This window comes from Pristiophorus japonicus, chromosome 4 (genome assembly GCF_044704955.1).
Source record: "Pristiophorus japonicus isolate sPriJap1 chromosome 4, sPriJap1.hap1, whole genome shotgun sequence".
NCBI classification, from domain to species: Eukaryota; Metazoa; Chordata; class Chondrichthyes; family Pristiophoridae; genus Pristiophorus; species Pristiophorus japonicus.
Genome location: NC_091980.1, coordinates 140,417,847 through 140,489,935, shown reverse-complemented (window position 1 = coordinate 140,489,935; position 72,089 = coordinate 140,417,847). Strand labels below are relative to the sequence as shown.

At 49.0% G+C, this 72,089-nt stretch overlaps 1 protein-coding gene across 1 annotated transcript; it reads left to right on the top strand.

Moving 5' to 3' along the window:
* Positions 1-35,719: 35,719 nt before the first annotated feature.
* On the top strand, positions 35,720-68,617 carry LOC139262692 (E3 ubiquitin-protein ligase TRIM39-like). Its single transcript, XM_070877844.1, has 6 exons — positions 35,720-35,780; positions 47,451-47,536; positions 54,670-54,900; positions 55,306-55,328; positions 57,131-57,264; positions 65,888-68,617. The coding sequence occupies exons 1-6, from the start codon at positions 35,720-35,722 to the stop codon at positions 66,388-66,390; spliced, it is 1,038 nt and encodes a 345-aa protein (XP_070733945.1). The 3' UTR covers positions 66,391-68,617.
* The last annotated feature ends 3,472 nt before the right edge of the window (positions 68,618-72,089 follow it).

The window sequence follows — 72,089 nt, the reverse complement described above, 5'->3', positions numbered from 1 at the left end:
ACAAAGAAATCTCACAACATGTATTCCAACACATTCTCGAACTTACACAGCTCAGCAAGACATCGTAAGTCGGCGATGAATCCCGACACATCCTGGCCCTCATCGCGATCATGCGTATAGAATGATAGCGTGAGATGATGCTCCCCTCTTTTGGCTTAAGATGGTCATGCACCAAAACACACAAATCCTCATACTCTTCATCTGTTGGATGTAAAGGCGAGAGAAGGTTCTTCATGAGGCTGTAAATTTTCTGACCACAAATGGTGAGGAAAAGCACCCTGCGATGAAGTGCGTCAGCCTCCCCTTCCATTTTGTTGGCCATAAAATACTTATCTAGGCGGTCGATAAAATCTGCCCAATCCTCGCCCTCCGTGAATTTCTCCAGAATTCCAATAGTGCCCATTGTACATGAGAAGGTTCTTAATTTACCTCGTCGTGTAGGGGTGGTGGGTCTGTCAGCTTGCATTCCTGACCACAGCGGTTGCGAGTCACTCCCACTCCCTGGTTCTCGACCTTGGATTTATTAATCAGGGTGTGAAAAAGTGCAGCAGACAACTGTTTTGTACAAAGAAGGTTTGGGTTTTATTCAAGAAAGCAGATAACACAAATACACTCCAATAAAAACTGTAAAATCTTACAAAAAGGTTCGAAACAATGGAGAATACTTTATTACAGGTAATAAACACAACAGAAATACCTCCCACCTCCCACTTACTTTCTAACTAGGTTAAACTCTAGGGCTCCAGGGTTTCATGCTCACCAGATCCTCCCTTTGAAAGCTAGGGCTGTTTCGCAGTTTCGGGGTTCTTTGGTTATAGCCGGTTTGCCTTGCCGTACCCCGGATGTGGTAGAAGACCTCTGCTGTGTATTGAAGCCAGTTGGGATGAGTCTGCTGATGCGGTTAGACGTGTTTTGGATTTATCTCTGGTGATTTCCCAATTTCCTTTGTTAGCAATAGGGTTTTAAGTTCTTTAGATAATTTTTACCCACTGGATAGTCTCGGCACATATTGTCGGGTGGAAAACTTGTGTGGATCCCGGTTTTCTTGGTGGATGATTTTCCTGGTTAGTTTCGTCGGTCGCGGTGGTCCGGTTGATGGCTGTTACCAAGTCAGTTGGTATTGATGTTCCACTGATTGGTTTTTGAAGTTCTTTTCTCCGATGTCGCGATGTTTCTTCCTGCATTTTCTCGCAGTGTGCTCTCGATCTTGATCTTGTTGTTCCGAAGTGATGGTCAGAAAAAGTTTTTCTCAGAAATAGTTCCCTGGTACGATAGGCCCGCAGTTATACTCTGAGAGTCTGTTTAATCTTCGCGCCAAATCTAACGTTTCTTTTGTTTAAGTTTTGCTGCCCATTGATTTTGAGTGGTTTTCTTTGTATAAGTTTTGGTGGGCTAGCTAACTGAAACTTGATTAAATGTTTTAATCTGGTGTTGATAGACCTTGGGATTGTGATACTCCTTATTTATGAGCTGATGAACTCTTGTCCATTGTGATAGCACTGCTTTGGCTTCGGGAAGTCTGGGCTGAGCCAGATATTTCTATGCATATTGAAAAAGGTGTTGGAATATGTATGTGATATTTGGGTCCTGTGGGTTGGGTGGATAATGTTTCTTCTGTGGTCGATTGTTTAGATGCTAATGTTTTCTGGGAGCCTGACTATGGTTAAACAGCTCCCCCAGACAAACTGATTAGCTACTGACAAACTGAATACCCAAATTCCAAGGGTAAATGTTGATCCCACCCCTCTGTTTCTGTAGTTTTTCCCCACAGGCCCAAACATGCCTTTTAAAATCCCAAACGTGGTTAAAACTCGTAGATTTCTTCCATATGCATTTTCGGATCCCAAACTTTCTATTTAATAGGCCCAAATCGAATTTCCTTTTCAGTGAGTCCAAACACTGGCGGGGGGGTGGTTTCCATGAATTTTGGTATCTTACAATCCCCATTTGACACTCTCCGTCACAGAGTATCATCCTAAGTGAACGAAATTCTTGGAACCCGAGAGCTAAAACCTTTCCCTGACATTTACCTAGCTAAACCCAAACGTATATTCCCCTTTGTAATATATTGCTATTTACAGGTAAATTCAGTCATTCCAATTACATTACAGCATAAAGAGGGTCCAACGCCCCTCCATGACTCCAGTTTCACAAAAATACACAGTAAAACACACATAGTACAAACTTTTTACAACACTTGACCTCTGCGCTTTTACAGCAGGTGGAATCTAAACCAGACCGCACCATGTGACTGTTATTTTACTGCAGTGTTCTACCATATTTTGTGTTTCTATCTGTGATACAATCCTGAAGTTCAGCTAGGGCTCGTCCAGCACCCTCTGGTGCCGGGATCGATGACCTCGGCCCCTCACCCTGCAGGTAGTACACCATAAATAAAGAATAATCACCAGATGGCAGATAACTAAAATATGGGAAGCTATTCTGATCCAGGGAGGGACCTCTATATTTATGACAATGATCCAGAACTTAAAGAAGGGTAACTTTGAAGGTATGAGGCGTGAATTGGCTCGGATATATTGGCGAATGATATTTAAGGGTTTGACAGTGGATGGGCGATGGCAGACATTTACAGACCGCATGGATGAACTACAACAATTGTACATCCCTGTCTGGCGTAAAAATAAAAAAGGGAAGGTGGCTCAACCGTGGCTATCAAGGGAAATCAGGGATCGTATTAAAGCCAAGGAAGTGGCATACAAATTGGCCAAAAATAGCAGCGAACCCGGGAACTGGGAGAAATTTAGATCTCAGCAGAGAAGGACAAAGAGTTTGATTAGGGCAGGGAAAATAGAGTACGAGAGGAAGCTTGCAGGGAACATTAAGACGGACTGCAAAAGCTTCTGTAGATATGTAAAGAGAAAAAGGTTAGTAAAGACAAATGTAGGTCCCCTGCAGTCAGAATCAGGGGAAGTCCTAACAGGGAACAAAGAAATGGCAGACCAATTGAACAAGTACTTTTGTTCGGTATTCACTAAGGAGGACACAAACAACCTTCCAGATATAAAAGGGGTCAGAGGGTCTAGTAAGAAGGAGGAACTGAGGGAAATCCATATTAGTTGGGAAATTGCGTTGGGGAAATTGATGGGATTGAAGGCCGATAAATCCCCAGGGCTTGATGGACTACATCCCAGAGTACTTAAGGAGGTGGCCTTGGAAATAGCGGATGTATTGACAGTCATTTTCCAATATTCCATAGACTCTGGATCAGTTCCTATGGAGTGGAGGGTAGCCAATGTAACCCCACTGTTTAAAAAAGGAGGGAGAGAGAAAACAGGGAATTATAGACCGGTCAGCCTGACATCGGTAGTGGGTAAAGTGATGGAATCAATTATTAAGGATGTCATAGCAGCGCATTTGGAAAGAGGTGACATGATGGGTCCAAGTCAGCATGGATTTGTGAAAGGGAAATCATGCTTGACAAATCTTCTGGAATTTTTTGAAGATGTTTCAAGTAGAGTGGACAAGGGAGAACCAGTTGATGTGGTGTATTTGGACTTTCAGAAGGCTTTCCACAAGGTCCCACACAAGAGATTAATGTGCAAAGTTAAAGCACATAGGATTGGGGGTAGTGTGCTGACGTGGATTGAGAACTGGTTGGCAGACAGGAAGCAAAGAGTAGGAGTTAATGGGTACTTTTCAGAATGGCAGGCAGTGACAGTGGGGTACTGCAAGGTTCTGTGCTGGTGAGAATGCATACTGAACATGGATATTAAATGTATACAGACATTAAAGTCGAGAAGTTGAGAACGTGGGAATTATATATGGACAGTATAAGCTAACAAAGAATTCATGGTGGAATAGCCATGACATCTCAGACTCGAGACTGCAAAATGTTACAACACTAACACAGTTTGAAACAAAACCCACAGCTTGCAAAAAAACCTCAAGGTCTTATTAGCTCATAATGGGCCTTTGTGTAAAATCAGACCATACTAAGGTCGGCTTATGAGTGGACAAAGGAAAAGAGGGATCAAAGGGGATAGGCTGAACTAGGATGTCACTCTAATTGTATCTTGTTATCTTTTACCGAAAATGTATAACCGTCGTCCCTTTACAATGTAACGTCACTTTGTCCGTAGGAAGTGAGTGCAATCTATCAGAGTGCATTCCTTCTGTTTGATAAAGTCCTCGATCGAGACTTGCTTTGAAATAAAAGCTTACTTTGTTTAAGGCAGAAACGGTATTCGACTCAGTAATTTCGCTGAACCAGATTGAGGGAAAAGAATCAACTTTTATCACTGGGGCCCCAGCTGTTTACATTGTACATTAATGATTTAGATGAGGGGATTAAATGTAGTATCTTCAAATTTGCGGATGACACTAAGTTGGGTGGCAGTGTGAGCTGCGAGGAGGATGCTATGAGGCTGCAGAGTGACTTGGATAAGTTAGGTGAGTGGGCAAATGCATGGCAGATGAAGTATAATGTGGATAAATGTGAGGTTATCCACTTTGGTGGTAAAAACAGAGAGACAGACTATTATCTGAATGGTGACAGATTAGGAAAAGGGGAGGTGCAACGAGATCTGGGTGTCATGGTACATCAGTCATTGAAGGTTGGCATGCAGGTACAGCAGGCGGTTAAGAAAGCAAATGGCATGTTGGCCTTCATAGCGAGGGGATTTGAGTACAGGGTCAGGGAGGTGTTGCTACAGTTGTACAGGGCCTTGGTGAGGCCACACCTGGAGTATTGTATACAGTTTTGGTCTCCTAACTTGAGGAACGACATTCTTGCTATTGAGGGAGTGCAGCAAAGATTCACCAGACTGATTCCCGGCATGGCGGGACTGATATATCAAGAAAGACTGGATCAATTGGGCTTGTATTCACTGGAGTTCAGAAGAATGAGAGGGGATCTCAGAGAAACGTTTAAAATTCTGACGGGTTTGGACAGGTTAGATGCAGGAAGAATGTTCCCAGTGTTGGGGAAGTCCAGAACCAGGGGTCACAGTCTAAGGATAAGGAGTAAGCCATTTAGGACCGAGTTGAGGAGAAACTTCTTCACCCAGAGAGTGGTGAACCTGTGGAATTCTCTACCACAGAAAGTTGTTGAGGCCAATTCACTAAATATATTCAAAAAGGAGTTAGATGTAGTCCTTACTACTCGGGGGATCAAAGGGTATGGCAAGAAAGCAGGAATGGGGTACTGAAGTTGCATGTTCAGCCATGAACTCATTGAATGGCGGTGCAGGCTCGAAGGGCTGTATGGCCTACTCCTGCACCTATTTTCTATGTTTCTATGTCTATGTTTCTATCCCACCAGGATGGAACGGTGATATCCGAAATCTTCACCCCTATCTCAACTGTTTTTTGTTCGACAGTATAGAAATGTTTCTGTGATACTTTCAGTCGGGCGGGAAGATGTTTGGGTAGAGGGGGGATTTCATATCCGAAATGTGCGACATAATCTTGTAAATTTGTGAAATTGTTATTTACAGTGAGGTGAACAGTGGAGGGTTCAAGAATGGGGACAATCCGTTCCTCGGCCACTTGAACTTCCGACTCGGGTTTAAAACAAAAACTGCTTTCACTCACCGGACACCAAATGTGTTGTCAATGCTGGTAGTGGGGCGCACTTGTGGTGACACAATATGTCCCACCCGCTATATATGCTGCCTGTGGAGGAACATGATCTTGTGCCATTACCTCCATGGTACAGTTGATAGGCTGTGCGCCATGCTTTAAACCCGCACTGTGGTTTAGAATAGGTGTTCAAGTGCTGGGGACACAGTATTATGTGTGCACCCCGGCTCCAGCACCCGGAGAGGTCAGTACCCGTCATAGCGTGCTCCCACTTTATGACATAGGGTGGGACCGCTGTGAAACGAACATGTGCACCTCTTTGAATGATCCCAATATTCTCCACCCTGTACACCGGCGCGGGTCGGGCTGTCCCACCCATAACTGGCATCCTTACAACTATCTCCATGATGGTATGGTTGGACCACCCACAATCTACTGGGACAGGGTAGGCTTCAGAAGCTAGACGGAGCTGACATGGGCTTAACAAATTACTAAATGGGAGGAGTGCTGCGAGGTGCTTGTTGCTAGTCCAGGAGGGGACTAAACCTTGCTTTAAATCCTGCTTTCTGCAGCCCTCACCCAGCAACCATGCCCCGTACAGCACACACACCTCATTCCTCGCAGCCTGATCCAAGGCTTTCCTGTTCTGCCGTATAAGTACATTTAGTGTTTTGTGTGTCTTTCCAGCTCAGCAATAATCTCCTTTAAATGGACGTCATAGCCTGGTCCTCGTGTAGCTCTGAGCCTACCACTATGTTCTCTTCCCTTAGGATCTTCCGTAGTTGGTTTTTTAGACCATTTATTTGCATTTGCAGTTCCATATCGTCCATGCTATTTATCACAGAGGTTCCTGTATTATATGCAGTGAAAATATCGTTCCAGGTTCCCCTCCTTTGTCTCCCTGTGCCCATAGTGTTCCCAGCGTATAGTGTGTATAAATCTGCTTTGTCTACATTGCCTAAATCTAATTCGTAAAATTTCCTAAACATTTCTCTGAGTAGGGCCTGCTATAGCTGTTCTGTCTCCTTCAGGCACCATGCAGGCAAGTGTACTTCTGTAAGGTTTAAGATGACTGAAGCTACTGCATAGTGTACCCCCTGGTATAATACCTTTTCGGTCAGTACTAACACTAACCCATTCCCTGGTCCCTTGGTGGTGGCAGACACCTCTCTATCACTGTCCGTACTGTCGGGATCGTGGACAGGGGCTTTCTGGTGCGTGCTATGAGTTCTGTGGCGTTGACTGGGATCAGTTGATGTGGGATCACACATGATTCCTAGCTCTGATCCCAGCCCATCCCCTCCCCCTCATCCTGCCATTTCCTGGCAAACACAATGGATATGCCTGCGGAATAGACCCTTTCTGACCCCCATATGCATACATAGATCCTCTCTTCAGACTCCCACCACTTGTCCCAACATACACTCACTCCTCCCTGTGTCCCCATGATAAGTACCATTACTGAGTCGTTCCCAGTCAGCTACCTGGTCCCCCGTGTCCCGGCTCAGCTTCCTGAGCCACCACCACCTATCCAGGGGAATCTGCCCCTTACATGTCAAACACACTCATTTCCCCTCAGTGACACTGACCCGTGCTGCAATGACCTGTATCTTGGCATGGGATGGAGGCCTCCATGTAGCTAAACACGGCCTGGCTGGAGTACCGGGTAGAATTGGACCCCAGCCACCCTGGCCAACTCCACTCGTGGAAGTAGGTGGCGATGTCCTCCAGCAGTAATGGCGGGTGCTCTTCCTCCTGAGCACCCAAAGGTACAAGATTCCTCGATGTCACCTCTGTGACCTGTACTCGCCCCCATTAGGGTGAGCAGGAGCAAGGCCCCTCTTATCATTCGGGTCCTTCCCTGTACGGACACAAAATTGCTAGCGACCTGCCAGTGAATCTGCTTGAAGTGTTCAAACAGATTCCTGACAAAGCTGTCCCGGGTCACCTCTCTGATCTGGCCTTCCATGAGCACCGGAGCTAGCACATGGGTGGGGGTATGCATGACCCTGCCAGTCATAAGCTCGTATGGGGAGTACTTTTAGACTGGCTGGCCCGGACCCCCATTCGGACCGACGGAAAGACCTCCACCCATTTCTTGGTTGAATCTCCTGTATCCTTTCACAGCCTTTCCTTACTGGTTCTATTTAGTCGCTCCACCATACCCGATGACATGCCATTTCCCCTCCACACCGAGCACCTTAAGAGTTGCCTGCATGACCTGCCCGGTAAAATGACTCACCATGTCGGACTCTATGTACAGTGGTAGTCCCCATCGTGAGAATACTTCCATTATCAGGATCCGAGCAGTACTCAATGTGGTGGCTGTTCGGCATGGGAAGGCCTCCACCTACTTGGAGAAAACATCCACCAATACCAGGCAGTATTTGTAGCCTCCCTGGGCGGTGGGTAGAGGCCCAATGTAGTCGACCTGAATCGACTGCCATGGTCCCTCTACACTCCTGATGTTTCCCATGGACACCTTCCTCTTCTGGGGGTCAGAGATGTTAGCAGCACACACCAGGCATTCCGCGCAGAACTCGCGGACGTCCTCCCTGAGCCCCGGCCACCACCCTGCCTGTTCCTGTGGTCTCAGGTCCGGGGTGTCCCTCGTGCCAGTTGGAGGAATTCCCTTTGGTACTACCCACTGCTCCCCTCGGAACAGCATGCTTTCTTTTATGGCTATATCTACTGCGCCATGTGGACCCTCTACTCTCTCCCCTTTAGCCAGCGTGCTCTGGACAGTTTTCAGGACAGGGTCCTGGGTCTGAACCATTTTCAGGTCCGAGGCAAATGCTACCCCTGCCCTCCCTGTTGTCCCAATCCTGCACCTAACCGCTGCAATTGGGCCTGAGTCATAGGGATCCCAAAACTCGCCCGTGCGGGCACCCTCTTTAGTCAGCATGTTGGCCTGCTGGTTTCCCTCTGCATGGGGTTCGGTTTTGGTGAGCCTTTACTTTGTGAATGGTCACCCTCCCTTCATCCCCTGTCGCCGCCATGATTTTCTCCAACAAGGGTTTTGTTGCCAAGGGTTTCCCGTCAGCGGCCCGTGGGCAGTATCCGCGATGGGACCAAATGGCCAGGTACTCCGTACACGAATTGCAAGTGAACATACTGTCCGAGCAAATCATGTAGGGGGTAGGGAACTTCTCTGGGTGTGTAACCACATACATCACCGCGGACAGTTCAGCGTGTTGGGTGCTCATGGTACTCGCGAGTTTAATTGCCAGGGCAATGCCTGCCTTTGGATCATAAACCCCGAAACCAGTGAGTCGCTCACCAGCAGACACTGTGTTTGAACTGTCCACATAGATTTCGCGGCCCATGGGCTGTATCCCGGCCCGAAAGCCTCTGTCAACTTCCCATACCCCTTCAACGGAATACCGGTGGGCTGTCCCTGGATAAATCATGTTAGCTGCGAGACTGGGCTTACAGACGCCTTTTACTCTTAGGTCCATTTGGGAGAGAAGGGGGGTCCAGTGAGCAATGCGCACACTGATCACTGACCCATCCTTGATTCTCCCATCTAAGAGCATCTGGGTGGGTGTATGGTGGGTGAGGAGAGTTATAGCGGACCCCTGTGAAGATGAACGATCTCTTCACAGCCCAGTGAGTGGCAAGGAGGTGCCTCTCACAGTTGGAATATGCCTTCTCCACATCGGTGAGAATACTGGAGGAGTAAACCACTGGTCTCAGCTGGCCGTGCCGCTCCTGAAGCAGCACTGAGCTCAGGCTGTCCCCGCTGGCTGCCACCTCCAGGAAAAACTCCTTCCCCCCATCAATAGCCCCTTGGGCCAGCGCAGTCTGCAGATTTCCTTTTAGCTGGCTGAACACCACTTCGCAGCCCACATCCCACTCCCAATCCCCTCCTTTGTGTAGGAGTCGCAGTAGAGGGGCTGCTGTGGCTGCGTAATCTTCGATGAAGTCTCTGCAGTACCCGGTGAGCGCCAGGAACGACCTTACCCCTGTAACTGTACTGGGGGCCGCTAACTCTTGTACTGCCTCCCTCCTAGCCTTGTCAATTGCACTTTTGCCTGCGCCTACGGTCAGACCCAGGAATTTGACTTCCTTCAGGCCGATCTGCGCCTTCTTGGGGTTAACTTTAAACCCTTCCTCCTTCAGCAGCTCCAGCAGTTCAGCCAGCAGTGGGCCATGCTCCTCCCCCTCATCGGTGAACAGGAGCAGGTCATCCACATACTGTACCAGCTGCTGGGGTCTGCTGAAGCCCTTTAAACAGTTGGCCATGCATTGGTGAAAGATGCTCGGTCTGTTATGGAAACCCTGAGGGAGATAGTTCCAAGTGTATTGCTGGCCTTTAAAGGTAAAAGCAAAACTTGTACTGGTGCCCCTGCCTTAAAGGGATGGACCAGAACCTGTTGGAAATATCCAGCACTGTGAAGGTGGTCACGGAGGCTGGGATACTTCCAATGAGGTCGGCGACGGCAGCGACCGTGGGTGCATAGACGGGAATGTTACGGTTGAGTACTCGTTGTCCACCATGGCTCTCCAAGAGTTGTCCGGTTTCTTAACTGGCCAAAGCAGGGAGTTTACGTGGGTGGCTATCGGTCTCAACACCCTCTGTTTAACTAGGGAACCCAGGGCTGTCTCCATATCTGCCTCCGCCTCCCTGGGGAAGTTGTATTGCTTTTGTGGACGGGATATGGGATCCCCTTCCACACTAACCTCGACCCCGTTTAACCTCCCACAATCGTGTTTGTGGGTGGAGAATGCTGCGAGATTAGCCTGCACATACGCCTGGTATTCCAAAGGAGTGTTACTGACCAATTGGTCGAGGTCATAACCCTCCTTTGGTTTTACGGTACACAAGTTCCCTTCCCTTGCTTGTCCGGGATAACTACCACCTCTTCCTCCTTTCCAGTGCACACCGCTCCCCAAAGACAGTGGTTCCAGAGATCCACTAGGATCTTGTGGCCTATAATGAAGTCAGCCCCCAAAGTCCCCTTCCCTTCCTGATCCCACTTAATCAGGACGCACGTCTGCTTGGTGTGGAGTGCTCCCAGATGAATGGTGAGCGGGATGGAGAATGAACCAGCCTGCTCGTTCCCTGTGAACCCTACGAGGATAGAAGTGAGGTGGCTGGGCTACCTGCATAAACAATGGTGCTCGAAGCTCCAGTATCCAGCAGATAGGTCCCTTTTACCTTTTCCACCTCCATCTTGATGCATGGCTCCTCCATGCATCATACTCCTAGGGACACAGGTATACTGGCGGTGCCGGTTCTAGTCATTGCTCGGTGTTGTATGGGGCGGATGGGGTTTCCCTCCCCTTGGCCGTAGCTACCTTCCCTGGACCGCCCAATATTGACCGGAGCGCGGCCAAGAACTCCTCGAAGGAAGAGGGAGAGTTCTGCACTCCGGGTCCAGGTCCGGCTTTTTGTGCAGCTGCTGGGGGTTCCTTAGCCAAGTTATCCTTCCAAGGGTTCCTACAATCCTTTCTCCAATGCCCACTTTTCCTGCACCCAAAGCAGTTATGTTTGGTGTCGGAAGAGATACCCCCTTCCTGGTGCCACTCCCCCTTTGCTTGTTGGGGCCTTAACTCATGTACCCTCCTCTTGGGTGGGTTCTCCTCCGTCCCTCGGCCGCTCCTAAAAACCAGGGTTAGTTGCCTAATCACTGACTCCTCGGTGGTGTTGGGATCCCTAGGATCAAATTACAGCTTGGCTTTGGCCTTTACCCATGGCAAGCTGTTTGTCACCAGGCTCCGGAACCAGTGGGCCCTCTCATCCCGGGTCAAGTGATTCCGGTTGAGGGTCCCACTGCAGGCACTCTCGTAGACGGGCCACAGCCTGTCTGAGAAAGCTTGTGGGGTTTCCCCTGCATGTTGCATTGTCTTCGCCACTCGGGAGAAGGGACTACCATCATTTAGGCCCATAACTTCCAAGACTTCTTCCTTGATAGTAACATATGTACTCTTTTACTTTCCGCAGAGAGAGAGACTGATATACTCCACTGTCTCGGGAGAATAGGAGCATTTTTGCCATTGCGGAGTCGTGCACCCATTGATGCCTGCCGCTTGGTCTATTTTCATAAAGTGAACCGAAGTGTCCCATTTATGGGTGAGCTTGTCCAGGTGGGCTATAGGTTTGTCCATGTTTATCATATTTTACCTACAGACATGGAAGGAGTTGAAGGTGGGAATGATTCAATTATTTCTGACTCATCAGATAGTTTTGATATACCAATAGCAAATCCTAAATCCAATGTACTGGAAAAAAATCCAGGAGAGAATCAGAATGAAAGTCTGAGTCCAATTCAGGGAAACAAAGAGCCTGAAGTTAGAGTGAGTGCAAATGAAAATCAAGGAAATTCCGTGGAGAAAAATGTTCCTCAGGATGAGCCTCAAATGAATGTGTAGTCAACACCATGTTTGGAAGGTTCTGTTCGAGAGCGAAGGTATCCTCTTCGAAACAGAAAACAAGTCGTAAAATTTAATTTGTAAATATATATAAAAATGAAGTTAATGATGATGTTGTTATGATGGGTTTTTCATTAAGGAGGGAGAAGTGTGATGTCTGTCAGTGCTGTAAGCTTGTAATGCTTGTAGCTCCATACTGTGAATGTGGACGTATTGTGTACTGCAGCTGCAGAGTTATCATAAACAGACAGGCAGCTTCCGGGAGCTTCCGGACCTAGCAGCCTCCATATTAGGAGCTGTGTGTGTGTGCTCTATAAAAATATCACAAGGGAAATCATTCTTGACAAATCTTCTGGAATTTTTTGAGGATGTAACTAGTAGAGTAAACAAGGGAGAACCAGTGGATGTGGTGTATTTGGACTTTCAAAAGGTTTTTGACAAGATCCCACACAAGATATCGGTGTGCAAAATCAAAGCACATGGTATTGGGGGTAATATACTGACGTGGATAGAGAACTGGTTGGCAGACAGGAAGCAGAGAGGCTGGATAAACGGGTCCTTTTCAGAATGGCAGGCAGTGACTAGTGGAGTGCCGCAGGGCTCAGTGCTGGGACCCCAGCTCTTTACAATATACATCAATGATTTGGATGAAGGAATTGAGTGTAATATCTCCAAGTTTGCAGATGACACTAAACTGGGTAGCGGTGTGAGCTGTGAGGGGGATGCTAGGAGGCTGCAGGGTGACTTGGATAGGTTAGCTGAGTGGGCAAATGCATGGCAGATGCAGTATAATGTGGATAAATGTGAGGTTATCTACTTTGGGGGCAAAAACACGAAGGCAGAATATTATCTGAATAGCGGCAGATTAGGAAAAGGGGAGTTGCAACGAGATCTGGGTTTCATGGTTCATCAGTCATTGAAAGTTGGCATGCAGGTACAGCAGGCGGTGAAGAAGGCAAATGGTATGTTGGGCTTCATAGCTAGGGAATTTGAGTATAGGAACAGGGAGGTCTTTCTGCAGTTGTACAGGGCCTTGGTGAGGCCTTACCTGAAATATTGTGTTCAGTTTTGGTCTCCTAATCTGAGGAAGGACATTCTTGCTATTGAGGAAGTGCAGCGAAGGTTCACCAGACTAATTCCCGGGATGGCAAGACTGACATATGAGGAGCGACTGGGTCAACTGGGCCTTTATACACTGGAATTTAGAAGGATGAGAGGGGATCTCATAGAAACATATAAGATTCTGACGGGACAGGACAGGTTAGATGCGGGTAGAATGTTCCCGATGTTGGGGAAGCCCAGAACCAGGGGACACAGTCTTAGGATAAGGTGTCGGCCATTTAGGATTGAAATGAGGAGAACCTTCTTCACTCAGAGAGTTGTTAACCTCTGGAATTCCCTGCCGCAGAGAGTTGTTGATGCAGTTCATTGGATATATTCAAGAGGGAGTTAGATATGGCCCTTACGGCTAAGGGGATCAAGGGGTATGGAGAGAAGGCAGGAAAGGGATACATCGGGGTGTGCACAGCCCGATGACCTCCGACAGTGGCACCCTCTGGTGTCTGGTGACCCCAAGCATCAATACATAACAACATCCCCTTTTCAAGATCTTAATATCAGTCTCTTTATAAATTATGATGGTCTGGGACTTTCCGTTCACAAGTTGATCATCTCAGTTCAACTTTAGTTCTGGCCGAGTGTTCTGAGTCAGTTGAGACTGAAGGCTGAGTGACCAATCTGATGGGAGTGGTAATGACCACATCAGAGACTGAAGGTCCAGGTTCAGTAATGACAGCAGTGTCCTCTGATGAATGAACATTGGTTGGTTGGTCTCTGACTGCATCTTCCTCAGATGGTTCCAGTTCATCCGTGGGCTGCAGTTTTACCTCATCAACATGTTTCCTGCATGTTTGCCCATTCTTGAGCATGACAATAAACACTTTGTTACCCTCCTTGGCTGTAACAGTACCAGCGATCCACTTTGGACCTTGACCATAATTCAGTATATAAACCGGATCGTTGACAGAGATGTCACATGACACAGCAGCACAATCATGATACCATTGCTGACTTTGACGTCTGTTTTCAACATGATCATTCAAATCAGGATGAACAAGAGAAAGCTTGGTCTTGAGATTTCTCTTCATCAGTAGTTCAGCAGGGGAAATCCAAGTAAGCTTGTCCTGTAACTGAGCAATATATAGGACAAATGAATCTGCAGTGAACCCTGAGTTATACGTCTCATACTTTGCTTGATCGTTTGAGCAGCACTCTCTGTTTGACCATTAGAAGCAGGTTTGAAGGGAGCTGACCTCACATGTCTAATACCATTGAGTTTCTTAGTGTAAGTACACAACTTGGCATTGACTGGACTCAGCTTAGGCTTCACAGACTAAGTGTCTTACAGCTTGTCGAATGTCCTTTGGCTCATTATCAACTGACTCGCACCAGTGTCCAGCTCCATTGATACAGGCACGCCATTCAGCTTCTCATTAACAATTATCGGCTGGCTCTTTGCCAAGAACGAACTTTTGAACAGCCATTACAGGAGTATTGTTTAAACCAACACTGATGAGACCGATGATTGCCCCACAATGCCAACAGGATGAAATCAGATTCGGACCAGTTGGCAGACTCTGAGCAGCTACAGGTTTCACATAATCAGTCGAGTAGACCCTGCCATAAACAGTTCTGCCAGAAGACGACACAATCTTGTTTACAATACCTGCCATGGAGCTCCGACTCTTCGATGATATCTGCCTCAAATTATCATCAGTCGTCACGTATGCCTGAGCAATCGCGATGGCCTTTCTCAAGTCCAGCTTCTCTTCGGCCAATAACTTCCGGAGAATCATATCATGGTTGATGCCTATCACAAAGAAATCTCACAACATGTATTCCAACACATTCTCGAACTTACACAGCTCAGCAAGACATCGTAGGTCGGCGATGAATCCCGACACATCCTGGCCCTCATCGCGATCATGCGTATAGAATGATAGCGTGAGATGATGCTCCCCTCTTTTGGCTTAAGATGGTCACGCACCAAAACACACAAATCCTCATACTCTTCGTCTGTTGGATGTAAAGGCGAGAGAAGGTTCTTCATGAGGCTGTAAATTTTCTGACCACAAATGGTGAGGAAAAGCACCCTGCGATGAAGTGCGTCAGCCTCCCCTTCCATTTTGTTGGCCATAAAATACTTATCTAGGCGGTCAATAAAATCTGCCCAATTCTCGCCCTCTGTGAATTTCTCCAGAATTCCAATAGTGCCCATTGTACATGAGAAGGTTCTTAATTTACCTCGTCGTGTAGGGATGCTGGGTCTGTCAGCTTGCCTTCCTGACCACAGCGGTTGCGAGTCACTCCCACTCCCTGGTTCTCGACCTTGGATTTATTAATCAGGGTGTGAAAAAGTGCAGCAGACAACTGTTTTGTACAAAGAAGGTTTGGGTTTTATTCAAGAAAGCAGATAACACAAATACACTCCAATAAAAACTGTAAAATCTTACAAAAAGGTTCTAAACAATGGAGAATTCTTTATTACAGGTAATAAACACAGCAGAAATACCTCCCACCTCCCACTTACTCTACAACTAGGTTAAACTCTAGGGCTCTAGGGATTCATGCTCACCAGATCCTCCCTTTGACAGCTTCGTGGTTTCGGGGTTCTTTTGTCATAGCCGGTTTGCCTTGCTGCGTATTGAAGCCAGTTGGGATGAGTCTGCTGATGCGGTTAGACGTGTTTGGATTTATCTCTGGTGATTTCCCAATTTCCTTTGTTAGCAATAGGGTTTTAAGTTCTTTAGATAATTTTTACCCACTGGATAGTCTAGGCACATATTGTCGGGTGGAAAACTTGTGTGGATCCCGGTTTTCTTGGTGGATGATTTTCCTGGTTAGTTTCGTCGGTCGCGGTGGTCCGGTTGATGGCTGTTACCAAGTCAGTTGGTATTGATGTTCCACTGATTGGTTTTTGAAGTTCTTTTCTCCGATGTCGCGATGTTTCTTCCTGCGTTTTCTCGCAGTGTGCTCTCGATCTTGATCTTGTTGTTCCGAAGTGATGGTCAGAAAAAGTTTTTCTCAGAAATAGTTCCCTGGTACGATAAGTCCCCAGTTATACTCGGAGAGCCTGTTTAATCTTCGCACCAAATCTAACGTTTCTTTTGTTTAAGTTTTGCTGCCCATTGATTTTGAGTGGTTTTCTTTGTATAAGTTTTGGTGGGCTAGCTAACTGAAACTTGATTAAATGTTTTAATCTGGTGTTGATAGACCTTGGGATTGCGTTACTCCTTATTTATGAGCTGGTGAACTCTTGTCCATTGTGATAGCACTGCTTTGGCTTTGGGAAGTCTGGGCTGAGCCAGATATTTCTATGCATATTGAAAAAGGTGTTGGAATATGTATGTGATATTTGGGTCCTGTGGGTTGGGTTGATAATGTTTCTTCTGTGGTCGATTGTTTAAATGCTAATGATTTCTGGGAGCCTGACTATGGTTAAACAGCTCCCCCAGACAAACTGATTAGCGACTGACAAACTGAATACCCAAATTCCAAGGGTAAAGGTTGATCCCACCCCTCTGTTTCTGTAGATTTTCCCCACAGGCCCAAACATGCCTTTTAAAATCCCAAACGTGGTTAAAACTCGTAGATTTCTTCCATATGCATTTTCGGATCCCAAACTTTCTATTTAATAGGCCCAAACCGAATTTCTTTTTCAGTGAGTCCAAACACTGGCGGGGGGTGGTTTCCATGAATTTTGGTATCTTACAGTCCCCCATTTGACACTCTCCGTCACAGAGTATCATCCTAAGTGAACGAAATTCTTGGAACCTGAGAGCTAAAACCTTCCCCTGACATTTACCTAGCTAAACCTAAACGTATATTCCCCTTTGTAATATATTGCTATTTACAGCATAAAGAGGGTCCAACGCCCCTCCATGACTCCAGTTTCACAAAAATACACAGTAAAACACACATAGTACAAACTTTTTACAACACTTGACCTCTGCGCTTTTACAGCAGGTGGAATCTAAACCAGACCTCACGATGTGACTGTTATTTTACTGCAGTGTTCTACCATATTTTGTGTTTCTATCCCTGATACAATCCTGAAGTTCAGCTAGGGCTCGTCCAGCACCCTCTGGTGCCGGGATCGATGACCTCGACCCCTCACCCTGCAGGTAGTACACCATAAATAAAGAATAATCACCAGATGGCAGATAACTAAAATATGGGAAGCTATTCTGATCCAGGGAGGGACCTCTATATTTATGACAATGGTCCAGAACTTAAAGAAGGGTAACTTTGAAGGTATGTGGCGTGAATTGGCTAGGATAGATTGGCGAATGATACTTAAGGGGTTGACAGTGGATGGGCGATGGCAGACATTTACAGACCGCATGGATGAACTACAACAATTGTACATCCCTGTCTGGCGTAAAAATAAAAAAGGGAAGGTGGCTCAACCGTGGCTATCAAGGGAAATCAGGGATCGTATTAAAGCCAAGGAAGTGGCATACAAATTGGCCAAAAATAGCAATGAACCCAGGAACTGGGAGAAATTTAGAACTCAGCAGAGGAGGACAAAGGGTTTGATTAGGGCAGGGAAAATAGAGTACGAGAGGAAGCTTGCAGGGAACATTAAGACGGACTGCAAAAGCTTCTGTAGATATGTAAAGAGAAAAAGGTTAGTAAAGACAAATGTAGGTCCCCTGCAGTCAGAATCAGGGGAAGTCATAACAGGGAACAAAGAAATGGCAGACCAATTGAACAAGTACTTTTGTTCGGTATTCACTAAGGAGGACACAAACAACCTTCCAGATATAAAAGGGGTCAGAGGGTCTAGTAAGAAGGAAGAACTGAGGGAAATCCATATTAATTGGGAAATTGTGTTGGGGAAATTAATGGGATTGAAGGCCGATAAATACCCAGGGCTTGATGGACTGCATCCCAGAGTACTTAAAGAGATGGCCTTGGAAATAGCGGATGTATTGACAGTCATTTTCCAATATTCCATAGACTCTGGATCAGTTCCTATGGAGTGGAGGGTAGCCAATGTAACCCCACTGTTTAAAAAAGGAGGGAGAGAGAAAACAGGGAATTATAGACTAGTCAGCCTGACATCGGTAGTGGGTAAAGTGATGGAATCAATTATTAAGGATGTCATAGCAGCGCATTTGGAAAGAGGTGACATGATGGGTCCAAGTCAGCATGGATTTGTGGAAGGGAAATCATGCTTGACAAATCTTCTGGAATTTTTTGAAGATGTTTCCAGTAGAGTGGACAAGGGAGAACCAGTTGATGTGGTGTATTTGGACTTTCAGAAGGCTTTCCACAAGGTCCCACACAAGAGATTAATGTGCAAAGTTAAAGCACATGGGATTGGGGGTAGTGTGCTGACGTGGATTGTGAACTGGTTGTCAGACAGGAAGCAAAGAGTAGGAGTTAATGGGTACTTTTCAGAATGGCAGGCAGTGACTAGTGGGGTACTGCAAGGTTCTGTGCTGGTGAGAATGCATACTGAACATGGATATTAAATGTATACAGACATTAAAGTCGAGAAGTTGAGAACGTGGGAATTATATATGGACAGTATAAGCTAACAAAGAATTCATGGTGGAATAGCCATGACATCTCAGACTCGAGACTGCAAAATGTTACAACACTAACACAGTTTGAAACAAAACCCACAGCTTGCAAAAAAACCTCAAGGTCTTATTAGCTCATAATGGGCCTTTGTGTAAAATCAGACCATACTAAGGTCGGCTTATGAGTGGACAAAGGAAAAGAGGGATCAAAGGGGATAGGCTGAACTAGGATGTCACTCTAATTGTATCTTGTTATCTTTTACCGAAAATGTATAACCGTCGTCCTTTACAATGTAACGTCACTTTGTCCGTAGGAAGTGAGTGCAATCTATCAGAGTGCATTCCTTCTGTTTGATAAAGTCCTCGATCGAGACTTGCTTTGAAATAAAAGCTTACTTTGTTTAAGGCAGAAACGGTATTCGACTCAGTAATTTCGCTGAACCAGATTGAGGGAAAAGAATCAACTTTTATCACTGGGGCCCCAGCTGTTTACATTGTACATTAATGATTTAGATGAGGGGATTAAATGTAGTATCTTCAAATTTGCGGATGACACTAAGTTGGGTGGCAGTGTGAGCTGCGAGGAGGATGCTATGAGGCTGCAGAGCGACTTGGATAGGTTAGGTGAGTGGGCAAATACATGGCAGATGAAGTATAATGTGGATAAATGTGAGGTTATCCACTTTGGTGGTAAAAACAGAGAGACAGACTATTATCTGAATGGTGACAGATTAGGAAAAGGGGAGGTGCAACGAGGCCTGGGTGTCATGGTACATCAGTCATTGAAGGTTGGCATGCAGGTACAGCAGGCGGTTAAGAAAGCAAATGGCATGTTGGCCTTCAATGCGAGGGGATTTGAGTACAGGGGCAGGGAGGTGTTGCTACAGTTGTACAGGGCCTTGGTGAGGCCACACCTGGAGTATTGTATACAGTTTTGGTCTCCTAACTTGAGGAACGACATTCTTGCTATTGAGGGAGTGCAGCGAAGATTCACCAGACTGATTCCCGGCATGGCGGGACTGATATATCAAGAAAGACTGGATCAATTGGGCTTGTATTCACTGGAGTTCAGAAGAATGAGAGGGGATCTCAGAGAAACGTTTAAAATTCTGACGGGTTTGGACAGGTTAGATGCAGGAAGAATGTTCCCAGTGTTGGGGAAGTCCAGAACCAGGGGTCACAGTCTAAGGATAAGGAGTAAGCCATTTAGGACCGAGTTGAGGAGAAACTTCTTCACCCAGAGAGTGGTGAACCTGTGGAATTCTCTACCACAGAAAGTTGTTGAGGCCAATTCACTAAATATATTCAAAAAGGAGTTAGATGTAGTCCTTACTACTCGGGGGATCAAAGGGTATGGCAAGAAAGCAGGAATGGGGTACTGAAGTTGCATGTTCAGCCATGAACTCATTGAATGGCGGTGCAGGCTCGAAGGGCTGAATGGCCTACTCCTGCACCTATTTTCTATGTTTCTATGTCTATGTTTCTATCCCACCAGGATGGAACGGTGATATCCGAAATCTTCACCCCTATCTCAACTGTTTTTTGTTCTAGAGTATAGAAATGTTTCTGTGATACTTTCAGTCGATGGTAAGATGTTTGGGTAGAGGGGGGATTTCATATCCGAAATGTGCGACATAATCTTGTAAATTTGTGAAATTGTTATTTACAGTGAGGTGAACAGTGGAGGGTTCAAGAATGGGGACAATCCGTTCCACGGCCACTTGAACTTCCGACTCGGGTTTAAATCAAAAACTGCTTTCACTCACCGGACACCAAATGTGTTGTCAATGCTGGTAGTGGGGCGCACTTGTGGTGACACAATATGTCCCACCCGCTATATATGCTGCCTGTGGAGGAACATGATCTTGTGCCATTACCTCCATGGTACAGTTGATAGGCTGTGCGCCATGCTTTAAACCCGCACTGTGGTTTAGAATAGGTGTTCAAGTGCTGGAGACACAGTATTATGTGTGCACCCCGGCTCCAGCACCCGGAGAGGTCAGTACCCGTCATAGCGTGCTCCCACTTTATGACATAGGGTGGGACCACTGTGAAACGAACATGTGCACCTCTTTGAATGATCCCAATATTCTCCACCCTGTACACCGGCGCGGGTCGGGCTGTCCCACCCATAACTGGCATCCTTACAACTATCTCCATGATGGTATGGTTGGACCACCCACAATCTACTGGGACAGGGTAGGCTTCAGAAGCTAGACGGAGCTGACATGGGCTTAACAAATTACTAAATGGGAGGAGGGCTGCGAGGTGCTTGTTGCTAGTCCAGGAGGGGACTAAACCTTGCTTTAAATCCTGCTTTCTGCAGCCCTCACCCAGCAACCATGCGCTGTACAGCACATACACCTCATTCCTCGCAGCCTGATCCAAGGCTTTCCTGTTCTGCCGTATAAGTAAATTTAGTGTTTTGTGTGTCTTTCCAGCTCAGCAATAATCTCCTTTAAATGGACGTCATAGCCTGGTCCTCGTGTAGCTCTGAGCCTATCACTATGTTCTCTTCCCTTAGGATCTTCCGTAGTTGGTTTTTTAGACCATTTATTTGCATTTGCAGTTCCATATCGTCCATGCTATTTATCACAGAGGATCCTGTATTATATGCAGTGAAAATATCGTTCCAGGTTCCCCTCCTTTGTCTCCCTGTGCCCATAGTGTTCCCAGCGTATAGTGTGTATAAATCTGCTTTGTCTACATTGCCTAAATCTAATTCGTAAAATTTCCTAAACATTTCTCTGAGTAGGGCCTGCTATAGCTGTTCTGTCTCCTTCAGGCACCATGCAGGCAAGTGTACTTCTGTAAGGTTTAAGATGACTGAAGCTACTGCATAGTGTACCCCCTGGTATAATACCTTTTCGGTCAGTACTAACACTAACCCATTCCCTGGTCCCTTGGTGGTGGCAGACACCTCTCTATCACTGTCCGTACTGTCGGGATCGTGGACAGGGGCTTTCTGGTGCGTGCTACGAGTTCTGTGGCGTTGACTGGGATTGGTTGATGTGGGATCACACATGATTCCTAGCTCTGATCCCAGCCCATCCCCTCCCCCTCATCCTGCCATTTCCTGGCAAACACAATGGATATGCCTGCGGAATAGACCCTTTCTGACCCCCACATGCATACATAGATCCTCTCTTCAGACTCCCACCACTTGTCCCAACATACACTCACTCCTCCCTGTGTCCCCATGATAAGTACCATTACTGAGTCGTTCCCAGTCAGCTACCTGGTCCCCCGTGTCCCGGCTCAGCTTCCTGAGCCACCACCACCTATCCAGGGGAATCTGCCCCTTACATGTCAAACACACTCATTTCCCCTCAGTGACACTGACCCGTGCTGCAATGACCTGTACCCTGGCATGGGATGGAGGCCTCCATGTAGCTAAACACGGCCTGGCTGGAGTACCGGGTAGAATTGGACCCCAGCCACCCTGGCCAACTCCACTCGTGGAAGTAGGCGGCGATGTCCTCCAGCAGTAATGGCGGGTGCTCTTCCTCCTGAGCACCCAAAGGTACAAGATTCCTCGATGTCACCTCTGTGACCTGTACTCGCCCCCATTAGGGTGAGCAGGAGCAAGGCCCCTCTTATCATTCGGGTCCTTCCCTGTACGGACACAAAATTGCTAGCGACCTGCCAGTGAATCTGCTTGAAGTGTTCAAACAGATTCCTGACAAAGCTGTCCCGGGTCACCTCTCTGATCTGGCCTTCCATGAGCACCGGAGCTAGCACATGGGTGGGGGTATGCATGACCCTGCCAGTCATAAGCTCGTATGGGGAGTACTTTTAGACTGGCTGGCCCGGACCCCCATTCGGACCGACGGAAAGACCTCCACCCATTTCTTGGTTGAATCTCCTGTATCCTTTCACAGCCTTTCCTTACTGGTTCTATTTAGTCGCTCCACCATACCCGATGACATGCCATTTCCCCTCCACACCGAGCACCTTAAGAGTTGCCTGCATGACCTGCCCGGTAAAATGACTCACCATGTCGGACTCTATGTACAGTGGTAGTCCCCATCGTGAGAATACTTCCATTATCAGGATCCGAGCAGTACTCAATGTGGTGGCTGTTCGGCATGGGAAGGCCTCCACCTACTTGGAGAAAACATCCACCAATACCAGGCAGTATTTGTAGCCTCCCTGGGCGGTGGGTAGAGGCCCAATGTAGTCGACCTGAATCGACTGCCATGGTCCCTCTACACTCCTGATGTTTCCCATGGACACCTTCCTCTTCTGGGGGTCAGAGATGTTAGCAGCACACACCAGGCATTCCGCGCAGAACTCGCGGACGTCCTCCCTGAGCCCCGGCCACCACCCTGCCTGTTCCTGTGGTCTCAGGTCCGGGGTGTCCCTCGTGCCAGTTGGAGGAATTCCCTTTGGTACTACCCACTGCTCCCCTCGGAACAGCATGCTTTCTTTTATGGCTATATCTACTGCGCCATGTGGACCCTCTACTCTCTCCCCTTTAGCCAGCGTGCTCTGGACAGTTTTCAGGACGGGGTCCTGGGTCTGAACCATTTTCAGGTCCGAGGCAAATGCTACCCCTGCCCTCCCTGTTGTCCCAATCCTGCACCTAACCGCTGCAATTGGGCCTGAGTCATAGGGATCCCAAAACTCGCCCGTGCGGGCACCCTCTTTAGTCAGCATGTTGGCCTGCTGGTTTCCCTCTGCATGGGGTTCGGTTTTGGTGGGCCTTTACTTTGTGCATGTTCACCCTCCCTTCATCCCCTGTAGCCGCCATGATTTTCTCCAACAAGGGTTTTGTTGCCAAGGGTTTCCCGTCAGCGGCCCGTGGGCAGTATCCGCGATGGGACCAAATGGCCAGGTACTCCGTACACGAATTGCAAGTGAACATACTGTCCGAGCAAATCATGTAGGGGGTAGGGAACTTCTCTGGGTGTGTAACCACATACATCACCGCGGACAGTTCAGCGTGTTGGGTGCTCATGGTACTCGCGAGTTTAATTGCCAGGGCAATGCCTGCCTTTGGATCATAAACCCCGAAACCAGTGAGTCGCTCACCAGCAGACACTGTGTTTGAACTGTCCACATAGATTTCGCGGCCCATGGGCTGTATCCCGGCCCGAAAGCCTCTGTCAACTTCCCATACCCCTTCAACGGAATACCGGTGGGCTGTCCCTGGATAAATCATGTTAGCTGCGAGACTGGGCTTACAGACGCCTTTTACTCTTAGGTCCATTTGGGAGAGAAGGGGGGTCCAGTGAGCAATGCGCACACTGATCACTGACCCATCCTTGATTCTCCCATCTAAGAGCATCTGGGTGGGTGTATGGTGGGTGAGGAGAGTTATAGCGGACCCCTGTGAAGATGAACGATCTCTTCACAGCCCAGTGAGTGGCAAGGAGGTGCCTCTCACAGTTGGAATATGCCTTCTCCACATCGGTGAGAATACTGGAGGAGTAAACCACTGGTCCCAGCTGGCCGTGCCGCTCCTGAAGCAGCACTGAGCTCAGGCTGTCCCCGCTGGCTGCCACCTCCAGGAAAAACTCCTTCCCCCCATCAATAGCCCCTTGGGCCAGCGCAGTCTGCAGATTTCCTTTTAGCTGGCTGAACACCACTTCGCAGCCCACATCCCACTCCCAATCCCCTCCTTTGTGTAGGAGTCGCAGTAGAGGGGCTGCTGTGGCTGCGTAATCTTCGATGAAGTCTCTGCAGTACCCGGTGAGCGCCAGGAACGACCTTACCCCTGTAACTGTACTGGGGGTCGCTAACTCTTGTACTGCCTCCCTCTTAGCCTTGTCAATTGCACTTTTGCCTGCGCCTACGGTCAGACCCAGGAATTTGACTTCCTTCAGGCCGATCTGCGCCTTCTTGGGGTTAACTTTAAACCCTTCCTCCTTCAACAGCTCCAGCAGTTCAGCCAGCAGTGGGCCATGCTCCTCCCCCTCATCGGTGAACAGGAGCAGGTCATCCACATACTGTACCAGCTGCTGGGGTCTGCTGAAGCCCTTTAAACAGTTGGCCATGCATTGGTGAAAGATGCTCGGTCTGTTATGGAAACCCTGAGGGAGACAGTTCCAAGTGTATTGCTGGCCTTTAAAGGTAAAAGCAAAACTTGTACTGGTGCCCCTGCCTTAAAGGGATGGAGCAGAACCTGTTGGAAATATCCAGCACTGTGAAGGTGGTCACGGAGGCTGGGATACTTCCAATGAGGTCGGCGACGGCAGCGACCGTGGGTGCATAGACGGGAATGTTACGGTTGAGTACTCGTTGTCCACCATGGCTCTCCAAGAGTTGTCCGGTTTCTTAACTGGCCAAAGCAGGGAGTTTACGTGGGTGGCTATCGGTCTCAACACCCTCTGTTTAACTAGGGAACCCAGGGCTGTCTCCATATCTGCCTCCGCCTCCCTGGGGAAGTTGTATTGCTTTTGTGGACGGGACATGGGATCCCCTTCCACACGAACCTCGACCCCGTTTAACCTCCCACAATCGTGTTTGTGGGTGGAGAATGCTGCGAGATTAGCCTGCACATATGCCTGGTATTCCAAAGGAGTGTTACTGACCAATTGGTCGAGGTCATAACCCTCCTTTGGTTTTACGGTACACAAGTTCCCTTCCCTTGCTTGTCCGGGATAACTACCACCTCTTCCTCCTTTCCAGTGCACACCGCTCCCCAAAGACAGTGGTTCCAGAGATCCACTCGGATCTTGTGGCCTATAATGAAGTCAGCCCCCAAAGTTCCCTTCCCTTCCTGATCCCACTTCATCAGGACGCACGTCTGCTTGGTGTGGAGTGCTCCCAGATGAATGGTGAGCGGGATGGAGAATGAACCAGCCTGCTCGTTCCCTGTGAACCCTACGAGGATAGAAGTGAGGTGGCTGGGCTACCTGCATAAACAATGGTGCTCGAAGCTCCAGTATCCAGCAGATAGGTCCCTTTTACCTTTTCCACCTCCATCTTGATGCATGGCTCCTCCATGCATCATACTCCTAGGGACACAGGTATACTGGCGGTGCCGGTTCTAGTCATTGCTCGGTGTTGTATGGGGCGGATGGGGTTTCCCACCCCATGGCCGTAGCTACCTTCCCTGGACCGCCCAATATGGACCGGAGCGCGGCCAAGAACTCCTCGAAGGAAGAGGGAGAGTTCTGCACTCCGGGTCCAGGTCCGGCTTTTTGTGCAGCTGCTGGGGGTTCCTTAGCTACGTTATCCTTCCAAGGGTTCCTACAATCCTTTCTCCAATGCCCACTTTTCCTGCACCCAAAGCAGTTATGTTTGGTGTCGGAAGAGATACCCCCTTCCTGGTGCCATTCCCCCTTTGCTTGGTAGGGCCTTAACTCATGTACCCTCCTCTTGGGTGGGTTCTCCTCCGTCCCTCGGCCGCTCCTAAAAGCCAGGGTTAGTTGCCTAATCACTGACTCCTCGGTGGCGTTGGGATCCCTAGGATCAAATCACAGCTTGGCTTTGGCCTTTACCCACCAGGCTCCGGAACCAGTGGGCCCTCTCATCCCGGGTCAAGTGATCCTGGTTGAGGGTCCCACTGCAGGCACTCTCGTAGACGGGCCACAGCCTGTCTGAGAAAGCTTGTGGGTTTCCCCTGCGTGTTGCATTGTCTTTTCCACTCAGGAGAAGGGACTACCATCGTTTAGGCCCATAACTTCCAAGACTTCTTCCTTGATAGTAGCATATGTACTCTGCCCTCTTTTACTTTCCGCAGAGAGAGAGACTGATATACTCCACTGTCTCGGGAGAATAGGAGCATTTTTGCCATTGCGGAGTCGTCGCACCCATTGATGCCTGCCGCTTGGTCTATTTCCATAAAGTGAACCGAAGGGTCCCCTTTATGGGTGAGCTTGTCCAGGTGGGCTACCATGGTTCGAAGCTGCTGGGTGTTGTGGGGGATCACGAAGTTACTTTCGAGGGGCCCTGCTGCCCCACCGAGAGTGGGCGCACCGTACTTCTGCTGCCGTACCGGGCACATCGGCCCTGGTCCCGGCCCTTGTTGTACTGGTGTCACTCCCACCTCTCCCTGCTGCCAAGCCGAGTCACAACCCGACGCCACAGGTGGTGGTGCACTGTCCCCATCTACCCCACAAACTGTTCACCCTCCTGCTGCCTGACCGGGCTAAGCCCCGGGGCCACAGGTACTGGGTGAATGTCCCTCTCCGTTCTCCCCTCCTGCTGCCTGACCGGGCTAAGCCCCGGGGCCACAGGTACTGGGTGAATGTCCCTCTCCGTTCTCCCCTCCTGCTGCCTGACTGGGCTAAGCCCCGGGGCCACAGGTACTGGGTGAATGTCCCTCTCCGTTCTCCCCTCCTGCTGCCTGACCGGGCTAAGCCCCAGGGCCACAGGTACTGGGTGAATGTCCCTCTCCGTTCTCCCCTCCTGCTGCCTGACTGGGCTAAGCCCCAGGGCCACAGGTACTGGGTGAATGTCCCTCTCCGTTCTCCCCTCCTGCTGCCTGACCGGGCTAAGCCCCGGGGCCACAGGTACTGGGTGAATGTCCCTCTCCGTTCTCCCCTCCTGCTGCCTGACCGGGCTAAGCCCCGGGGCCACAGGTACTGGGTGAATGTCCCTCTCCGTTCTCCCCTCCTGCTGCCTGACTGGGCTAAGCCCCGGGGCCACAGGTACTGGGTGAATGTCCCTCTCCGTTCTCCCCTCCTGCTGCCTGACCGGGCTAAGCCCCGGGGCCACAGGTACTGGGTGAATGTCCCTCTCCGTTCTCCCCTCCTGCTGCCTGACCGGGCTAAGCCCCGGGGCCACAGGTACTGGGTGAATGTCCCTCTCCGTTCTCCCCTCCTGCTGCCTGACCGGGCTAAGCCCCGGGGCCACAGGTACTGGGTGAATGTCCCTCTCCGTTCTCCCCTCCTGCTGCCTGACCGGGCAGAGCCCCGGGGCCACAGGTACTGGGTGAATGTCCCTCTCCGTTCTCCTCTCCTGCTGCCTGACTGGGCTAAGCCCCGGGGCCACAGGTACTGGGTGAATGTCCCTCTCCGTTCTCCCCTCCTGCTGCCTGACCGGGCTAAGCCCCAGGGCCACAGGTACTGGGTGAATGTCCCTCTCCGTTCTCCCCTCCTGCTGCCTGACCGGGCTAAGCCCCGGGGCCACAGGTACTGGGTGAATGTCCCTCTCCGTTCTCCCCTCCTGCTGCCTGACTGGGCTAAGCCCCGGGGCCACAGGTACTGGGTGAATGTCCCTCTCCGTTCTCCCCTCCTGCTGCCTGACCGGGCTAAGCCCCAGGGCCACAGGTACTGGGTGAATGTCCCTCTCCGTTCTCCCCTCCTGCTGCCTGACCGGGCTAAGCCCCGGGGCCACAGGTACTGGGTGAATGTCCCTCTCCGTTCTCCCCTCCTGCTGCCTGACTGGGCTAAGCCCCAGGGCCACAGGTACTGGGTGAATGTCCCTCTCCGTTCTCCCCTCCTGCTGCCTGACTGGGCTAAGTCCCAGGGCCACAGGTACTGGGTGAATGTCCCTCTCCGTTCTCCCCTCCTGCTGCCTGACCGGGCTAAGCCCCGGGGTCACAGGTACTGGGTGAATGTCCCTCTCCGTTCTCCCCTCCTGCTGCCTGACCGGGCTAAGCCCCGGGGCCACAGGTACTGGGTGAATGTCCCTCTCCGTTCTCCCCTCCTGCTGCCTGACTGGGCTAAGCCCCGGGGCCACAGGTACTGGGTGAATGTCCCTCTCCGTTCTCCCCTCCTGCTGCCTGACCGGGCTAAGCCCCGGGGCCACAGGTACTGGGTGAATGTCCCTCTCCGTTCTCCCCTCCTGCTGCCTGACCGGGCTAAGCCCCGGGGCCACAGGTACTGGGTGAATGTCCCTCTCCGTTCTCCCCTCCTGCTGCCTGACTGGGCTAAGCCCCGGGGCCACAGGTACTGGGTGAATGTCCCTCTCCGTTCTCCCCTCCTGCTGCCTGACCGGGCTAAGCCCCGGGGCCACAGGTACTGGGTGAATGTCCCCCTCCGTTCTCCCCTCCTGCTGCCTGACCGGGCTAAGCCCCGGGGCCACAGGTACTGGGTGAATGTCCCTCTCCGTTCTCCCCTCCTGCTGCCTGACCGGGCTAAGCCCCGGGGCCACAGGTACTGGGTGAATGTCCCTCTCCGTTCTCCCCTCCTGCTGCCTGACCGGGCTGAGCCCCGGGGCCACAGGTACTGGGTGAATGTCCCTCTCCGTTCTCCTCTCCTGCTGCCTGACTGGGCTAAGCCCCGGGGCCACAGATACTGGGTGAATGTCCCTCTCCGTTCTCCCCTCCTTCTGCCTGACTGGCTAAGCCCCGGGGCCACAGGTACTGTTCAAACAGTTTCCCCCTGCTTTTCCAGGTCTGCCCGAGGCGTGCTCGGGTTTATTCGGCAGAACATGCCTTTGGCCTTCGAAAGAGCAAGGTTCAGTCTCTCAATTTGCTTTTGGCAGGGACCGTGGTCTCTAGTCTCGAACCCTCTGCTGCTTGCTACCTTACAAGCGGCCTGTACATCCCTTACCTTCTCCTCCTGCTCTTTATTTATCCTGGTGAGGCGGGTGTTTTCCTCCCGCAACACCAGTTCTTGACCCTTTGCTTCGGTGACCTGGCACTGAAGGTAATCCTGGCGGTTTCTATGTGTTTCCACTAACCGTAGTTTCCCTTGCTTTTGCTTGCCTAACTCCTCAAATAATCTCCATCCCATGATAGCCCTGGCACTCGAGTGTGCCTCGGACTCCCTGAGGTCTGCCTTCAACAGAACTACAACAATTGTACATTCCTGTCTGGCATAAAAATAAAAAAGGGAAGGTGGCTCAACCGTGGCTATCAAGGGAAATCAGGGATAGTATTAAAGCCAAGGAAGTGGCATACAAATTGGCCAGAAATAGCAGCGAACCTGGGGACTGGGAGAAATTTAGAACTCAGCAGAGGAGGACAAAGGGTTTGATTAGGGCAGGGAAAATGGAGTATGAGAAGAAGCTTGCAGGGAACATTAAGACGGATTGCAAAAGTTTCTATAGATATGTAAAAAGAAAAAGGTTAGTAAAGACAAACATAGGTCCGCTGCAGTCAGAATCAGGGGAAGTCATAACGGGGAACAAAGAAATGGCGGACCAATTGAACAAGTACTTTGGTTCGGTATTCACGAAGGAGGACACGAACAACCTTCCGGTTATAAAAGGGGTCGGGGGGTCTAGTAAGGAGGAGGAACTGAGGGAAATCCTTATTAGCCGGGAAATTGTGTTGGGGAAATTGATGGGATTGAAGGCCGATAAATCCCCAGGGCCTGATGGACTGCATCCCAGAGTACTTAAGGAGGTGGCCTTGGAAATAGTGGATGCGTTGACAGTCATTTTCCAACATTCCATTAACTCTGGATCAGTTCCTATGGAGTGGAGGGTAGCCAATGTAACCCCACTTTTTAAAAAAGGAGGGAGAGAGAAAACAGGGAATTATAGACCGGTCAGCCTGACATCGGTAGTGGGTGAAATGATGGAATCAATTATTAAGGATGTCATAGCAGTGCATTTGGAAAGAGGTGACATGATAGGTCCAAGTCAGCATGGATTTGTGAAAGGGAAATCATGCTTGACAAATCTTCTGGAATTTTTTGAGGATGTTTCCAGTAGAGTGGACAAGGGAGAACCAGTTGATGTGGTATATTTGGACTTTCAGAAGGCGTTCGACAAGGTCCCACACAAGAGATTGATGTGCAAAGTTAGAGCACATGGGATTGGGGGTAGTGTACTGACATGGATTGAGAACTGGTTGTCAGACAGGAAGCAAAGAGTAGGAGTAAATGGGTACTTTTCAGAATGGCAGGCAGTGACTAGTGGGGTACTGCAAGGTTCTGTGCTGGGGCCCCAGCTGTTTACACTGTACATTAATGATTTAGATGAGGGGATTAAATGTAGTATCTCCAAATTTGCGGATGACACTAAGTTGGGTGGCAGTGTGAGCTGCGAGGAGGATGCTGTGAGGCTGCAGAGCGACTTGGATAGGTTAGGTGAGTGGGCAAATGCATGACAGATGAAGTATAATGTGGATAAATGTGAGGTTATCCACTTTGGTGGTAAAAACAGAGAGACAGACTATTATCTGAATGGTGACAGATTAGGAAAAGGGGAGGTGCAAAGAGACCTGGGTGTCATGGTACATCAGTCATTGAAGGTTGGCATGCAGGTGCAGCAGGCGGTTAAGAAAGCAAATGGCATGTTGGCCTTCATAGCAAGGGGATTTGAGTACAGGGGCAGGGAGGTGTTGCTACAGTTGTACAGGGCATTGGTGAGGCCACACTTGGAGTATTGTGTACAGTTTTGGTCTCCTAACCTGAGGAAGGACATTCTTGCTATTGAGGAAGTGCAGCGAAGGTTCACCAGACTGATTCCCGGGATGGTGGGACTGACCTATCAAGAAAGACTGGATCAACTGGGCTTGTATTCACTGGAGTTCAGAAGAATGAGAGGGGACCTCATAGAAACATTTAAAATTCTGACGGGGTTAGACAGATTAGATGCAGGAAGAATGTTCCCAATGTTGGGGAAGTCCAGAACCAGAGGTCACAGTCTAAGGATAAGGGGTAAGCCATTTAGGACTGAGATGCGGAGGAACTTCTTCACCCAGAGAGTGGTGAACCTGTGGAATTCTCTACCACAGAAAGTTGTTGAGGCCAATTCACTAAATATATTCAAAAAGGAGTTAGATGAGGTCCTTACTACTAGGGGGATCAAGGGGTATGGCGAGAAAGCAGGAATGGGGTACTGAAGTTGAATGTTCAGCCATGAACTCATTGAATGGTGGTGCAGGCTAGAAGGGCCGAATGGCCTACTCCTGCACCTATTTTCTCTGTTTCTATGTTTCTATGTTTCAGCGACTTGACTTTCTTGTCCAATTGCTGGACCTGTTGCTGTCGGCAGACTAACCATATTGCTTTCTCCACAGAGCGTTTATGGTCCTTACTCTCAGTCCATTTGGCTGCAGCGTCCACAGGACGATCAGCGTGCAATAGGTTCAGTACCCATTTCTTTGTTATATTGACTTTCTTGAATATGTAAGAGGAAATCCTCTCTTGCATTTTGCTTCTTTCCTCAAAAACAGTGTCTATTGCATCACACCCTTTTGCCCAAGCTCCTACCTGGCTCGCTATTCTGTAGCGGTGGTGGGTCTGTCAGCTTGCCTTCCTGACCAGAGCGGTTGCGAGTCGCTCCCACTCCCTGGTTCTCAACCTTGGGTTTATTAATCAGAGTATGATAAAATGCAGCAGACAACTGTTTTGTACAAAGAAGGTTTGGGTTTTATTCAAGAAAGCAGATAACACAAATACACTCCAATAAAAACTGTAAAACCTTACAAAAAGGTTCTAAACAATGGGGAATACTTTATTACAGGTAATAAACACAACAGAAATACCTCCCACCTTCCACTTACTCTCTAACTAGGTTAAACTCCAGGGCTCCAGGGATTCATACTCACCAGATCCTCCCTTTGACAGCTCGGGCTGTTTCGTGGTTTCGGGGTTCTTTGTTTGTAGCCGGTTTGCCTTGCCGTACCCCGGATGTGGTAGAAGACCTCTGCTGTGTATTGAAGCCAGTTGGGATGAGTCCGCTGATGCGGTTAGACGTGTTTTGGATTTATCTCTGGTGATTTCCCAATTTCCTTTGTTAGCAATAGGGTTTTAAGTTCTTTAGATAATTTTTACCCACTGGATAGTCTAGGCACATATTGTCGGGTGGAAAACTTGTGTGGATCCCGGTTTTCTTGGTGGATGATTTTCCTGATTAGTTTCGTCGGTCGCGGTGGTCCGGTTGATGGCTGTTACCAAGTCAGTTAGTATTGATGTTCCACTGATTGGTTTTTGAAGTTCTTTTCTCCGATGTCGCGATGTTTCTTCCTGCGTTTTCTCGCCGTGTGCTCTCGATCTTGATCTTGTTGTTCCGAAGTGATGGTAAGAAAAAGGTTTTCTCAGAAATAGTTCCCTCGTACGATAGGCCCGCAGTTATACTCTGAGAGCCTGTTTAATCTTCGCACCAAATCTAACGTTTCTTTTGTTTAAGTTTTGCTGCCCATTGATTTTAAGTGATCTTCTTTGTATAAGTTTTGGTGGGCTAGCTAACTGAAACTTGATTAAATGTTTTAATCTGGCGTTGATAGACCTTGGGATTGTGATACTCCTTATTTATGAGCTGGTGAACTCTTGTCCATTCTAATAGCACTGCTTTGGCTTCAGGAAGTCTGGGCTGAGCCAGATATTTCGATGCATGTTGAAAAAGGTGTTGGAATATGTATGTGATATTTGGGTCCTGTGGGTGGGGTGGATAATGTTTCTTCCGTGGTTGATTGTTTAAATGCTAACGTTTTCTGGGAGCCTGACTATGGTTAAATAGCTCCCCCAGACAAACTGATGAGCTACAATACCCAAGTTCCAAGGTAAAGGTTGATCCCACCCCTCTGTTTCTGAAGTTTTTCCCCACAGGCCCAAACATGCCTTTTAAAATCCCAAACTTGGTTAAAACTCGTAGATTTCTTCCATATGCATTTTCGGACCCCGAACTTTCTATTTAATAGGCCCAAATCGAATTTCCTTTTCAGTGAGTCCAAACACTGGGAGGTTTCCACAAATTTTGGAATCTTACAGTCGCAAAACGTAATGACTCAAGAGTCTTGTTACTGTAAACCGCCTCAGGTGTGAACCTAATCCATCTTTATCCACGCCCAAAGTACACACGTGACATAGTACCCCGCTTATATACCAGTGACCGCACACACGTGTGTACAACCCAATGACCTCCGACAGTGGCGCCCTCTGGCATCAATACATAACAGACTCATTAACCATTTCCTACAGCTACATTGTAGAAATGCTTTGCTGCTCCATACCCACCCTGGAGCCAGATGTCTGTTTGCTGTGATTTGTGTGTGTGCAGGAGGTGGGAGTGATCTGAGATGGTCCAGTATGTTGTCGCCATTTGTTTACAACAAGATGCTGATACAGTTCCCTTACTTGGGGGATATTTAAAACTGCTCCTGATTCAGGCGTGACCCTGTACACGTACTTTCGGCACATGTGTGTTATATATCTGGACTTGTATTTACTCTGTACAGCCACCAAAGGGCTCATCCCCTGGAGTCCCAAGGGATCACAGGTATTTAAGGAGGCTTCACAGTTTGGAGAGGCACTCTGGTGACCTGCAATAAAAGACTAATGTCACACTTTACTTTGAGCTCACAGTGTTCAGTCTGACTCTTTCTCCATATGCAACAACTGGCAACGAGATACAGATAGCGAACCCAAAGATGCAGAGAACAGTGGGCATCCTGGAGAAATTCTCAGAGGGAGATGATTGAGAAACTTTTGTGGAGCGACTCGACCAATACTTCGTGACCAACGAGCAAGATGGGCTGCCAAACAAAGGGCTTTCCTCCTCACCGTCTATGGGGCACCAAAGTATGGCCCCATGAAGAATCTGCTCACTCCAGCGAAACCCACGGAGAAATCATACGACGATTTGTGCACACTGTTCGAGAGTATTTGAACCTGAAGGAAAGCGTTCTGATGGCGAGGTATCGGTTCTACACCTACAAAAGGTCTGAAGACCAGGAAGTGGCGAGCTATGTCACTGAGGTAAGACGCCTTGCAGGACATTGCGAATTTGAAGGACATTTGGAGCACATGCTCAGAGACTTTTTCGTACTTGACATTGGCCATGAAACCATACTTCGCAAACTTTTGACTGCAGAAACCCCAACCTTGAGTAAGGCCATAGCGATAGCCCAGGCGTTCATTGCCACCAGTGACAATACGAAGCAAATCTCTCAGCACACAAGTGCTGCTACAAGTACTGTGAATAAAGTGATGCTGTTTTCAAATCATAATGTACAGGGCAGGTCACACATACCTGCAGCTACACGTCCGCAGATAACTCAGAGTCCACCATTAAGGGTGATGAATGCAAGGCCATTAACACCTTGTTGGCGCTGCAGGGGGGTGATCATTATTTCCATTCATGCCGATTCAAAGGGTATGTTTGCAAGGGCTGTGGAACAATGGGACACCTCCAACGAGTGTACAGGCGAGCTGCTAAGCCTATTAAACCTGCAAACCACCATGTTGCAGAGGAGGACAGATCCACGGAGGATCATGACGAACCAGAGCCTCAGGTAGAGGAGGCAGAGGTACATGGGGTGCACACATTCACCACGAATTGTCCCCTGATAATGCTGAATGTTGAACTAAATGGACTCCCGGTGTCAATGGAGCTGGACACGGGCGTGAGCCAGTCCAACATGGGCAAAAAGACTTTCGAAAGGTTGTGGTGCAACAAGGCCTCAAGGCCAGTCTTAACTCCAGTTTGCACGAAACTAAGAACTTACACGAAAGTACTGATTCCTGTAATCAGCAATGCTACCATAAAGGTCTCCTACAATGGAGCAGTGCACAAGCTACCACTCTGGGTGGTTTCAGGCGATGGTCCCACGCTGCTCAGCAGGAGCTGGCTGGGAAAGATACGCTGGAACTGGGACGACGTCCGAGCGCTATCGCCTGCTGACGACACTTCGTGTGCCCAGGTCTTAAACAAATTTCCTTCGCTGTTCGAAACAGGCATCTGGAAATTCCAAGGAGCAAAAGTGCAGATCCATCTAATTCCAGGGGCACGACCCATCCATCACAAGGCTAGAGCAGTACCGTACATGATGAGAGAAAGAGTAGAGATTGAGCTAGACTGGCTGTAAAGAGAGGACATCATTTCATCGATTGAGTTCAGCGAGTGGGCCAGTCCTATTGTCCCAGTCCTCAAGGAAGACGGCACCGTCAGAATCTGTGGCGATTACAAAGTAACTATCAATCGTTTCTCCCTGCAGGATCAATACCCACTACCAAAGGCCGACGACCTCTTTGCAACACTGGCGGGAGGAGACGTTCACGAGACGTTCACGAAGCTGGATCTGACTTCAGCCTACATGACGCAGGAACTTAAGGAATCATCGAAGGCCCTCACCTGCATCAACACGCACAATAGTCTTTTTGTTTATAACAGATGCCCGTTTGGAATCCGATTAGCGGCGGCGATATTCCAGAGAAACATGTAAAGTTTACTGAAGTCGGTCCCGCACACTATCTTGGTCACAGGTCAGAACACAGTCAAGCACCTGCAGAACCTGGAGGAGGTTCTTAGTCAACTCAACCACGTGGGGCTCAGGTTAAAACACTCAAAGTCCTTTTTCCTGGCGCCTCAAGTGGAGTTCTTGGGAAGGAGGATTCCGGCAGACAGCATCCTCCAACGTGAAGATGGAGGCAATCGAGAACGTGATGGAGCTACAGTCGTTTCTGGGACTCTTGAACTACTTTGGTAACTTCTTACCGGGTCTCAGCACACTGCTAGAACCATTACATGTCTTACTACGAAAGGGGGTGCCGAATGGGTTTGGGGCAAAAGAAAATGTCTTTGTAAAAGCGAGAAAATTGTTATGCTCAAACAAATTGCTTGTGTTGTATGATCCATGTAAGCGTTTGGTACTAGCATGTGATGCGTCGTCATATGACATCGTGTGTGTATTACAACAAGCCAGTGATTTCGGGAAACTGCAACTGGTTGCTTATGCATCCAGGAGTCTGTCTAAGGCTGAGAGAGCCTGCAGCATGATTGAAAAAGAAGTGTTAGCATGTGTCTATGGGCTAAAGAAAATGCATCAATACCTGTTTGGGCTAAACTTCGAATTGGAAACTGACCATAAGCCACTTATATCCCTGTTTTTCGAGAGTAAAGGGATAAATACCAATGCATCGGCCCGCATTCAAAGATGGGCACTTACGTTGTCCACAGGCCAGGCACAGAAAACTGCGCCTATGCTCTCAGTAAGCTGCCATTGCCCACCACGGGGTGGAAATGGTGCAGCTCGCCGATCTAGCCATGGTGTTGGAGAGTCACTCTGGAGACCTGCAATAAAAGACTAAGGTCACACTTTACTTTGAGCTCACAGTGTTCAGTCTGACTCTTTCTCCACAGACAACAATGTGTGTGTTGTAGAGGTCAAGACTCGAGCTCTTCAGTTTACAGCTGAACCAGTTTCACTCATTCCCAGACCAGGTGAGCTTTGTTGTGTTGTTTTGGGCAGGAGGCGAGAGGAACTGATTGACCCTGTTTTGTGCTCCCTGTTGGCCAATGCCCTGAAACCAATAGTGAAAGAAGCCTCGAGGAGTCTGGAACTATCAGGCACACAAACCCCAGCAAAGAATTCAGCCTGTGATCAGAGACACTATTCGTCAGATACCGGTTAGTGGCTTTTACAATAATGTGCCCAGTCCCAGAATAGTTGAGCAGGTGGGGAGGCAGAGGAAGTGAAATCTAGAAATCTAAACAAGGCTTGCATTCCCTTGACTATAGAAGATTAAGGGATGATCTAATTCAGGTGTTGAAGATGATTAAGGGATTTGATCGGGTAGTTATGGGATAAAAATTGCGTCGAGCCCCGTTTGGGGGCAGTAACAGCCGTGAGGAGGGAGTTCCTGTGCCAGGCCTGGAAATCCCGTCCCGCTCGCGATATTGGTGTTACCGCCCCGAGAGTAACTGGGGCGCAAGGTAACGAAAGATAACGCCGCACTGCTATTGTGTCAAAGCTCCCCGGTCCTTCTCCTGCTGCTCCTCCTCCTCCCCGCCCCACCCCCGTGCCCCATCGCCAGGCTCCAACTTTCTTCCCCCTCCTGCTCCTTCATCCTCATCCTGTGCTCTCCAGTCACCCTCTAATTTCAGCTCCCCCCCCACCCTCTAGTTCCAGCTCCCCTCCCCCCACCCTCTAATTCCAGCTCCCCTCCCCCCCACCCTCTAGTTCCAACTCCACACTGCCCTCCACCCTCTAGTTCCAGCTCCCCTCCCCCCCACCCTCTATTCCAGCCTCCCCCCCCACCCTCTAGTTCCAGCTCCCCTCCCCCCACCCTCTATTCCAGCCTCCCACCCTCTAGTTCCAGCTCCCCTCCCCCCACCCTCTAGTTCCAGCCCCCATCCCCCCACCCTCTAGTTCCAACTCCACCCCGGCCTCCACACTCTAGTTCCTGCTCCCCCCACCCTCTAGTTCCAGCACCCCCACCCTCTAGTTCCAGCTCCCCTCACCCCCACCCACCCTCTAGTTCCAGCTCCCCACCACCCTCTAGTTCCAGCTCCCCTCACCCCCACCCACCCTCTAGTTCCAGCTCCCCACCACCCTCTAGTTCCAGCTCCCCCCGACCCTCTAGTTCCAACTCCACACCCCCACCCCGCTCCACCCTCTAGTTCCAGCGCCCCCTCTCCCCCTGCCGGAGCTCAATCTCCGAGCCTGAGCAAGTCGCACAACTCTCGAGTCGCAGATTAGAACATGCCACCGACTGAGCCATGCACAGGTCAGTCAGCCTCGGAGCATCAGGGGAACGGGAGGACAGTGGTTACATTATGGGATGAGTAAACCAGAGGCCTGGATAATAATCCGGAGACGTGAGTTCAAATCCCTCCATGTCAGCTGGGGAATTTAAATTCAGTTAATTAAATAAATCTGGAATAAAAATGCTAGTATCAGTAATGGTGACCATGAAACTACCGGATTGTTGTAAAAACCCATATGGTTCACTAATGTTCTTTAGGGAAGGAAATCGTCCGTCCTTACCCGGTCTGGCCTATATGTGACACCAGACCCACAGCAATGGTCCCTCTGAAGTGGCCTAGCAAACCACTCAGTTATACACAACCGCTACGAAAAACAAGAATAAAACCGGACGGACCACCTGGCATCGACCTCGGCACTGGCTTTGGAAATGACCGTGGCACACCCAGCCCAGTCGGCCCTGCAACGTCCTTCTCACCAACATCTGGGGACTTGTACCAACATTGGGAAAGCTGTCCCACAGACTAGTCAAGCGACAGCCTGACATAGTCATACTCACACAATCATACCTTTCATCCAATGTCCCAGACTCCTCCATCACCATCCCTGGGTATGTACTGTCCCACCGGCAGGACAGACCCACCAGCGGTTGCGATCAGTCGGGAGGGAGGCCTTGGGAGTCCTCAATGTTGATTTGGACACCATGAAGTCTCATGGCTTCAAGTCAAGCATGGGCAAGGAAACCTCCCACTGATTACTACCTACCACCCTCCCTCAGCTGATCAATCAGAACTCCTCCATGTTGAACACCACTGGGAAGAAGCACTGAGAGTAGCAAGGGCACAGAATGTACTCTGGGTGGATGGAGTTCAATGTGGCTCGGTAGCACCAGTACTGACAGAGCTGGCCGAGCCCTGAAGGACACAGCTGCCAGACTGGGCCTGCAGCAGGTGGTGAGAACCAACACGGGGGAAAAACCTACTTGACCTCGCCCTCACTAATCGACCTGTCGCAGATGCATTCTTCAAAAATAGGAAATGCATTGCAGTTGCAGCTACTAAGCTGCAAAACAGCATTGGTAGCAGGGACAGCACAGTCATTGTGGAGACAAAGTCCCATCTTCACACGGAGGACACCATCCATCGTGTTGTGTAGCACTACCACCGTGCTAAATGGGATAGATTCAGAACAAATCTAGCAGCTCAACACTGGGCATCCATGAGGCATTGTGGGCCATCAGCAGAATTGTATTCCACCACAATCTGTAATCTCATGGCACGGCATATCCCTCACTCTACCATTAGCATCAAGCCTAGGGACCAACCCTGGTTCAATGAAGAGTGGAGAAGAGCATGCCAGGAGCAGCACCAGGCATAACTAAAAATGAGGTGCCAACCTGGGGAAGCTGCAACACAGGACTACATGCAGGCTAAACAGCAGAAGCAGCATGCTATAGACAAGGCAAAATGATCCCACAACAAATGGATCAGATTAAACCTCTGCAGTCCTGCCACATCCAACTGCGAATGGTGGTGGACCATTAAACAACTAACGGGAGGAGGAGATTCCATAAATATTCCCATTCTCAAAGATGGTTGAGCTCAGCAGTAAGTGCAAAAGACAAGGCTGAAGCATTTACAACCATCTTCAGCCAGAAGTGCCGAGTGGATGATCCATATCGGCCTCTTCCTGAGCTTCCCACCATCACAGAAGCCAGTCTTCAGCCAATCCGGTTAACTTCACGTGATACCAAGAAAAGCCTGAGTGCACTGGATACAGCAAAGGCTATGGGTCCTGACAACATCCCGGCTGTCGTTGTGAAGATTGTGCTCCAGCACTAGCTGCAACTCTAGCCAAGCTGTTCCTGTACAGCCACAACACTGGCATCTAACCGACAATGTGGAAAATTGCCCAAGTATGTCCTGTCCACAAAAAGCAGGACAAATCCAATCCAGCCAATTATCACCCTATAAGTCTACTCTCAATCATCAGCAGTGCTATCAAGTAGCACTTACTCAGCTGCAGGAAAAATGCAGGGTACAGAGCCAGCCCTTATACATGGCCTTCTTCGACTTTACAAAGGCCTTTCACACTGTCAACTGCAAGGGTCACCAATAACATGCTCACTGATACCCAGTTTAGGTTCTGCCAGGAGCACTCGGCCACAGACCTCATTATAGCCTTGGTCCAAATATGGACAAAAGAGCTGAATTCCAGAGGTGAGGTGAGAGTGACTGCCCTTGACATCAAGGCAGCATTTGACCGAGTGTGGCACCAAGGAGCCCGAGTAAAACTGAAGTCAATGGGAATCAGGGGGAAACTCTCCACTGGCTGGAGTCATACCTAGCACAAAGGAAGATGGTTGTGGTGGTTGGAGGTCAATCATCACAGCCCCGGGATATCGCTTCAGGAGTTCCTCAGGGCAGTGTCCAAGGCCCAACCATCTTCAGCTGCTTCATCAATGACCTTCCCTCCATCATAAGGTCAGAAATGGGGATCTTCGCTGATGATTGCATAGTGTTCAGTGCCATTCACAACACTTCAGATAATGAAGCAGTCCATGCCCGCATGCAGCAAAACCTGAACAACATTCAGGCTTGGGCTGATAAGTTGCAAGTAACATTCACGCTGCACAAGTGCCAGGCAATGACCATCTCCAACAAGCGAGAGTCTAACCGCCGCCCCTTGACATTCAACAGCATTATCATCGCCTAATCCCCCACCATCAACATCCTGGGAGTCACCATTGACCAGAAACTTCACTGGACCAGCCACATAAATACTGTGGCAACAAGAGCAGGTCAGAGGCTGGGTATTCTGTGGCAAGTGCCTCACCTCCTGACTCCCCAAAGCCTTTCCACCATCTACAAGGCACAAGTCAGGAGTGTGATGGAATACTCTCCACTTGCCTGGATGAGTGCTGCTCCAAATACACTCAAGAAGTTTGACACCATCCAGGACAAAGCAGCCCGCTTGATTGGCAGCCCATCCATCACCTTAAACATTCACTCCCTCCATCACCGACGCACTGTGGCTGCAGTGTGTACCATCTACAAGATGCAATGAAGCAACTCACCACTGCTTCTTCAGCAGCACCTCCCAAACCCGCGACCTATACCACCTAGAAGGACAAGGGTGACAGGCGCATGGGAACACCACCACCTCCAAGTTACACACCATCCTGACTTGGAAGTAGAGTGCTGTTCCTTCAATCGTCGCTGGATCAAAATCCTGGAACTCCCTCCCTAACAGTACTGTGGGAGTACCTTCACCACAAGGACTACAGCGGTTCAAGAAGGTGGCTCACCACCACCCCTCAAGGGCAATTAGGGATGGGCAATAAATGCTGGCCTTGCCAGTGATGCCCACATCTCAGGAACATTTAAAAAAAAACTCAGAGTCATGCGCAACCACACATGTGCACACGCACACAGACACGCACACAGACGCAGACACGCACACACATGCACTTGGAATTTAAGATACAAAATTAGTGATCATTCCTGGTTGCTGATTATCAGTACAAATCACATTGTGTCAAGGACTATCTGAAAACATGTCGCTGCGGCCCACTCAAGAATGATCTCCACCTTGTAGTACAAGAGGATCGGGAGGCATTTCAGAGGACCAGGAGTCGGCCATTCAGCCCCTCGAGCCTGTTCCGCCATTCAACTAGATTGTGGCTGATCTGTTAATTCCTCTACTTGCTTCCATAACCATTAATACCCTTGCCAAACAAAAATATATTAATTTTACCTTTGAAGTTTACAATTCACCCCCAGCCTTAACAGGTTTTTGGGGGAGAGATTGCAGAGACTTAATTTCATTAGTGCCTCCCATCAGACAAGCTTCCATGGTCTGCAGCCCAGGTGGGTCTGACCAGAACTGGACACAGTACTCGAGGTGGGTCTGACCAGAATTGGACACAGTACTTGAGGTGGGACTGACCAGAACTGGACATAGTACTCGAGGTGGGACTGACCAGAATTGGACACAGTACTCGAGGTGGGACAGACCAGAACTGGACACAGTACTCAAGGTGGGACTGACCAGAACTGAATACAGTACTCGAGGGGGGACGGACCAGAACTGGACACAGTACTCGAGGTGGGTCTGACCAGAATTCGACACAGTACTTGAGGTGGGACTGACCAGAACTGGACATAGTACTCGAGGTGGGACTGACCAGAATTGGACACATGACTTGAGGTAGGACTGACCAGAACTGGACACAGTACTCGAGGTGGGACTGACCAGAACTGGACACAGTACTCGAGGTGGGACTGACCAGAACTGGATACAGTATTCGAGATGGGACTGACCAGAACTGGACACAGTACTCGAGGTGGGACTGACCAGAACTGGACACATTACTCGAGGTGGGGCTGACCAGAACTGGACACAGTACTCGAGGTGGGACTCACCAGAACTGGACACAGTACTCGCGATAGGACTGACCAGAACTGGACACAGTACTCGAGGTGGGACTGACCAGAACTGGACACAGTACTCGAAGTGGGACTGACCAGAACTGGACACAGTACTCGAGGTGGGACTGACCAGAGCCCTGTACAGTTTGATCCTGATGTCCTCTGACTGGATTCTCCTGTTTTGGATTTGTGGTCCAACATTATTCTGTCTTTGTTGCTGCAGCTCTGCATTGGTTGGACATGTTTGGTGTTGAGTTTACTGAGACTTGGAGCCTCTGCTGCTTTGCTTTTTCCATCTCTCTTTGCTCCTCTGATGGACCTTTAACTTTTTCTGTATATTTTTCTATTCGTCCCAGAGAGCTCCTTCCCCTTTCTCTCTGCAGGGTTTGTAAAGGTTATTTTGACTCTACATCAGTTTTAATTTGTTTGTTAAACTATTTTGGGTCTGGTCTGAGCTGATCAGTTTTGGGTCTGTGTTTACTGAGCCCAGCTTGCTGTATTCTGCCTCCAGATTGTAAAATTCCAATCTTGTTTTTCTGATAGTAATTGTGAACTTCTGCTGTAGGCCTGAAAGGGTTAATCTTCAGCCAAAGTGAGTCATGAAATTAAACTAACAATGTCACTCCCAGCACCGAGTGTTTATAAGAATTTCACTTCCTGCTCTGGCTCCTCACTGTCGCCGGTGCTGTGTGAAACCTTTTCAAGATCAACAGGGATGTGACCCGAAGCTGATCCAGCCCGTGACAGCCGCTAATCGAGACTGTTTGATGTCAGAGAGAGACACTGTCCAGAACACAAGAAAGTTCTTTATTTCTACCTTAAAGATGATGCAGAGTGTGTGTGTGCGGTTCCTGTATAACAGAGAAATATAAATCCCACACAATGCTGAATCAAGACTCGGCACAAACTTCAATTCAGGTCAGTGACACAATACCTGATATTAAATACAGTGAGCGAGAGTTTTCCTGTTAATGACCAACATTAATTGGAACTGATTGCAGACAGTGCTGATTGAGCCCAGTGTTTTCTTGCTGTCCCAGGTCTGGGTGTTTGTTTTATGTCCGTCAGATTTGCTCCCTCCCCTTTCTCTTGCAGTCTGTCTGAGAGAACATGGTGGGCACTGGGAGGGGTGTGAGAGTGGCCCAGGGTGACTGCCCCTCACCCACACTCAGCCCCTCCTGGGGAGGGCACTGCAGAGCTCAGTAATTCACTGTGTGGGCACCTGTGAGAACTGGCACTCCATGGCACAGGGCTGTAGAGCAGAGCATGTTGTAGCCCTGGGTAATGTTGGGGGATTTTGCCCCCTGAGCAGCAGGGAGAGGACCATTCCCGGTGGGGGGAGTGAGGGACACGCACGGGGGAGACTCAGGGGCTGGGTAGATAAACTGTTCCTCACAACAAGAGGGAATTGCTGTTTGAGAAATGCTGGTGTGTCTGAGTCTGTCTCCCTTTCCCCTGGGCTGATTCTGAAAATGGAGGAGCTGAGTCTGTGTGAGAATGCAGCACACGCTGTGTCATTGTGAAAAGTAGCCGGTGTGTGTGTGGTCACTCAGTTTATACAGGGCAGGGAGTGCCTCATTACTGAGAGCCACAGAAGGCAATATTTGTGCTCAGGGCCCAGACACTGAGGCCCTGAGATTCCCGGGGAGGTGGGGAGGGAGCGGGAGGGCCTGTCGGTGGCCCGGAAACACAGAAATTCTGGAATACAGATGTCCGAATTTAACGGCAGGACTTCATTAGAATTGTTTTATTCTGTTTCCCGTCCGACAGCCGGCCAGTTTGTGTGGCTGAGCACTGCCGGGTGGGAAATCCTGCAGGACAAGGCAGGAGCCGGAGAATGCTGGGGGCAGTCCTAATCAATCAAAATCAGGGCTCGGTGGGGCGGGACTCAGAGCACAGCGGGGAGATTGAGGGGGGTGGGGCGGTGGGAGTGCAGGGGGGGAGAGAGTGCAGGGGGGAGAGAGTGCAGGGGGGGAGTGCGGAGAGAGGTGGCGGGGGGGGAGTGAGAGAGAGGGCAGGGGAGACATATAGGGGGAGAGGGAGAGTGAGATGGTGTAGGGAGAGAGGGGGGGAGAGGGGGGTTGGGGAGGGGAGTTGGCGGGGAGAAACATTTGCGGGGAGCGAGTTGTTGGCGGGGTGTGGTGTCTGAAGATGGGTGGGGTGGGGGATAGCTTGCGGCAGGTTTGTTTGAGGGTCCAGGGGAAGCTCTCCTGCCCCTCCAGGCCCACACGCAGTGCTGGAAAAACACTTCCCTGCTGGATCTGGCAGCTCCTTCCTCCCTGCAGCTGTGGGGATTCCCGAGCCCCGGGATACACGGCCCGCAGCCGTTAAATCCAATCGCTGCCCAAATCTGAGGCACGGAGCCTTATTTAAATATTATAATTACCCACCCGCCTCCCCTGAGCAGGTTACTCGGCCCAGACCGAACCTGCCTTGGTTAAACCGGAAGGAGGCATGTTCATGGCTTCTTGTCTCCACTACCAACAGTCTCCTGAAACCCCTCTCCTCTGCCCCGTCCACCCTCACCCCCAGCAACACGTGCGAGGAGCTCATGGACCTCTTTGTCAGCAAGATTGAGAACATCCGATCAGCTGCCTCTGCCCCCTCCCTCCCTTCCCCTGGCCTTCCAAACAATCCCAAGGTTCCCCTGCTCTAGCCCTGAACTCACATCTCTCTGTAATTTCTCCCCTGTCTCCCCTCATGCCCTTTCTGTGCTCACCTTGTCCATAAGACCTGCCTTCTGTTTTCCTGAAGCTATTCCCACTAAACTACTAACCCCCCCCCACCTCCCTTCCTGCTCTCCATACTCGTTGATATTGTTTACGGTTCAACCTCCCTACCTGGCCCCCATGCTTAACCTCGGTTGTCTGACGATTGGAAATGGCACGAAATTCTCGGGAGTATTGGTCGGCCATATCCATCGACATTGCTGTCTGACAAACTAAATCAAAAGTCAAGTTAAGGATTGTCAATAACTTTCTTCTGATTGCTTCATTTTTCATCCCACAATCAAAGCAATCATGCAATGCTCGGTCCTGAAAGTCTCCGAAATGACTTTGAATAGATAGCTTTTTTTAAGCTACAATATACTCACAGATACTCTCGTCATGTAATTGATCTTGTGTTCCAAAACGATAACTTTCAGCAATTTCCAGGGGCTCAGGACTGTAGTGCTGAAACTCCATCAGTGGCGTGTCCTTCGGCTTGATGGGAACAAGCACATTTTTCAGGGTTTCATACACCTCGGCCCTGCTTCAATCAGGAAAATAGCCCGTTTTCATTCTAAAATCACAGTCACAGTTTTCATTAGCCGGGACTTCGACGATACTATTTGAGCCACTCCACATACACTGCAAAAGTCTCTCAGTCACAATGGAACTCACCCAAGTGCTCTATTATTCCCATAGGCATGGCCATCTTAACTCTGACACTTCAACAAATTGTGTTTGAAATTTACCATGGAATTTTAACTGTGCTGCAAAACAAAGAACCTCTCAAAGTCGCTTTGTTGGTTAGCCAGATCATCCACCAACAAAAATTTCAGCCAGGGATTCCAGAAATCCCATACCAAATGTGATATATTCTTACGACATCACTAAAGCACACACATACAAGATGGCTGTACTCAGCAACTTGTCATGTGACTTGTTCACATGATGCTTTTATTGTATAAACATCAGCAGTTCTCCACAAGGTGGAGCTCTATATTACAGACCCCATACTCGCTGATATTGTAAATGGGCCTCTCTCCTCAGATACTGTTCACTCCCTTTCAAATCTGCCATCATCACCACCTCATCAAAAAAACTCACCTTGACCCCTCGGTCCTTGCAAACTACCATCCCATCATAGCCTCCCTTTCCTCTCCAAAGCACTTGTACATGTTGGAGCCTCTCCAATCAGGTTTCCACCTCTGCCACAGCACTTAAACAGCCCGACTAAAAATCCTCTGTGACGATGACCCTGGTGCACTATCCCTCCTCATCCTTCTTCACCTCTCTGCAGCCTTTGACACGGTGTCACACCATCCTCCTCCAATGCCTGTCCTCTGTTGTCCAGCTGAGTGGACTGCCTTCACCTGGTTCCACCCTTACCGATCCAGTCATAGCCAAAGGATCTGCTGCAGTGGCTTCTCTTCCCACTCCCGCACCGTTACCTCTGGAGTCCCCCATGGATCTATCCCTGTCCCCTTCCTATTTCTCATCTACATGATGTCCCTCGGTGACATCATCCAAACATCACATCGCCACATTCCGCATATACGGTGAGACACCCAGCTCTCCCTCACCACCACCTTTATCCACCCCTCCACTGCCTTTGATTTATCACGCTGCTTGTCCCACATCCAGTCCTGGATGAGCAGAAATTCCTCCAACTAAATATTGGGAAGATCGAAGCGATTGTCTTCGGACCCGGCCACAAACTCTGCTCCTTAGCAACCGATTCCATTCCCCTCCCTGGCCACTGTCTCAGCCTGAACCAGACTTATCACAATCTTAGCGACCTATTTGACCCTGAGCTGAGCTTCCGACCCCTTATCCTCTGCATCACTGGGACCACCTACTTCCACCTCTGTAATATCGCCCGTCTCCGCCCCGCCTCAGCCCATCAGCCACTGAAACCCTCATTCATGCTTTTGTTACCTCCAGACTTGACTACTCCAAAGCACTCCTGACCAGCCTCCTACTATGCCTCCTAAACATAAGCTTCACCGAAACTCTGCTGCCCGTATCCTAACTCGCACCAAGTCCCGTTCTCCCATCACACCTGTGCTCGCTGACCGACATTGGCTCCCGGTCCGGCAATATCCCGAATTTAAAATTCTCATGCTTGTGTTCAAATCCCTCCATGGCCTCACTCCTCCCTATCTCTATTAGCCCCTCCAGTCCGACAATTCTCCGTGAACTCTACATGCCTACAATTCTGACCACATGTGCATCCCTGACTTCCTTTGCCCCACCCTTGGCTGCCGTCCCTTCAGCAGTCTGGGCCTTAAGCTGTGGAATTCCCTCCACAAACCTGTTTGTCTCTCCACCTCTCCCTCTTCTCGTTTACAACACTCCGTAAAACCTACAACAACCAAGCATTTTGTCACCTGTCCTAAAGTCTCCTCCTTTGGCTCAGTGTCAATTATTGTCTGATTACGCTCCTGTGAAGCACCTTTGGATGTTTTACTACATTAAAAGCGCTATATAAATGCAGGTTGTGACTTTAAATCCTTTCCAATTGCCTTTACAGGAAGAATTGGAGAGAGAAACCAAGAAGCTTCGGGGAGTCCAGCAGAATTGTTCCAGCAAACAGCGAGATCAGAAGCTGAAATAAAGGTAGGGAAAAGTGGAGCTGGATTTAGAAAGGGTTTGTCTCCCCACTGAGTCAATGAACACATCAGAAACAGGCTTCCAAACCGGGCTGGTTGTGTTGGGGCCGAGTCACTGATTACACGGAGTTCCCGTGTGTTTGATGTGAGGGGAGCTGCTTAACTCTACCTGCCCCTCCCAGGGAATATTATTACATCACTTGGGCACTGGATTTCATCATCATCATCATCATTGGCAGTCCCTCAAAATGAGGATGACTTGCTTCCACGCTGAAAAGGGATGAGTTCACAGGTGTTTCAATGAAGGGCCTAATACTCTGGATCCCGAACTACATCTTGAAGGGTGGAAAATGCCTGTGCATGGATTTTGTTAAGGTGTGGTGACCGTTGCACACCAGCCACCACATGGGCTTGACAGAGCTAGGTCTTGGTCCAGTGGCAAGGATTAACCAAGATGACTGGAGACCAGCTCTGCTGCACGGACCCAGTGCGCACAACATATCGCAGTGCTGGCTGGCCCGTGTTACCCCTGGCCTCTCGCCTCTTCTGGGCCTGCAAAACCATCAGCAGGCCGGGGCCATTAGAGGGAGCAGCGTGTGGCGGGATACAACTGCAGGGAGCAGCGCGTGCTGCTGCAGGAGGGCGGGCAGGAATGGCGAGATCAGGGGGAAGGAGCGGCAAGCGTTTTTAGAGGGATGTGATTGAGGCCCAGGAGAAGCGAGAGCTCGGGGCCCAGAAAGAAGGATATACTTGCTTTGGAGGCTGTTCAGAGAAGGTTCACTAGGTTGATTCCAGAGATGAGGGGGTTTACCTATGAGGAAAGGTTGAGTAGGTTGGGCCTATACTCATTGGAGTTCAGACGAATGAGAGGTGATCTTATTGAAACCAAAGATAATGAGAGGGTGCAACAAGGTGGATGCAGAGAGGATATTTCCACACAGGAGAAACTAAAACTAGGGGACATCGTCTCAGAGTAAGGGGCTGCCCATTTAAAACTGAGATGAGGAGAAATTTCTTCTCTCACAGGGTGGTAAATCTATGGAATTCTCTGCCCCAGAGAGCTGTGGAGGCTGGGTCATTGAATGCATTTAAGGCGGAGTCAGACAGATTTTTGAGTGATAAGGAAGTAAAGGGTTATGGGGAGCAGGCAGGGAAGTGGAGCTGAGTCCATGATCAGATCAGCCATGATCTTATTGAATGGCAGAGCAGGCTTGAGGGGCAAAATAGCCTACGCCTGATCCTATTTCTTATGTTCTTACTGAAAGGATTTACTGAGACAGACACAGCCAGAGGCTGGCAGGTGAAGACTTGCCCTGAAGCTTGTATCATATGAACATAGAAAAGAAAAGGAAGAAAAGCCCATTAGCCCCAGCGAGACTGTCCCATGCAGACAGGGTTCAATCACACACACCACTGATCCACCCAGAACCATGTATATTATGTATGCAAACCTCACCAATGTGTCATACTTGCCACCAGGGGCCACACCTGTGGGAGACCTAGGAGTGATCTGTGCACCCTGGGCAAGCAGGTATAAAAGGTAATTCACCATGCTGCTTCCTCACTTTGGAGTTACATTAAAGCGACCAAGGTCACAATGGTTTGAGCTTACAACACAGTCTTGTGGAGTTATTCTTAACATAACAATTGGCGACGAGTTACAGATCACGAACTTTCACGCGGTAATGGCTGCCAATGGTATTCTTGAGAGATTTGTTGAGGGTGATGATTGGGAAGCCTTCGTTGAGTGCCTCGACCAATACTTTGTAGCCTACGAACTGGACAAGGCTGATACGGCGATCAAGCACAGGGCGATTCTCCTCACCGTATGTGGGGTCTTCGATATATGGCCTCCTCAAAAATCTGCTGGCACCGGTCAAACCAATGTACAAGACTTACACAGAGCTGTGCACAATGGTTCGGGAACACCTCAAGCCGAAGAAGAGCATCTTGATGGCCAGGTATCGCTTTTACACGCACCATCGCTCCGAGGGCCAGAACGTGGTGAGCTTTGTCGCTGACCTAAGATGCCTTGCGGGACAGTGCGAATTTGCAGGATCCTTGGGGGAAATGTTGCAGGACATTTTCGTACTTCGACTCGGCCACGAGGTCATTCTTCGCAAACTGCTGTCTGCTGAATCCCTAAATCTGAGCAAGGCCATCACGATAGCCCAGGCTTTCACATCCATGAGCGACAACACGAAACAAATATCTTCACAGCATTGAAACTCACCGGCAAGTACTGTGCATAAAATAATGCCTTCAGCAGGCAGAACTGTACATGGCAGGGCCTACACGACCGCAGAGGCCAGGCCTAGGGTGACTCTGAGGCCGCTATGGGGTGTGAATGCGTATCCATTAACACCATGTTGGCGCTGCGGCGGCAGTCATAGAGCCCATCAATGTCGATTCAAGCACTATGTGTGCAAGGGCTGTGGAACAATGAGGCACCTCCAGCAAATGTGCAACAACCTCTGACTCACCACGTGGCTGAGTCAGCAGAGGACGACCGATCCAGCGTGGATCACGCTGAATGAGCAGGAGAGGCTACTCAACGTGAGGATGAAGAGGAAGTGTATGGGGTACACACCTTCACCACCAAAAGCCCTCCAATAATGTTAAAAGTTAAACTTAACGGCATTCCAGTCTCCATGGAATTTGACACATGGGTGAATCAATCAATCAATTTGAGAAACTGTGGGGCAACAAGGCACAGAGGCCAAAACTGAGCCCGATTCACACAATACTGCACACTTACACCAAAGAACTCATACCTGTCATCGGCAGTGCGGCAGTGAAAGTATTGTACGACGGAATGGTGCATGATTTACCACTATGGATTGTACCAGGCAATGGCCCAACGCTGTTCGGCAGAAGCTGGCTAGGAAAGATCCGAAGGAACTGGGACGACATCAAAGCACTGACTTCGGTGGATGAGGCTTCGTGCGCCCAGGTGCTAAACAAATTCCCGGTGTTATTTGAGCAAGGCATCGGCAACTTCACAGACGCCAAGGTGCAGATCCATCTTGTTCCTGGGGCAAAGCCCGTTCATCACAAGGCCTGAGCAGTCCCATATATGATGCGAGAAGCAGTCGAGATCGAGCTGGACAGACTTCAACAAGAGGGAATCATATCGCCAGTTGAGTTCAATGAGTGAGCCAATCTAATTGTGCCAGTGCTAAAGAGCGATGGGACGGTCAGAATCTGCGGAGACTACAAGGTAATAATCAACTGAGTCTCGTTACAGGACCAGAACCCATTACCTAAAGCAGAGGACCTATTCGCAACGCTAGCAGGGGGAAGTCGTTCACCAAGCTAGATCTAACCTCTGCCTACATGACACAGGAGCACGCTGAACCGTCAAAGAAATTGATATGCATCAACACGCACAAAAGACTGTTCGTGTACCACAGATGCCCCTTTGGGATTCGCTCAGCTGCGGCCATCTTCCAGAGGAACATGGAGAGCCTGCTGAAATCGGTTCCATGCACTGTGATGTTCCAAGACGAGTGCAGCGAAGGTTCACCAGACTGATTCCCAGGATGGCAGGACTTACATATAAAGAAAGACTGGATCGACTAGGCTTATATTCATTGAAATTTTGAAGAATGAGAGGGGATCTCATGGAAACATATAAAATTCTGACGGGATTGGACAGGTTAGATGCAGGAAGAATGTTCTCGATGTTGGGGAAGTCCAGAACCCAGAGTCACAGTCTAAGGATAAGGGGTAGGCCATTTAGGACCGAGATGAGGAGAAACTTCTTCACTCAGAGAATTGTAAAACAGTGGAATGCTCTACCATAGAAAGTTGTTGAGGCCAGTTCATTAAATATATTCAAAAGGGAGTTAGATGTGGCCCTTACGGCGAAAGGGATCAAGGTATATGGAGAGAAAGCAGGAATGGGGTACTGAAGTTGCATGATCAGCCATGATCATATTGAATGGTGGTGCAGACTCGAAGGGCCTGCACCTATTTTCTATGTTTCTATGTTTGATCACTGGTCACACTTGCACAAACTGGAAGAGGTTCTAAAGCGACTGGACAGAGTGGGACTCAGGCTGAAACGCTCCAAGTGTGTTTTCCTGGTGCCAGAGGTTGAATTTCTGGGGAGAAAGATTGTGGCAGATGGAATCAGACCCACGGACTCCAAGATGGAGGCCATTAAGAATGCACCCAGACCACAGAATGTGACGGAGCTGCGTTCGTTCCTGGGACTCCTCAACTATTTTGATAACTTTCTACCGGGGTTGAGCACTTTGCTGGAACCCTTGCATTTATTGCTATGCAAGGGTGACAACTGGGTTTGGGGTAAATCTCAAGAGACAGCCTTTAATAAGGCCAGAAACCTGCTATGCTCTAACAAGTTACTTGTATTGTATGACCTATGTAAACGTTTAGTACTAGCTTGTGATGCATCGTCGTACAGGGTCGGTTATGTGTTACAGCAAGCAAATGTGTCAGGCAAACTGCAACCAGTTGCATATGCGTCCAGAAGCTTATCGAAGGCTGAAGGAACCTATTGTATGGTTGAGAAAGAAGCGTTAGCATGTGTGTACGGGGTTAAGAAAATGCACAAATACCTATTTGGTCTCCATTTCGAGCTCGAAACCGACCACAAACCGCTTACTTCACTGCTCTCAGAAAGCAAAGGTATCAACACCAATGCTTCGTCCCGCGTCCAAAGATGGACACTAACATTGTCTGCGTATGACTATGTAATCTGCCACAGACCAGGCACTGAGAACTGCGCTGACGCCCTCAGTCGGCTACCATTGCCCACCCACCGGGGTGGAAATGGCGCAAGCCGCAGACTTGCTTCTTGTAATGGATGCTTTTGAGAGCGAGGGGTCACCCGTCACGGCTCACCAGATCATGACCTGGACGAGCCAAGACCCTGTGCTATCACTAGTAAAAAGCTGCATCCTTAATGGGAGCTGGTCGGCGGTTCCCGGTGAAATGCAAGATGAAATTAAGCCGTTCCACTGATGTAAGGATGAATTGTCCATCCAATCGGATTGTCTCCTATGGGGGAATCGCGTGGTTTTGCCAAAAAAAGGCAGGGAAACGTTTATACATGAACTACACAGTACGCACCCAGGCATAGTTATGACGAAGGCTATCGCCAGGTCGCATGTTTGGTGGCCCGGCATTGACTCCGAATTGGAGTCGTGCGTACACCAATGCAACACTTGCTCACAGTTGAGCAACGCAAGCAGGGAGGCCCCACTGAGCCTGTGGTCATTGCGCTCCAAACCGTGGTCCAGGGTCCACGTAGATTTTGCTGGCCCTTTTCTAGGAAAGATGTTCCTCGTAGCAGTGGACGCTTACTCTAAATGGATTGAATGTATAATAATGTAATCATGTATGTCCACTGCCACCATTGAAAGCCTCAGGGCCATGTTCGCCACCCATGGTTTGCCCGACGTCCTTGTTAATGACAATGGACCATGTTTCACTAGCTCGGAATTCAACGAGTTCATGACCCGCAATGGCATTAAGCATGTTAGGTCTGCCCCATTTAAGCCCGCATTCAATGGTCAAGTGGAACGGGTAGTCCAAACTATCAAGCAGAGCTTGAAACGTGTAACGGACGGCTCCTTGCAGACCCGGTTATCTCTGGTCCTGCTCAGCTACCGGACGTGCCCCCACTCGCTTACCGGGGTTCCCTCGGCAGAATTGTTAATGAAGAGAGCACTCAAAACCAGGCTCTCCTTAGTCCACCCGGATCTCAATGATCATGGAGAAACCCAGCGATACCGGCATAACCCGCACCACGATCGCACGGCTGTAAAGCGTGACATTGAGGTTAGTGATCCTGTGTTTGTTGTCAACTATGATCATGGTCCCAAATGAATTGCTGGCACTGTTTTAGCCAAGGAAGAGGAACAGAGTGTTTGTTGTTAAACTGTTGAATGGGCAAACGTACAGCAAGCACTTGGATCAGACCAAACTGCAATTCACTGACAACCAAGAACAGTTTGAAGAAGACTTTACCATCTATGATCCATCAACACACACCCAACCAGCAATCGACCTCACTGTTAGTCACGAGGATGAACCCACCATGCCCGACAGTCCGATCAGACCAAATGCGCTGCCGTGCAGCAATGATCCGACCAACTCACCCACGCCAGAACTTCAACTCAGGCGATCGACCCGGTAACGCAGAGCGCCTGATCACCTCAACCTGTAAATAACTTGTACATAAGACTTTGGGGGGGGAGTGATGTTATGTATGCAAACTTCACCAATGTGTAAGACTTGCCACCAGGGGGCACACTTGTGGGAGATCTAAAGGTCACCTGTGTACCCTGGGCAAGCAGGTATAAAAGGTGATTCACCATGCTGCTTCCTCACTTTGGAGTTACATTAAAGAGACCAAGGTCACAATGGTTTGAGCTTACAACACATTCCTGTGGAGTTATTATGAACATAACAATGTACTCACCTGGGAAAGGCAAACCGAGAGAGAATAAACACCTGCAGCCAATTCAGGACAAGCTCGGGGAAATTCCTCCCCAGCTCCCTTTTAAAGGGTGGTAGTGACTCCATACCCACCACATGTTCAGGGAGTCTGTTCCAGAGATCGAGGTCTCTGGCCTCTAACCTAACTCTGTGCCTATGGATTTTATACACAGGCCCTCTAGTCCTACCATCCCGATCCATCTCCAGTACCTCACCCAACGAGTGAGTCCAATAATGCCTCCATCAGTTTAAACACCTCAATCATGTCCCTCTCGGCTTGCCTTTCTCTAAATCACCCGACCTCTTGGAGCCGATCCTCAGAACTAAACTCCATCAGACTACGTGTCATTCTGGCCCCGTCCTCTCCAGAGTCTCGATCTCCTTCACCAGATGTGGGCACCAAAACTGGAGCCATCACTCCAGGTGTGGGTGGACCAGGTGGCAGTGCCACACACAGTCTAAATACAGCGCTCCTTCTTTTAGGCTCAAGACTCAAGGCAACATGGTTAAACTCTGTTTCCTCTCCCAGTAGACACCCCCACTGCTTGTCTATCTTTAACGGGTGATCGAGTGGTGATCTAAACAAACTGTCCCGTCCCTGGAAAGTGCCGTGTGCTCAGGGTAACACTGTGTGGAAGGGCCGTTTGTAATGAGAGTTGGTTTGGGTTTCAGACACGAATCAAGGAGCTGAAAGGAAAGCTATCGAAGAGCTTCTCTGAATGGAGGAGACAGCTGGAAGAAGATGAAGAATACGCACTGACACTGATCGATGAGGAGGGGCTCCGAGCTCTCGCACAGATTAGAAACTGTTCTGAAGCATTAAACAAGAGAATGGAACAGATTACATTAACAGATGCAGAAACCCAGAGTCTGCTACAGAGGAACCCTCTCTCCTTTATTCAGGTACATCTTCAATATAAATAGGGCCATGGCTGGGGAATGGGGCCTTTCTGTGAGGCTGGTGTGAGGGCTGAATTGTTTGAAGATTGTTGGTGGGGCCCAGCATTGGTGCTTCCCCCTCAGCCCTGCCCTCGGAGTGTTGGTGCCCCCTCAGCCCTACCCTCGGAGTGTCGATGCCCCCTCAGCCCTGCCCTCGGAGTGTCGGTGCCCCCTCAGCCCTGCCCTCGGAGTGTTGGTGCTGCCCCAGGATGGAGTGCAGTGAAATGTGGGATTATTTCCCATTCCTGTGACTGGCCCCACCTACTGTTACACACTGAACTCTTTGCTCTCAATCCCAAATTCACCGTTTGCTTCCATTGGGTGTTGGTTTGTTCGTTGACTGATTTGATCTCCTCCCTTTATTCACAGAACTCGAAGCAGCTCCTTTCCAGGTAAGTCCCTCTCCGTCACACAGTACCTGCTGCTGATAGGGAACCTTCACCTGTATCTGGGAGAAGAGTGAAAGTAGAATCACGGCTTGGAAACCTTCCCAGATAAGGAGCTTTCAAATGATGGGAATATTGAGTGATGTGTAACTGGGGTCTGAGGGGTTCTTGGCTCAGGCAGCATGTGGGCAATGGGAGATTCTACATGTACAATATCGACTCCCAGCTCTACCTCACCACCACCTCTCTCCACCCTCCACTGCATCTGACTTGTTACGCTGCTTGTCCGAGATCCAGTCTTCGATGAGCCAAAATTCCCAGCAATTAACCATTGGGAAGATTGAAGCCATTGTCTTTTAATCCCGACCACCAATTCCATCCCCCTCCGTGCTCACTGTCTGAGGTTGAACCACACTGTTTGCAACCTCAGCATCCTATATGACCCTGAGGTGCCTATTCCAATGTTCTCCTGGCCGGCCTCCCAGCTTCCAATGACCATAAACTTCACCTGTATCTAACCGAGGCTTCTAAAGGCTCCATGTGTGTCAATGACAGCTTTATTCCATTGGGTCAGTAAGTTCTGTGTGATTGGCTTGTTCTATCAGCCAGCCCATGGAGAATGAGGAGAGAGGCAGGTCCCAGTGTCAGGGTGACAGTAAGATGTGTTGTGATTGGCTCATTCTATCCACTAACAGAGAAATGAGTGGGTGCTGAGACGTCCCAGTAATGTCAGTGTCCCTGGACACTCTGACCCCGATATTACCAGGGAGATGGGGAGGGTGCAGGGGAGGCCGTTAACCAGGGAAGGATGGGGACGTGGCGGCCCTGTCGGTAATTGACAGCCTAGCCGGCGGACGGAGTGAAACAAGCAGCAGAAAGTCGCAGCCGGGGACCCAACCATGGGGGCGTTCCCCGTCACTCAGTGCAGAGGAAAGCAGAGGCTCCGAGGGAGGGCCAAGCGGGGGTTGTGGCTGAGGGAGGCAGAAGGCTTCCTTGTGAGGCCTGGGGCTCTCCTGCTCCTCCGGGCCCACAAGCAGTGCTAAAAGGAGCAGATTTTTAGCACTTATCTTGGCCAGTCGGCTCCTCCCGTCTCGGATCTGCTGCCGGGGAGCCGACAGCACAGGCCTCCCCCTGACCCACACTCACATTTCACCCACCCATCGCCCCCATTATGTCCTCAGGCCCACACTTTCCATTGTTCATTAGGCCCCGCCTGCCCTTCACAGGAGCCTCGTCGATGGCCTGATTTGTGTTTGTTAAAATTGGAATAGCTGGGAACAGGGTCGGGCTGGGGTCGGGTTACTCGATCCCGAGGCTTTAACCCCCGACCCTCTCCCGTCCGTCGGGGGGCATGGGGTTAGAATCGAGACGTCTGTGAGGGCATGCCACTGACCCCAGGTCCCTGGGAGGCTGTTCCTTCTCCTCTCCTAACTTCACATGATTGTAGTGAGTGTGTTCCTGCAGAGAGCGGGGCACAGACTGGAGACCCTCGGGATAATAATAATGATCAATAATGGAAAGATGAGGCTCCAGTACAGAGAAACTGGACTGAACACAGACGGCTTTGAAAATCACAAACTGAGCTGAAGTGGCAGCAAACCAGGATCCCACTGCACGTGTGGAGATCAGTGTGAATGTAGGGAGACGGCAAATCCCGGGATACTGCCATTTTCAGGACGGGTTGCTGCGGGGTGTCAGGACCAGCATTAGAAGGGGGGCAGCTTGTTGCACTGATCACTCGATCCCCTTTGGGTTTCTGATCTGAAATGTCCCCACTGATAAAAACATTCTCTCCTCTTTCATTCCAGAGTGACAGGGACTAAGAGAGTTACAGACCCAGATGTTCCAGCGCTCACCCTGAACCTGTCCAATATATCGCAACTTATCCAAGAGAGGCTGAATGGATGGGAAAAGTATCACTCAGATATATTGGGAATCATCAGTAAGATGGTGCAGCTTTTCTCCAATATAAGGGAGTGAGAGCAGGTGGGGTAGTTGTGTTCAGACAGCTGGGAATATCCCGAACTTTAATATCAGCTCCCTGTGTCTGTGGATCAGGAGCCTGAGATTAATCCTCAATCCCCAGTGACACCTGCTTTAAACATTCCTCACTGTAATGGGCCAGAGCTTCACCCACCATGGGTCAGGTAGGGGCGGGGTTACACACTGCCAATCATACCACAAATAGTGGGGAACCGAGGGACTAATAAGAGTGAGGAACTTAAAGTAATTAATATCAGTCAAGAAAAGGTGCTTGAGAAACTAATGGAACTAAAAGCCGACAAATCCCCTGGACTGATGGCCCACATCCGAGGGTTCTAAAAGAGGTGGCTGCAGCAATAGTGGATGCATTGGTTGTGATCTTCCAAAATTCCCTAGATCCTAGAATGCTCCCAGCAGATTGGAAGGTAGCAAATTTAACCCCGCTATTCAAGAAGGGAGGGAGAGAGAAAACAAGGAATTACAGGCCAGTCAGTCTGACATCAGTAGTTGGGAAAATACTAGAATCCATTATTAAGGAAGTGGTATCAGGGCATTTAGAAACTCATAGTATGATTCGACAGAGTCAACATGGTTTTATGAAAGGGAAATTGTGGTTAACCAATTTATTAGAGTTTTCTGAGGATGTAACGAGCAAGGTGGTTAAAGGGGAACCAGACGATGTAGTATATTTGGATTTCCAAAAGGCATTCAATAAGATGCCACATAAAAGTTGACTACACAAGGTAAGGGCTCATGGGGTTGGGCGCAATATATTATCATGGATAGAGATTGGTTAATAGATAGAAAATAGAGAGTAGGGATAAACGGGTCATTTTCCGGTTGGCAGGCTGTAACTGGTGGGATGCCGCAAGGATCAATGCTGGGGCCTCAGCTAGTTACAATCTATATTAATGATTTAGATGAAAGGACCTCGTGCAATGTATCCAAATTTGGTGACAATACAAAGTTAGGTGGGAAAGTAAGCTGTGAGGAGGACACACAGAGCATGCAAAGGGATAGAGACAGATTAAGTGAGGAGGCAATAAGGTGCTAGATGGAGTATAATGTGGGAAAATATGAGGTTATTCACTTTGGCAGGAAGAATAGGAAAGCAGAATATTTTATGTGATGAGAAGCTTTTAAATGTTGGTTTTCAGAGAGATTTGGGTGTTCTCGCACAGGAAACACAAAGTTACAGTTGCAGCAAGCAATTAGGAAGGCAAATGGCATGTTGGCCTTTATTTCAAGGGGATTGGAGTACAAGAGTAAGGGATTCTTAGTACAATTGGACAGGGCTTTGGTGAGACCACCCTTGGGGTACTGTGCACAGTTTTGGTCTCCTCATCTGAGAAATGACATAAATGCCTTGGAGGCGGTGCAACGGATTTCACTCGATTAATCCCTGGGATGAGAGGCTTGTCATATGAGGAGTAGATTGGGCCTGTATTCTGCGAAGTTTAGAAGAATGAGAGGTGATTTCATTAAATATATAAGATTCCGAGGGAGATTGACAGGGTAGATGCTGAGAGGTTATTTCCCCTGGCTGGAGAGTCTAGAACCAGGGGGCATAGCCTCAAAATAAGGGGTCAGCCATTTATATCTGAGATCAGGAAGAATTTCTTCACTCAGACGGTTGTGAATCTTTGGAATGCTCTACCCCAAAGGACAGTGGACACTGAGTCATTGAGTATATTCAAGGCTGAGCCAGATAGATATTTGGAGGTAGAGGAATCAAGGGATATGGGGATCGGGCAGGAAAGTGGAGTTGAGGTCAAAGATCAGCCATGATCTTATTGAATGGCGGAGCAGACTCGAAGGGCCGTATGGCCTACTCTTACGTTTAATCAGAGTGTCTTTTAAAGCGACACCGTTCCTCACAGGGCTGTCAGTATTATTAAAGAATAAAGTAAAAAAAGGAAGGCTTGCATTTATATAGCACCTGTCACAACCTCAGGAATCCCAAAGTGCTTTACAGACAATGGAGTTCTATTTTTGAAGCGTACTTACTGTTGTAATGTAGGAATATATAAGTATGGAATATATAACCCCCCCATCGAGTAATATGAAGGAGGTGGGACCTCGCTGTGTCACAATTCCCAATCATTGTGAGCTTTGTTTACAGGGCCAGCTTCCACCGAATACAGGGGCCCATCGACTATAACTCTTCTCCCACACAGCTCCTCTGGGCAGCCCCGGTCCCATGGATCGCCATTAAGCAGTCGACTGGGATCAGAGGGAGAGCGGGAATATCCCGAAATGTGTTTATAATCTGAAACGGGGTTCACACTGATTGTTTTAATTTGTGTTTAACTCTTTCTTTTTCTATGACGTTTCTTCAGTCAGGGTTCACTGCGATGGATTCGCAGGGCGAGTTCCTGCACCTGTTCCCTCCTCACAGATCGGAATTATTCCGAGTCTCAGATCCAGGGCCCGAGGGGATGTTGGTCAATTCAGAGTGAACAGGGAGCAACAGTTTTATGTAGAGAAGGGCCTTAAGATTCCTCTCAATTCACAACTGAAACCTCACTGCTGTGTGTAAAATGATACACAGTGCTAGGGGCTTGTGTGATTAAATTGACTGCTTCTGTGTGTCTGACTGCAGTGTTTGTCCTGAGTGTACAGCACTGGGACCCACACCTCTCCACCTCGCCACCTCTCTACCACTCGCTCCTCCTTTAAGACGCTCCTTAAAACCTACCTCTTTGACCAAGCTTTTGGTCATCTGCAGTAATTTCTTCTTGTGTGGATCAGTGCCAAATTTATTTGTTTTGTCTTATAACACTTCCATGAAGCGCCTTGGTGCATTTTACTACGGATATATTCTTACGACATTATTAAGAAGCACATGCACACAAGATGGCTCTGAACAGAAGCTGTCATCATGGGACTTTGCCACATGACCCTATTATTATTTACATCAGTGATTACATTACATCTGTAGTCCATTAGATGGAGCAATAGTCCACGAGGGGACCTCTATTACACTTCTCCCTCCTTATTGAAGATGTAATCATAACAAAATAATCATCATACATAACTTGCATGGTATGCACAACAAAAGATATAAACGTATTTTTCCATATTTACAAATCAGACTTAACCACTGGTTTTCTGTTTCGAAGAGATTACCTTCACCCTTTGACAGAACTTTCCAAACTTGGTGTCGAACTTGGACTCATTTCAGGCTGAGCCTGAGGAGAGTTTTTCTCAAAGGGCAACCCTTGATCTACTTTTGGACTCTCTACAACTTCAGACTGTTTGTCTGCCTGACTCAGGCTCAGACTTCAATTCTGACTTTCTCTTAGATTTGTTTCTCGTAAATCTGATGTAGGATTTGCTACTGGTATTCTCCTTGTACCAACATTATCTGGGGCCAAAATTGCCCTCCGCCCGAAACGGGTCATACTTAAAACTCTTGACGTGTTCCCCAATGCATGGGGCGGACAATTATATCTGATGCATCACAATGTCCCTCCCCTTCAGTTAAATGGGCAGGGCCGTTGCAAACACTGGGCCACCAGGGAGGGGGTGCCAGGCTGCCTGATGGCGGCCTGACTGAACCCGGGGGCATAATTGTCAGACCAACCTGGCAGTCGGCCGATAAAACAAAAAACGGAGTCACCAGCAGCGCCACCTTCCCTTTAAGAGCGGCCACACCGCCAAGCCACAGATAGGGTACCGACAGAAAAAGCTGTTGGGGGCACCGACTGGTGGGTGGCGCCACTCCTGCGGGGCAATTTACAAACAGGACAATTTCGGAGAGGGGTGACCATCGGTCGGTAAGAGGTCGGTGCATGCATGACGCGGCGGGAAAACGGGCAGAGCGGTCCCGGACACCACTCCAAAAGTAAAGGAGGGCTTTAGCAAAAATGGCGGCCCCTCCGCGGTGACTCGGCGGCCATTTCGCACCGACCCGTGACCGCCGTTTTCAGGCCTTATAGAAAGGGGCAATTTCAGTCCCTCTGACTCATCAGAAATAATCGAAGCATTCCAACTTTCAACTCCTTCTCCAGCTGTAGGTAAAACATGATCAATGTGAACAAACCCAACCTTTCCATGATCAAACATCTTGACGAAATATGTGCGAGGACCACATATCTTCACTACTCTTCTTGGTAACCACTTTAACCATTTATGCTGATGGTTTTTCACTCTAACCTTCTGATTAAATTCCACACTTCTCTCTCTTATTCTATCTCTATCATGACTCTCTTTCTGTCTTAATTGTTTCTCTTCTACTGACTGTGGCAAGTTTGGCTTTAACTATGATTACCTGGTTCGCAGCTGTCGTTTGAAAAACAACTCTGCTGGTGTTCCACCAGTAGTTGTATAAGGATTATTACGATAAGTAATTCAAAAATTTGCTAGTTTGTGCTCCAATGACAACTGCCATTTCCTTGGATTTGGATCCAACATTTGCTTGATGAGGGCACGTTTTACAAGTTGTACTGTGCGCTCTGCTGCACCATTTGAAGCAGGGTTGTATGGTGGAACCTTGGGATGTTTCACACCATTTCTTCTCATGAATTGTGCAAATTCTTCTGAACAAAATTGCAGTCCATTATCAGACACAATTTCTTCTGGGAGGCCATGTGAAGAAAACAATCTTTGCAAATTGTCTCGTGTTTTACTTGTTATTTTCTGCATCATTACACCTCTAGCTACTTCGAATGACTATCAATCACAATGAACAATTTCCTTCTAGCTCAGCAAAATTTACATGTAACCTTTGCCACACCCTGGGAGGCCATTCCCATGGCTGTAATGGTATTTGTGGTTCCTTGCTTACCAATTGACATGCAATACACTGACTAACAATCTACTTTACAGGGCTAGATTTTCGGGGTTTTGCAAAAATGGTAATTTAACACCAAAAATTACCGTTTTCAGGCCTAACTTTCGGTCTTTACTTTGCATCAGTAAAATCGGCATTGCACATGGATTCACGGCACAAACTACTTTAGGCTGAGTTTGGGTGCGCTGCGAGGGAGGCCTTGGAAGGGGGGAAAAAAAAAAATGCAAAAATCAGAAAAAAAAACATTGACAAAACATTCAAAAAACTTACCCAATAAATTGCTGCAAAATAATGTAAAAATAAAAACACTGTCGGTATTGTGGGTGCGGCTTACGTGTCCCGACGGAGCCAAAAGTACGACGACAACGCAATCCGCAGCATTGCACATCGTTTCACATCGGCGCTCCTCTCCCTGGTGGTATGTGAAAGCGCCGCCGCGAAGAGGGCGCCGAGGATCCCGCCGACTAGGTTTTCGCGGTGGAGGATCAAATCGCGGCGAAAACCCGGTCGCAAAGTCGGCTAAAATCTAGCCGATTATCTTTATCTAAACCTGGCCACCATAAGTAACTGCGTGCAAAATTCTTGGTCAAGCACATTGCCAGGTGCTGGTCATGAAGATCTCCAAACAATTTGGAGCTGAACTTATTTGGGATAATCACTCTTGCACCCCACATGATACAATCTTTATCCTCTGATACCTGGTTTGGCCAGCCATTTGCTAGGTAATCTTTTGACATAACTGGACCATGTCTGGTTGCTCTACCAATCTCTCCAGCAGTGACTGGCAGTTCATCAGTATATGAGAAATAGAACACTTCTTCTACCTTCGAGATAATGTTCTCAGATTCTAGTCTTTTGAGTTCTTGCTCAACTTTCTCCTTGAGTGCATATGGTATAAGACATGGGTTGCAGTAAACTGACCTTGCGTCCTTCTATACTCTGATATTCACCGTGAAGCCTTGGATCAGACTGCCTGTTTTGCAGAACACCTTTGGATACTCCATGATGACGTCATCTTTCGATGCAAATTTTGTTTCCACACAAAACATCTCATTCCAATCCAGCTTCAGTGATCCCAACCAATTTCTACCTATCAAGGCAGACTTGTCTCCTGTCATTGCTAAGAGAAGCAAGCTCTGAAACTGATCCTTGTATTTCACTGGTATGATGGTACATCCTACAACAGGGATTTGCTCTTCTGAGTAGCCTTGCAGCTCTATCTTAAATTTTCCAGTCGAAAATCACTCAACCTGTCGAGGTATAGCGAATTTGGTACTATGCTCATGGATACACCAGTGTCAATTTCCATGGATATCCTGGTTCCTGCAACGTCTATGTGGATGGCGATACATCGCGAATCGTTGTGAGATACACTTGTGCTCCTGATGACATGCATCTCCAGAACTTCCTCGTTCTGTTGTTTCTCTTCAATGCTATTTCGTGTCTGGCAATTTCTACTTCTAGCATTTAAGATCGGTTTACTCTTCAGTCAGCATGCCTTTGCAAGACGCCCAGTTTTCTTGCAGAAGAAACACTCTGCCTTCACATATGGACAGTTTTGAGCAATGCGTTGTCCCAGGCACCGAAAGCACGACTTCAATTTATTGTTACCTTGGCCAGTTGCTGAGGCCTTGGGACCCAACTGCCTTTTACTTTTAACTTGCAGGCAATTCGCCCTCAGTTGTCTGACCACTGGAAATGGTGTGAAATTCTCGGGAATATTGGTCGGCCATATCCGTCGACATTGCTGTCTGACAATTAAATCAAAAGTCAAGTTTGGGATTGTCAACAACTTCCTTCTGATTGCTTCACATTTTATTTTTCATCCCACAAACAAAGCGGTCACGCAATGCTTAGGCCTGAAAGTTTCCAAAATGACACTGAATAGATAGTTTTTTTAAAGCTACAATGACCTCATTGATACCCTCATCAATTAATTGATCTCTTATTCCAACATGATAAATTTCACCAATTTACAGGAGCTCAGGACTGTAGTGCTAATCTCTGTTAGTGGTGTGTCCTTTGGCTTGACGGGAACTAGCAAATTTTTCAGGGTTTCATACACATCAGGGCCTGCATCAGTCAGGAAATAGCCCGTTTCCTTTCTAAAACCTCCCATTTACGATTTTCATCATCGGGGACTTCGACAATACTATTCGGGATGGAACTCATTTCTATCCGCTCCACATATGCTCCGAAAGTCTCACAATGGAACTCACCAAAGCACCCTATTATTCCCATAGGCGCAGCCATCTGGTCTCTGGCAATGTCGACAGTTCAGCCAAATGTGCTTGTCATTTACCTTGGATTTTTAGCTGTTCTGCAAACAAAGAGCTCTCAAAGTCTCTCTGTTGGTTGGCAGGAACATTTACCAAAAAACTTCAGCTGGGGAATCCTGAAATCCCTTTTCTTACTTACATCAGTAGTTGCATTGCATCTGTAGTCCACTAGATGGAGCAGTAGACTGCTCATGGGAGCTATCTTACAACTATGTTAAAAGCGCAATATAAATAAAAGTTGCTGTTGTTGTTGTCGTGTATCTCACTGCAGTGTTTGCCCTGAGTGTACAGCACTACATAAGAACATAAGAAATAGGCTACTTGGCTCCTCGAGCCTGCTCCGCCATTTAATAAGTTGATGGCTGATCTGATCATGGACTCAGCTCCACTTTCCTGCCCTCTCCCCACAACCCTTTATTCATTTATCGCTCAAATATCTGTCTATCTCCGCCTTAAATATATTCAATGACCCAACCTCCACAGCTCTCTGGGGTAGAGAATTCCATAGACTTACAAACCTCTGAGAGAAGAAATTCCTCCTCATCTCAGTTTTAAATGGGCGGCCCTTATTCTGAGACTATGTCCCCTAGTTTTAGTTTCCACTATGAGTGGAAATATCCTCTCTGCATCCACCTTGTTTAGCCCCCTCATTATCTTATATGTTTCAATAAGATCATCTCTCATTCTTCTGAACTCCAATGAGTATAGGCTCAACCTATCTTCATAAGTCAACCCCCTCATCTCCAGAATCAACCTTGTGTACCTTCTCTGAACAGTTTCCAATGCAAGTATATCCTTCTTTAAATAGCGAGACCAAAACTGTATGCAGTACTCCAGGTGTGGCCTCACCAATACCCTGTACAGTTGTAGCAGGACTTCTCTGCTTTTATACTCTATCCTCCTTGCAATAAAGGCCAACTTTCCATTTGCTTCCTGATTACTCACATTTATGCTTCATGCAAAAGAATCCCAGGTCCCTCTGTACTGCAACACTTTGTAATTTTTCTCCATTTAAATTATAATTTGCTTTTCTATTTTTTCTGCCAAAGTGGATAACTTCACATTTTCCCACATTATACTCCATCTGCCAAATGTTTGCCCACTCACTTAGCCTGTCTGTATCCTTTTGCAGATTTGTTGTGTCTTCCTCACAATTTACTTTCCCACCCATTTTTGTATCATCAGCAAACATGGCAACATTACACTCGGTCCCTTCATCTAAGTCATTAATATAGATCGTAAATAGTTGAGGCCCCAGCACTGATCCCTGCAGCATCCCACTCGTTACTGATTGCCAACCGGAAAATGACCCATTTATCTGGGACCCACACACTGCTATTGAACAGGGATACTGATCGAAGGCCATTGATTTAACATGGGAAGAATCCAGTCCAACAGGTAATATGGGGCTGACTGTCTGGGAAATACTGACACTCCTACCCTGCAGCTGTCAATCATTGATCTGAGTGGAATAACCCTGACTGACCAATCTCTTCGCTCCTCTCTAGGGCAAAGGTCACCGATGAGCCTGGATCCAAAGACAGCAAACTGGAACTTGGTTCTGTCTGATGATCTGAGGTCAGTAACATGGACTGAACAGGGAGAGCCCTACCCACCTCACCCAGAGAGGTTTAAAGACCATCCCCAAGACCTCTGCTCCCAGAGCTTCTCCTCAGGATCCCATTCCTGGGATGTGGAGACTACTGGGGATTACTGGCGAATAGGGATTGTGTGTGGGAGTGTAGAGAGGGAGGGGAAATTGTATTACCTTGGGAACAGCAATAAATCCTGGTGTTTATATTATCATGGTCGTCTCTGGTCCCGGGACAGTTGGCTCCTCTCACTGGTCCGGTCTGTGAGCAGGTTCCAAGTTCAGTTGGACTATGAGGCTGGGACTGTGTCATTTCACCAGATCACTGGCTCAAAGGGACATTTATACACATTTCGAACCACGTTCACTGAACTCGTGTTTCCAGCATTTTATTGTCGGGACAAATCCCTAAACTGTTAAATTAATCCTGGTTGGGGGCTGTGATGATGTCATTTCCAGCTCTCCCACGGTCATGCTATGGGTAGGGCTTGCTCCCAGGCCCCTCCCTCTGGTGATGCTGTGAGTGGGACAATCTCCGGTCCCTCCCCTGGTGATGCTGTGGGTGGGACAATCTCAGGCCCCTCCCATGGTGACACTGTGGGCGGGTCTTTCTCAGGCCCCTCCCATGGTGATACTGTCGGCGAGTCTTTCTCAGGCCCCTCCCTCTGGTGATTTTGTGCGTGGGACTCTCAGGCCTCTCCCACTGGTGATGCAGTGGGCGGGGCTCTCTCAGGCCACTCCCTCTGGTGATGCTATGGGCGGGGCTCTCAGGCCCCACTCCTGGTGATGCTGTGGGCTGGGCTCTCTCAGGCCCCTGCCCTTGGTGATGCTGTGGGTGGGGCTCTCTCAGGCCCCTTCCCGAGGTTTGAGGTGCCTGTGACTGACAGGCCGTGCTGGGCTCAGTCCTCAGACTGTATCTGTGGTGCTGAGGCTGGGACCCGGCTTCCTGCTCTCCAGGTTTCGGTTCCCTCTGTTCCCAGGCAGGCCCCTCACTCCCTCTCCACCCTCCTTATTCCAGCAGGGGTTGTGAGGTGCTGGATTGGAGCTCCCTCCCTCCCCGGATTCTCCAACTTTCAGCCTCTCTACTCCCAGTGCTTCAGGAGCTGTTGGCGGGGAGCCCCCCAAACGCAGCCATTCTCAGCTGGCCCATCCTGTGCCCGTCTCTGGCTGCTCCGGTGACCAATCAGAGGCTGGTCAATGGGGAAAGGAGAGCGTCTGCCCATGAGCTGATCCCCCAGGCTTCCCCAGGGCAGGCTGGAGGCTCCAACTATCCACTTTCTGTCAGACAACTTCCCGGCAGTCCCAGAGACCACAACCAATCACAGCACTGACTGGGGGCACAGTGCCTGAACCTACACCAGCCCTGATTCTCCCGGCTGCACACACTGCTGCAACTTCCCAGCAATGTTTCCTGCCCTGTGGAATAGATCGCCATATCCCACAGGGAGGGTGAGAGGAAGGAGGTGAATCAGTCCTCGTGCTGGAGTTCAAACCTGATCCCACATCTTCAATCCACCTGACATGGTCAATGATCGATCCCTTGTCAGGGTCCAACATCACTACATCCTTCGCCAATTCTTTTAAACCTTTTATCGAGGTCAGGGAACAGCATCTGCAGCAGCTGCTGGAGGCTCCACATTCTCAGCATCTGCACCTGGTTCCTCAATATTGTATCCTGACCCGACCACAACACCCACATCATTGGTCCCTGACCTGATCCCTTTACTCTCCCTACTGGAACCGATTGTGGTGAGCACAATTCTGATTCAATGAATGATTTAAAGTTGTTCGATTTCTCGCACTCACTTGAGGGGCGGCTGAAGGATTTTGGACTTTTAAAAAATATTGTTAATTACCTGGTAAAGGAGCTGGGTTTGATTAAAAGTACTAATTCAACAAAGGAATTGTTAAACTGACTGTTCACTGGTATGCTGGGAAGGTTGGCCACATTGGAAAAGTCTTATAGACTGTCTCGAAGGTTAAAGATAAGACAGCTGTGAGGTCTTGATGATCTGTGAGAAACTGCTGTAAACATCAGATTCTGTCGTATCAACTTGTTTTATACCCTGGGAAAGAGAGAGAGTGGAAACGTACCAACAGTGTGTTGTTGCCAGCAAGAAGGGTATAAAACCAGCCATTTCAGTAAGATCGAAAGAGACAGTCATGAGACAGACCAATAGATCCCCACACAGGATGGTGATGGAGAATTAACCTCTCAGTCTCCCAAAGCAGAATAATTGACCATTCTGAGTTGAGTTGTATGGCTGACTTATAGCCTGTATTAATCTCTGTCTGTAAAACTAATTGTACTTCAGTGCTAATAAAACCAATTAGTTAGAAATGTTTAAAGCCTTGGTGATCTTATCTCCTATTACCCTAAAGAGTAAAGAGAGTAAATTTAAAAATCAGACAGTTGCTCTGTCCCTAACAACAGTTTTGTCATGTATTTCACCATCTTGCAATGATTATAAGTATGTAACTGTAACTCATGCACACTGTACCTGTACCCTTGTAATGCACACCCTGACTACAGGGAGTGAGCTCCTCACCTGGGCTTCCAGGTATAAAAGGGGAGCTCCCACCCAGGATCAGCACTCTTTAGTCCTGGAAATAAAGTGAAGGTCACAGAGTGACCGTGTCTGACATATCCATGCCTGAGTTTGTAACAAGGTGCAGAGACACAACATCTGGCGACGAGAAGCGGGAATCACCAAACCACGAGGATGGCCACCGGCAGCACAGAGGAACGTTACTGTGTGGGTGAGGACTGGGACGACTGTGGAAAGACTCCAGCAGAGCTTTGTCACAAAGGACTGGCTGGAAGAGGCAGCGGCTGACAAGCGGAGGGCGCATCTACTGACCAGCTGTGGTCCACAGATGTATGCGCTAATGAAACACCTGCTCGCACCCCAAAAGCCAGCGGACAAGTCCTTCAAAGAGCTCAGCCAGCTGACCAGTGAGCATCTCAAGCTGGCCCGGCACCGGTTCTACTCTCACCGGCGTCGGGAGGGTCAAAACATCTCGGACTTCGTGGCGGAACTGCGGCGTTTGGCCAGTATCTGTAAGTTCTCCGATGCCTGCAGGGGGGAGATGTTAAGGGACTTTTTCATCGAGGGCATTAATCATGCCGGCATTTTCACGAAGCTCATAAAGACGAAGGATTTGACTTTAGAAGGGGCAGCGTTGATAGCTCATACCTTTATGGAAGGGAGAGAGGAGACCAAGCTAATCCATGCACACAGCCCTGGTTTTAAAGTTGCGTTGAACCAGGGAATAAATGTTATAAAAATGACACAGAACCCACAGACAGGGAAGGGCAATTCGACACTGTCCAGGCAGACAGGCAAGGGCAATTCAACACCACCCAGGTAGCAACAAGCTCCTGGCAACAGGGACAATGGAAAGGGGATTGGCAATTCACGCCATCACGAGGAACAATACATCCTGTGATGGGACAATTAACATCCCCATCAGAGTGCTTAGAAACAGCCAAAAGGGCCATCAGAAAGGGATGCCTGGGAATAGTCCTTTTGTTAACAGCAATCTCAGCTCATGTTGGAGAAGTGGGAGCAGACACACTGCAAAAATCTGCAGGTTCCAACTTTACACCTGTAGGATTTGTAATGTCAAGGGACACCTGGCCAGGATGTGCAAAAAGGCAGTAGCGAGGCTAGTCTGCGAGACAGAGGAACCAGACGAGGGGTCTGAAATGCAGGATGAGGCCTGGGGAACAACCATGGATGCTGAAGTTCAGAGAGTTCACGTGGCTGACGTCCACAGTTCATACACCAAAACGCCACCCATGATGGTGAAAGTCTTACTGAATGGCATCCCGGTGCACATGGAGCTGGATACGGGAGCTAACCAGTCACTCATGAGCGCCCAACAATTTGAGAGACTATGGCCACACAGAGCTAGCAGGCCCAAACTGGAACACATTGAGACGCAGCTACGTACGTACACCAAAGAGATCATCCCAGTGCTGGGCAGTGCAAACTTGGTGGTAACACATAATGGATTACAGAACCGGCTGCCACTCTGGATCATTCCAGGAAATGGCCCCGTGCTCTTGGGGAGGAGTTGGCTAGCTGAGATGAATTGGAAATGGGGGGATGTGCACACCATTTCATCCGTGGAGCGAAGTTCATGCTCGCAGGTATTGCAAAAATTCGAGTCACTCTTTCAACCCGGTGTCGGAACGTTCAAGGGCACCAAAGTAGTGATACACATCACTCCGGACGCCAGACCAGTGCACCACAAAGCCAGAGCGGTGCTGTATGTGATGCGTGAAAAAATTGAAAGTGAACTGCTCAGAGAGGGCATAATTTCGCCCGTTGAATTCAGCGACTGAGCAAGTCCTATTGTTCCCGTCCTCAAAGCAGATGGCTTGGTTAGGATTTGTGGCGACTACAAAGCCATCATCAGCCGAGTGTCGCTGCAAGACCAATAACCGCTTCCGAGAGCGGAGGACCTCTTTGCCACACTGACAGCTGTTCATGAAGCTGGACCTCACTTCGGCCTACATGACTCAGGAACTGGCAGAAGATTCCAAGCTTCTGACCACCATCACGACGCACAAAGGACTATTTGTCTACAACAGGTGTCCGTTTGGCATTCGTTCGGCAGCGGCTATCTTTCAATGAAACATGGAAAGCTTGCTCAAGTCCATCCCTGGAACGATCGTATTCCAAGACGACATCCTTATAACGGGTCGAGACACCGAGGGACACCTCCGCAACCTGGAGGAGGTGCTACGCCGATTGGATCGGGTAGGCCTGCGGCTTAAAAAGGCCAAGTGCATGTTTTTGGCCCCAGAGGTCGAGTTCCTGGGCAGGAGGGTTGCCGCAGATGGGATCCAGCCCACTGAATCAAAAACTGAGGCGATTCGCCGGGCGCCCAGGCCTGGCAACACGTCGGAGTTGCGATCATTCCTGGGACTCTTGAACTATTTTGGGAACTTCCTGCCGAACTTAAACACATTGTTGGAGCCATTACACATGCTCCTCCGTAAAGGTTATGAATGGTCTTGGGGGGATTGTCAAGAACGGGCTTTCAATAAGGCGAGGAACCTGCTGTGTTCCAACAAACTGTTGACTTTGTATGACCCCTGTAAAAAACTGGTTTTAACATGCGATGCGTCATCCTACAGGGTTGGGTGTGTATGCAGCAGGGTAACGATGACGGCCGACTCCAACCGGTGGCTTATGCCTCCAGGTCGCTCTCCCAGGCAGAGCATGGATACAGCATGGTCGAGAAGGAGGCACTCGCGTGTGTGTACGGTGTGAAAAAGATGCACCAGCACCTTTTCGGTAGACGGTTCGAGCTAGAGACGGACCACAAGCCGTTAACATCCCTGTTGTCCGACAGCAAGGTTGTCAACGCTAATGCGTCAGCTCGCATACAGCAATGGGCCTTCACGATGGCTGCGTAGGACTACACCATACGGCACCGGCCAGCCACCGAAAATTGCGCTGACGCGCTCAGCAGGCTCCCACTGGCCACCACCGAGGGGGCATCAGAGCAGAGCGCTGAGATGGTCATGGCCATTGAGGCTTTTGACACTGCGGGCTCCCCTATCACAGCCCGACAGATCAAACTCTGGACCAACAGGGACCCCCTCCTATCCATGATAAAAAAATGTGTCCTGACTGAGGACTGGGCGCCCGCACACGGGGCGTGCCCCGAGGAAGTCAGGCCGTTTCAGAGACCGATGGATGAACTCTCCGTCCAAGCCGACTGCCTGTTATGGGGCAGCCGGATCGTCATGCCCCAAAAAGGGAGGGAAGTGTTCATCAGGAAACTCCACAGCGAGCACCCTGGCATCGTGTTAATAAAGGCCATTGCCCGGTCACATGTGTGGTGGCCGGGGATTGACTCAGACCTGGAACACTGGGTGCGCAGGTGCACGACGTGTGCCCAGCTGGACAATGCCCCCAGGGAGGCCCCACTTAGCCCATAGCCCTGGCCCACCAGGCCATGGTCATGTATTCATGTAGACTATGTGGGCCCGTTCATGGGAAAAATGTTCCTGATCGTTGTCGATGCATACTCGAAGTGGATCGAGTGCATCATATTGAACTCGTGCACGACATCCATCACAGTGGAGAGTCTGCGTATGG

Excerpts from the sequence above, each read along its gene's own strand:
- LOC139262692 (XM_070877844.1), top strand. The coding sequence starts at position 35,720 with ATGGAGGCAATCGAGAACGTGATGGAGCTACAGTCGTTTCTGGGACTC. Across the intron at positions 47,537-54,669 it reads GATCAGAAGCTGAAATAAAG|ACACGAATCAAGGAGCTGAA; the intron begins GTAGGGAAAAGT and ends TTTGGGTTTCAG. Across the intron at positions 57,265-65,887 it reads AGATATATTGGGAATCATCA|GGCAAAGGTCACCGATGAGC; the intron begins GTAAGATGGTGC and ends GCTCCTCTCTAG.